General features: G+C 41.5%; 3 protein-coding genes across 5 annotated transcripts; 1 reads left to right on the top strand and 2 right to left on the bottom strand.

Moving 5' to 3' along the window:
* Positions 1-6,008: 6,008 nt before the first annotated feature.
* Positions 6,009-22,871, top strand: nrf1 (nuclear respiratory factor 1). 2 transcript variants are annotated; one of them, XM_070853610.1, is made up of 12 exons: positions 6,009-6,097; positions 8,007-8,118; positions 8,358-8,502; positions 9,200-9,314; positions 9,482-9,608; positions 10,270-10,410; positions 13,654-13,812; positions 14,143-14,355; positions 14,480-14,578; positions 14,948-15,105; positions 17,433-17,554; positions 21,655-22,871. In XM_070853610.1, the coding sequence occupies exons 2-12, from the start codon at positions 8,050-8,052 to the stop codon at positions 21,813-21,815; spliced, it is 1,509 nt and encodes a 502-aa protein (XP_070709711.1). In that variant the 5' UTR covers positions 6,009-6,097; positions 8,007-8,049; the 3' UTR covers positions 21,816-22,871. The 2 variants fall into 2 exon arrangements, with proteins under 2 accessions (XP_070709711.1, XP_070709710.1); XM_070853609.1 differs by having other exon boundaries at positions 8,007-8,127.
* Positions 22,872-40,610: 17,739 nt separating this feature from the next.
* On the bottom strand, positions 40,611-65,095 carry ube2h (ubiquitin-conjugating enzyme E2H (UBC8 homolog, yeast)). Its single transcript, XM_070854129.1, has 7 exons — positions 64,858-65,095; positions 48,336-48,412; positions 47,113-47,187; positions 46,961-47,000; positions 45,892-45,944; positions 44,351-44,479; positions 40,611-44,148 (listed from the first exon to the last, which is right to left on the bottom strand). Exons 1-7 carry the CDS (start codon positions 64,908-64,910, stop codon positions 44,024-44,026), a joined length of 552 nt encoding a protein of 183 aa, XP_070710230.1. The 5' UTR covers positions 64,911-65,095; the 3' UTR covers positions 40,611-44,023.
* A 978-nt stretch (positions 65,096-66,073) lies between these two features.
* zc3hc1 (zinc finger, C3HC-type containing 1) lies at positions 66,074-70,992 on the bottom strand. Of its 2 annotated transcripts, none has more exons than XM_070853665.1 (10): positions 70,858-70,992; positions 69,913-70,015; positions 69,621-69,771; positions 69,410-69,493; positions 69,170-69,297; positions 68,799-68,938; positions 68,245-68,533; positions 67,908-68,111; positions 67,177-67,389; positions 66,074-67,011 (listed from the first exon to the last, which is right to left on the bottom strand). In XM_070853665.1, the coding sequence occupies exons 1-10, from the start codon at positions 70,989-70,991 to the stop codon at positions 66,937-66,939; spliced, it is 1,521 nt and encodes a 506-aa protein (XP_070709766.1). In that variant the 5' UTR covers position 70,992; the 3' UTR covers positions 66,074-66,936. The 2 variants fall into 2 exon arrangements, with proteins under 2 accessions (XP_070709766.1, XP_070709767.1); XM_070853666.1 differs by having other exon boundaries at positions 68,266-68,533.
* Positions 70,993-72,089: the final 1,097 nt, after the last annotated feature.

Here is a 72,089-nt window from a genome sequence, read left to right as displayed (position 1 = left end):
TTGAATCAGAACTTAATGAAGCTCATTAAGTCAAAGAGAAAACATTGCGCCATTTAGTATGTCAAAGTGAGTCACTGGTGCCAAAATATGTACTTCTTCCAAGCATTTAGCCATGAAACAGGTGAATCTATTACCATGTTTTATATTGCTGCTTGACAAGAGTTAAGGTCATGGTGTTAGTGCACAGTTTGTAACTAATAGAATTTCATGCTGTGTATTTATTACGTAAATGGAATTTTAACTAGCCATGCCAGATTCCATGAACAAAGCTGGTTGGGTTGGAAACGCACTGCTGAAGCTTAGGAGGACTCGTGTGATTATGCAAATGTGATGCCAGGCAACACAGGTAGAGAGAATAACTACCTAAAATGTGGCTAAAGACACAAACCTGAACCTTTTTTCCGTTGGAAGGAGATCGTTTCTGGTTACTCTCCTCTCTCCACAGGGGTCCGTGGCTAGTCAGGGTTCAACCACCACAGATGCTGGAGTAACAGTAATAATGATAAAACACCTCCCACAACTATATACTGACACACATGCACAGGTTGGGGCGTGTCGCTAAAGCCTCATATCTTGCGTACACTTTTCCTTTTGTTGTCGGTCCTTGCTGTTGAAATGTCACCTTTCTTGAGAGCTAATAGTTGTTTTACAAGGTATCTTTGCACCCTTAACCTAGCAGCACTGGCTCACAATTTCTGCTTTGCTCATGGTGTTCAATCTTGCAGCAAATAACTGAGCTTGCAAGATGTACAGCAGCGTGGCTTTACGAGGCTATACTCCCCTGTTCAGCAGGTGTTAAAACAAGCATTCATGGGACAACACAATCCGACAAGGGCCCAGTTATGGTGGTCACAACAATCAGCATGTGTGAAGAGACATCAAGGTGCACCTGTGATAGCTCTTTTTCCGTCAGAGGATGCAGATTCATGACAATTATATTTTTTCCCCTTCCATGAAACTCTATTGTCCTTCCTAATGCATTTCATTTCCTTCTATCCTCATCTTTCCCCTCCACAGCTCTTGTCCTGGATGTCCACCATAACTTGTGCCAATGCTGAATATTATAGTAATGAGTCTATAAACAGGTTCATTACCTACACTTCATTTCCAATTAGGCATGGGAACACATCGTGAAGGAGGAAAGAGACAGACACTTGATCGAGAGACAGCTCGCCAATAGTTGTTTCACTTCGTCTTCTCTTTGCAGTTTCTGCTTGTTTTCTCCTTTATCTTGTTTTTCTTGTCATTTATTATCATCCTCTCTACACCCTTGTTTCTATTGACAACAGCCTATGCTTGGAGAATAAAGGCAAACCCTTGACTTGATTATCTGTAATGAAAACACTACTCTCCCTCCTCTCTTTCTGACTCACATAGAGTATACTCGCTCCCTTTCAAATTCTTAAATTTACTCTGTTTTGAGCCATTGTGTTCAACTTGTATCTACGAAAAAAATACCAATGATAATGAAAGGACAGATAATACATTACATGAAAAGATAGAGGGAGAGTGGATGCGAGTGAGAGAGCAGATGCAGCTAAAGTGAGACTGAAACATGAAGAAACGTGTCTTGCAACAGGTAAAACACAGCAAACTAGAGCCAAAATATGGAATCAATACTAAGTGCCTCATTAGTTTCCATGCATGTTCGCCATCACATTCCCTTCCAGCTGAATGGTGAGTTACAGAGGAATAACAGGAGTGCTTCCTATCTGATATCCGGTTAAATTACAAAGAGCATTCATCACAGACAGCATCCTTCATTGAATCCTCCGGGGAGCGGGATCTACAAGGAGGAATGCTGGAGCGGCTACCTCTGAGGGAGCCAATGACTGGAGAGCTGTGAAGTTGTGTGATCACCTGGAAACCCTTGGCTGCAACATCAAAGCAGGGGATTGATGTTGTATCCACGCATTTACACCTACTCACCTAAAATTTCTCACACTTTAGTTTGTCAATCCAACCGCTGCACCCATTCAACAATGGAGCCCTTGTGTTGTCTTGAAAATGTGTAAATGCTCCTTGTAGGATAAATGACGAAAGATCACAACAAAAAAACAAACATCCAGACTGTGATATTAAGTTGCTGATATCATATATATACTGACATAGTATATATACACTATATGTGCAGACTTTTGCCCATATGCAAAAAAAAAATTAATAGAAATACATTAGCAGTCTATGCTAAAATAAGTGCTTGAGGTAATTAACAAACAGCAACTCGGCAGCAGGTAAAGGCATGGTAAAGTAACCTATCACAAGTATGAAGATGGTTGTGTGTAGTGCTTAATAATACAGTATGTAATGCTCAACTGTAAAATATTTTGGTTCTAGTATACATTTGAGCAAATAATTGGAGAGGGAGCCCATTTTTCAATCCATGCTGACAGCCCTAAAAACCAAATATCGATCAGGCTCTAAAAATGCTCAGCTGATGCCAAAAACTGTAAAAGCAAAGAAAGCTGCACTGTTGTTACTCTCACATAGTGTAGAATACCACAGTGCATTTTATACGTTCAAGGTTACAGTATATCGTTCATTTATTTATTTCACAAACTAATTTTACTTTCTGTGACTAAAAGTATATCCAACTGAAAAATACACCCCTAAATTTGATATAATCCACATAAAGATAACATAGCATAAATCTTGGATTAATTTTGCTCCAGAAAACGAGATGGAGGTAATCTCTGAATGTTTTCAGAGTGAAATATGAATGAATGTGTCATATCATTCAGTGGGCATGACTCTGCAGAGCACCATAAAGTTTGTACAGCGGTTTAGTTTTTGGTCAGTGCGTGGTACTGCAGTGCCCCCTGCTGATCAGGAACAATATTTCACCTACATGTGTACCTCTGGAAAGTCCAACAACATTGCGGAAAGGAACATAATTTGATAATCAAGTAAATACACAACATCGGTATTCTTTGTGTTCTTAAGAATGCACACAAAACATTGATCTAAGTCAGGTACACATTCCCAAAGGAACTCTCAGAGTGAATATCTACACTTTAATTTTCAACTTGTGCGCCCTAGTGGCTTATTTTAATCTTGTGTGGCTGAAATGAAACAAGTGAATGTGTTAGAATACACACTCCCATAAGTGCCACTGTTGAGTTGCCCTTAAGCGAAGCAGGTATCAAACAATGTAACTCCTTGACAGCCAGCTGCACAATAACATGGCGGTGCACATGAGAAAGAAAAACCTGTTTAAAAAAGTGATAAGAAAAATATTAAGTGAATAAAGATTAACTGGGAGTCCAGGTGACTTAACAGATGGGATTACAAACTACAGATCTGTTTCGAAATTCATGATCAGCTGATTTCTCTGTTAAATTTCAGCTTGTTGTATCCTGTTGGTAAACAAGTAACCATATACAACACCAGAACTTAACTTGGGCAAATACAATAAATGTATGTGGTCTACAGGAAGATTACCTAAAATGTTGTCGACTTGTAACTTTAAAGAGTAACAAGTTCACAACACAGAGGAGTTGCTGCCATGGAGACACTATATGCAGTTGGTGTAGGGGGACTAGAAAATGATTTTCTTTCCCATCTCCACCACCTTCTACTTCTCTTCATTTTCTTGACCTCTCTGCAAGGCCTGTCCACACAATTACCTTCAATTATCCTCACTTCCACCTCACCAATTACATTCATTATTGATTCCAGACCCCCCAGGCTGTAAGCCTTATCTATACCCAACCACAGCCCACGGAGGAGAAAGCGCAATACGACCAAATAATAGGAGCTTGGTTCATTAACACTCTCCAGCTTTTCACTCCATCTACGTCACACCATCACCTACCCAACAGAAACGGTTTACCTCTGCAGTGCCCTTGAGACGTACATTCAATGAATGCAAAATCAGTAACCTCTGAGTAGCAACTGCACTGCTGAGATGGTCTATAGGTCAGATTGCAAGCTAGTCACCAACACATTTAATCCGTAGATAGTCACCAAATATAAAGGCAGGACCAACAACATACAAAAGATGGATTTATACAAAGAAAACTCAACAAATTTATCTTAAACTCAACAAGGCTCAGTAACCAACGGTGTAAAGTACACCCATCTGTTTTTGACTAAAGCTTATCCATCAGCCGCATTAGGCAATATTATGCTAATAATATAGTGTCCTATCTGCAGATGTTGAAAGCAGACAGGGGCACTACAGTGAGACAGCGCAATATGAAGGTCAGCTTCACAGTATGGAAGCTGTAAAATGTGGAGTCACACTCCTGCCAGATTTCTGAATACGATACTTGCTGACATTTAGTGAGACACAAACATAAGCTGCTGTCACCACACACTAATGTAAAACATCCATCATCTTGAATACACGCCAGGGCACCTGCGGAGAGCCGCATCAATGCTGCCTCACTGCCATCTCCTGTTACAGCAAACTTGAGAGGCTGAGTTCCAAGTGTGATTTGTAAAGCAACGCTGCCCCCCTGAGGTGTCTTTCAAGTTATGGCTACAGGTCTGGACTGCGAGGTGTCACGGGAGCATCAAAACTTCTGATGTGGTTTGCATTACAACAGGGATGGAGTACAAAAGAAAGGTATGAAATCATCAGACACTTACCTTTCAGTCCCCTCAGTCAGTCAATCCTTTCTGTGGCATCACTGGAGGCTGTCCATCACACCTTGTGTCCCTTATGTTTGGAGAACGAAATGGATGAGATTTATAGGCTTTAAGACAGTCCAGTAAAGTGTAAACCTATAGTGCTAAACTATAAGCATAACTAAACCCTTCATGAATGCTGAAACAGAGGTACATTACCTTTAAATGCTATTATACAGTGTACAGTATCAGTTAAGACTGATTTATTTCAAAATTTATTTGACATCCCATTCATTCATGTACGTGGATCTCAAACATGTTTGGCAACAAGTGAAGACAAAATTAGGATACTTTAAAAGAAAAAAAAACGAAACCTGGTCAACTGTCATTTTAGTTTCTGTGAGTTAATTATGTATCTGCTGCCTCGTTAAACAGTAAAACTGTCTGAGCAAGGTCCTATGAGAAAGACAGTGACATAGATTTAATAGTAAATGCATCTTAGTCTATGCATTGTTCATTTGAGCAATGTTTTTGAAGCAGACATATGTATCTACTAACCTCTTGGGGGAATCAACAGGTTTGTGTTGAAGTTGTCCAGTGGGCCTGAAGCACACAGGTGCTGCTGAGTGAAGTTGGGGGCCTTGTTTTGGTCTGGCGTCAGTTGTTCTCTGTTCACAGTGAAGTTTTTCCAAATTAAAATATGAACCTTTTTAAATACTAAATATTTTCACTCAACAGTTTGTTTTTTGGCTCTGTGTTTTCAGCCCAGCAGGCAGATAAGTTTACCTGTATGCCGGTGTGCAGCATGCACGGTGCACCATTCAGTTTAAATATAAAGGGGCGTGGTTTGACAGGCCTTATGTGGCGTTCAAGAACTATCGGAAAGATTACACTTAAATTACGCTGCATGGAGTACCACTTTCCTTTTTAGTGTTTTTAATTCATTCTGTGAAACACGTAGAAATCACTAATGTGTATGAAATGTGCTATACAAAAACCTTGCATTGCCTTGTATTAAATTTGTGGTTCATATTTCCTATAATGTTGCTTTTCTACTTCAAAATTCTTTACTTTCACTTTATTAATTTCGTGCTGCTTTTGCAACAAATAGACGCGAGTTTGTTCATATGGTCCCATAAAACCTGCAACTATTGGCAGAAATTAGTTGATTAAAACACGGTTTTCATCTCTGTTGCGTATTTTCTGTCCACTCCGGCACGTCAGCATCTATAATGTATCCATTAGCGCAATGTGCCGTTTTGAATAACGACAGGGATCAGCAACCATCGCGCAGCCCGTCTTTTGACCGAGAGCGCTTCAAAACGCACGTCTGAGTGTGTGTTTAGAGTGTTGCAGAGGGCGCTCAGGAGGGGCTCCTGAAGGCACCACCAGTGCAGATCAGTGTTGTGTGCGCTCTGTTCGCCGTGTTTGCTGTGTTTGCCGCTGACTCCCCTCTGTCCTCCATTAGAGCTCGGCTCCATCCCCGCTGTACGGCGCAGGCCCGAAGTAGCGCAGCCGCTCTGAGGTTAGTGCCCTACCGCGCAATCTCCATTTATTTCAGCCCCGGCGCAGCCGCATCATCGAACCCGGCAGCGTTGGGGTGAAAGATGCAGATTGTTTAGATGTTGACTGGAGCTGGGTTGTGATACATTTACAGTCTTTTCGTGGGGAATCTTGTTGTAGGCGCGTATCGACAACAAGCTCAGACGGAGTAGAATAGCTGTGGATCAGACGCAGGCCGCTGGGCCTGTTGTAGCGCTCTGTTTTGTTTCATATTGCGCGGGTTTCTTGCTAGCCGCAGCGTTACTAAGCTTCAGCTTTCACTGCACACTGAATTAACTTACATTCAGTGTCAGACTATCAAGAAACTGCAGATGCCGTCGATCGTAGTTGATGCCCATTCATATGATCGAAGCTGCGTTGCCAAATGGTTAGCTAGCTAGCTTATTAGCCAAATGTAGGGCATTGCTAGCTTAGCTCGGTTTGGTAGAGTCGTTGTCAACCGACCCGGCGAGTCGGCTAACATTACAGCAGAGTACCTGGGCGGTAATGTAACACAGGCAGTGGCAGTCATGTCTGCTGACCAGGGGCTGTGGGAGCAGCCTGCTACACACCATGGATGTGATTAAACATCTGTGTTGTTGTCGAGTCGTGCTCTCATTGATCAGCAGCCTCTACTGTCTGTGTAACGTTAGCTGATAAACCTGCTGGGCTGCAGTCAACATTAATGACAGTTTGACTCATTGTTTTGTGATTGTGTACTGCTGCGGACAACAAGCCTCTTATTAAGATCTCTCTCAAAGAAAACAAAACAATCTTGTATTGCACACATCTGCTCATGTACATATTCCATATATTTTGTGAATGAGCAGGTTATCCCCATTAATATGCCTCGGGTTCATTTCACTAAAAGAAAAAGCTCCTCTACACTGACAGTGTGTTGTCTGAGTTGTGGATTTAATTAAAGCATATTATATGTGTAAGTGTCAAGCGGAACCTAATTGTATGAGTGTTTTCTTCCCCTTTCAGACTATAATATCAGTCCACTCCACACACATGCTGTTCACAGATGGATATGCAGACACTCCACCGCCTCAACCGATGACTGCATATAGACTTTGTTACATATTTTACCATCAGAAATTCCCTTTCAGTCAATTGGATTTGAGACTAAATATTTCCAAGCAGTATGCACTAATGTGATGAATGCATATCTTGCAGATCCCCATGCTTAACAAGTAATCAATGGGGACAAAACATTATTTTCATGCTTTGATTACAATAATAATATTCCAAATGAAACTGTACAGATACAGTGTCAGACCTAGAGGCAGAGGTGCACTCAGACAAGAGGCACAACAGATGTTTCTTTACACTATTGATATACACAATGTTTGGGCCTTAGTAAGGAGAATAATAACTATTGTGCACTGATGTACCAAAATCCACTGTGAAAATAGATGACGGCAGTGACAACTGTGCATGGTCACAGTTTAGTCTTAAATTGCTTGAGTCTGAAGGTTTGCACAATTCCATCAACTTGCATTTATCGTGCAACCAAGTTCACACAAAGGCAGTGTCTTTTCTGATTCATTTATGTTGGCTTTCATGCCGATGTCTAACTACATGCTGTAGTTTTGTCATAAGCTGGAGGTTATTTGCAATCAGTACAACATAGTTCTACTGTTGTATGATTGTAAGCACACCTTGCAATGTAAATAACAGTAGACAGCTTGCAGCATGCGGTACATCATCATGTATGTGCGATAACATACATCTGCTGAGCTGTATATTAAGAATACAGCAGGAATTGTTCCCATACAAGTTCTGTGCTGTTATAATGAATAGATGGAATTTACTCAGGCACCATATGGGGTTAAAACTGTTCCCATCATTGTCTCATGCTGCATCTCTTTTCTACTGTATCCCCTCAGTCACTGTATCCCGGATCCCTCTGCGTTGACCAGGTGGCTGATAATGGACGAGCACACTGTTCACCAGACCGAGCACATGACCACCATCGAGGCCAGCGCCGTCAGCCAACAGGTCCAGCAGGTGCACTTTATAAGCAAAATAATGAAACCGGGAAGAGCTGGAAGGATGAAAAGGCAGTCATCCTTTTTAAACATAGCACTAAATCCCATTGCTCACAAGCTATTCTAACTATTTTACCAGCCAGTTTGCTTGTTAGACTACAACAGAAACGATAACAGATATAAGTACTGTGCCACTCTATTTTGTGTAGAGGTTTAAACCCATTCTGCTCGGATCATCACTGTGTGTAGGTACATGTGGCCACATTTACTGAAACATCCATGATGAGCGCTGAGGAAGACTCGACGTCCTCACCAGATGACGACCCTTATGACGACACAGACATCCTCAACTCGGCTGGGACCGATGAAGTCACCGCCCACTTGGCTGCAGCAGGTACGCTGAGACTCTGTTGGCAGAAAATGAGCATTTGGTGGTTCCAAATGAGTAGTAATGGGGTTTATTTGGTAAGATGCATCTATCTCCCCAACAAAGTCTGCCAGTAGTTTATTATTCTGCGAGGTTTTCGGTTGTTTTGGCTGTGTTGATATTATTCATCATTCGTACTGAGTTGATGAAGCTGCATCCTTTACCTCAGAGCTTCTGGCACAAAGGTCAAGCTCAAAATAAGCAGGCAGATGTTTTAGCAGATGTTAATATCTTGCATCTGATGAATTCTCCTCCAGTACAACGTCCACAGCCGCCTGAGCTCAGTGTAATCCTTTTATATGACCAACAGGTGGCGCCAATGGACTGTTTTGTGGATTGGATGCCACTCTGTTACATTGCCCCCCATCAAGCTCCTGATATCACTTTTTTTTGTCTTTTCTCTTTTGAGTTGTCATTATACCAAATGGAGCCAATGAGCCAATAATGGTAAAGTCTGGTACAATTTTAAAAACAAATTTCAAACCAATCAAAATAACAAAAGATCATTGAATAGTAACAACCATGTTGGCCATACATTCAAGATAATAAGGGGAAAAGAGGAAAAAGCAGCATTCAGATACAATCTAGACGCTGTTTCATTCTAATTACAAGCCTCTACTTTTACAGTCAAACTTTTTTTTCTCTCTTCCTCTGTCTCTCTCAGGGCCAGTGGGCATGGCTGCTGCTGCTGCTGTGGCAACTGGTAAGAAAAGAAAGAGGCCTCATATCTTTGAATCCAACCCCTCCATCCGCAAGAGGCAGCAGACTCGACTGCTCAGGTGAGCTTAAAGCACCGGTACCTCTACGGTGTCTTTTCCTTTAACAGTGACAGTGACAAAAATGTCCCTTCCAGCACCCGAGCTCATTGCTCACTCGCAGAGTCGGTGTTGTACTTTATGGCTCTTATTCTGAGCCAGGAGGTAAAGGATTGTGTGTGTGTTTACAGGAAACTGCGAGCCACCCTGGATGAGTACACCACCAGAGTGGGCCAACAGGCCATCGTGCTGTGCATCTCTCCCTCCAAACCCAACCCCGTGTTCAAGGTGTTTGGTGCTGCTCCTCTGGAGAATGTGGTGAGTGTTACAGTCAGCAGATCAAACACTGCTGCACAGTAAAACTTTGCAACCATCAATTACTGCAGCCTACAGCTGCATTCTTACCAAAAATGTTTCTGCTTTGGAAAGATGATCTTAAACATCATTTCAAGTGAATGCCTCAAAGGGTTTCTCTACTCATAGGTATATACTTTGAACCTTAATGAAGTATATTAGCTTGGCTACATTGCCTGCTATTTCATAATACTCTGCCTTATAATACCACCAAGAGCACATTTTAGATTAATAGACTGAATAAAGGATTAGACGATATTGAGTTACAAACTGCCAAGAGCAAATTTTATGTTCATAATTTATATTCTTCTTCCCTCACAGAAGATTATAACGTTTGCATATATTTTTTTCTAATAATCATTTACTTTGTCAGTCAAAAATAGTGATAGAGTCCAAAAGTGAGATCTTAAATTGCTTTCTAACTCTGACCAACTGCATAAAAGAAGTCATATATTTAGTTTTTATTGCCATCAAACAGAGAAAGGCAAGAAATTCTTTATTACTTGGTTAGGGGCTCAATTGAACAAATGAAAAATTGAATCAATTAACTTTCTCTTTGGTTAACCATAAATCAGCAAATAGTAATGAACTGAAGCACCGTCTCTACCGTCTCTCTGTCCTCCAGGTGAGGAAGTATAAGAGCATGATGTTGGAGGATCTGGAGAACGCTCTGGCTGAGCACGCTCCTGCCGGTGGAGAGCTGGCCTCAGAGCTGCCCCCTCTCACCATTGACGGCATCCCGGTCTCTGTGGACAAGATGACCCAGGTGAGGCTCAATGCGCTCTTTGCTTCTCTGTCATCGTCTAAACCTCCCAAGGCAAAGAGCACTGTACATCCAGCATTAAGCAGCTGTTCCTATTGTAGAAACTGACTAATTTAAAACTGCCTTTTGGTGTCTGATACACGAAAAACAAATGTGTGCATTCCCAGCAGAGGGCACCAGTTGGCAACAAATCAGAATACAGACAGTGTTTTATGTCTGCTAGAGCTTAGCTAGCTATATGAATCAAGGTCAAACCCTCAAGTTTAGCTGTTTTCTGTCTGTCAGTGTCACTTGATGAGTTTGATTCATGCATATTTCACTTGGAATTATTTCTAAAATACTTGAATGTATTTTCATGGTAAAGAGTGACTTTGGCTTTGTAATTCAGGCACTCTGTGTGCCTGATGCACAGGTAGCGTCTGCCTCTGAGGACAAGCCAAGCCTCCTCCTTCTGCTACTCTGTGGTGCCAGTGAGCAGTGAGAGGATGTGAGTGCTCTTGGTAGGCGTCTCACTACAACATTAGCACCACTGCCAGCCCGAGTCCTTTTTTCACCCAAGGGAACATGGCTTGTTTACTCTGCCGTCCCAGTGCTGCTGACGCATTCTCTGGATCATCGTCAGAGTAGCCGACATGACAGAGGCCCTCTGAGACCGTCCTCAACACCGGGAGCACGGTAGCCAATCCCAGGGCCAGATGTGTCCTCGGAGGGAAGGTGTTAGTTGGAGCTTGTTTTTCTGGAAGTTGTAGGATGCGATTATCATGAGTAACCTGTTGCCTCACTCAGCTTGGCCAAAGCAGGAGGAAAAGTGTGGGGGTGGGGTGTTTTTAGAGGTTTATGTGCGCCAAGTGTCGGAAGCAGGATGTTGTCCAGACCTGCTAAGAAAGATTGATCAACCCTTGAAAGAGCAAGTATGAAAATGAGAATTCTGCAATGAAAGGGAGCTAATTCAGATTTGGTGCTCATGATCCATATCAGGAAGGCCTTATTGTCTTCTATGAGGATGTCTACAGTAGGTTTTGCGCGTCTGAAGAAATCCCAAGTGAGTTTTAATGACGCAGGCAGAAGCCCTGGCCAGTCTGATGTATGGAGCATCTGCAGCAGGTGATTCTGGGTCTAGCCTGAGCTCATAATTACCCCCTAGCCTTGTTAGGGCCAGGGACCCGGCAACATAGCCGCCTTCCCAAATGCTGATTGGACCATTGCTCGTAGGATTAGGATTGGGGGGGTGGGGTGGTGGGTGCAAGGACAACATGCCACTTAACTCACTAGCTACTGTAATTAGGCCATCTGGCCTGGTACACACACATCCACATACATCCACACATGCGCCAGCTACAGGTGGAAATCCAAGCATCTTTTTGCTCCTAAGTCCTTTTTTCTGGGGCTAATCCAGGTTGCCAAGTGTTTTACTGGAGCCATCAGTTTGGCCTTTGCTTTTCCAAAGCTGGTGTGAAAACATAATGGCCATCCTTTTTTTTTTTTCTCCATCAAGATCCATTTTGTCATATCTCTTTGTGTGTTGCGCTGAAGAACCATGTGTAGGTGGTGTGTGACTGTGAGTTAGAAAAGGGGGTCTAAGGTGGGAGGGATTTATTTCTCCCAGACCCAAATTTAGCCTGTGATGTCAAGGCAGGCAGACGCTGCAGTGCCTCATTGTGCAATATAATCCCCCGGTGATGCTTGCATATTACCAGGACACTGAGGACATTGGCACTAAACCCCACCCAGCCTGTCAGCGAGTGTGAGTGTATGCTTGTTCTGGAAGTGTTGATGTGATTGTGAGTGGATATGCATGCCGCCCACTGCCGCACGTGAAGTACTCATGCTGGTAGATGATCAATAGCAAGCAAATCAGAGCAGATTAAGACCACCACTCATTTCCTCTCCCTGCTTTGGGCCACTCATGCAACATGGCAGACAAAGAAGCAACCACGACTTAAAAGCAATTAATGTTCCTAATAAACTGAGCACTTCAAATAGCTGGTTGCTAACTGGCTATGTGAAGCCCGGGTTTCACTTTGCCAGCTATTTGTGAAGTGAAAATCAGCTGCATATTTAAAATGTGAACTTGTGAATGTGACTCCCAGGGAGAAATTATAGTTTAAAAAATAGAATTTTCATCCATATTTTTGCATTATTGTTTTTTATTTCACCAGTTTTTGATATTGAAATACACAGGGATTCATAGAGGTACAAATGAATTAGAAAGCAGAAGAATATAACAACAATTATCGTATTGAGTATTTTTCAGCCAATAACTAACAAGCAACTACAAAACGGAACTACAAAAATAGATTTGAGGAAAACTCATACGGCACTAACAAGTTTATTTTTTAACTTCAAAAAGTCCTAAAATAGGCCGCAATTTAAAAAAAAAAAAAAAAATGAATTGTCAATTTTTTTTATTTTATGTGTTCATGTAAGACAAAAAAAATTTGGCTAAAATATTGATGAAGGCACTTCTAAACTCAAACATTGGTAGCAATATTGGTCCTAAAGAATCCTGTTGGGTTAGTGAAAATAACAAGCCCCACCTATGCGTTTATGAAGGATGGACATGTTATTTGAGTGCTGGTCTCTTAACTCCAGGACAAAGCAATCAGTCCACAGTTACAATCATTTTTTTTTTTAGTTCCATTGACCTGCACTAAAGATGCTTGGCTCCCTTATTTCTTTGTTTGTGAATGGCACACTCAAATATCAGGATCAAGCTCTCACTGATATAATCAGTCCACAATAATGAAATAATAACTTGAGTCCTTACACAAGTCCATAAAGTAGCACACATCGTGAGCAATCAGGGTTAATCTAATGTTTCTGTTTGACATTGATTGTCTTTTTACAACAATATTGACCAGCTTGTCCTTGTTAATGCCTGTGCTGAGAGCACTGGAGCCTTTGCTGGGACAGGTTGACTGCTAAACTGTGCTGGATCACCCCTGATGTTTCCATGGTGTCTATCTGACACATCAGGCTGGAGCCACAGCCATAGATTGGTCTGTTAATAAACATGATCGCATTGTTCTCCTTTTAGAAAGCTTGTTTCTATTTGTGGGCCATGACCACCTCAGCACCCGGCAGCAGGTACCAGATCGATACGCGCCTCCTGCTGCCTGCTCAAGGGCGTGTGTGCTTGTGTGTGTGTGTGTGTGTGTGTGTGTGTGAGAGAGAGATCAAGACACTGCAGCTTTCCACTGTAGAGTTTTGGCGTCCTTTACTTCATGCAACTGTTCTTCGCTTCAGGCCCAGCTGCGAGCGTTCATCCCAGAGATGCTGAAGTATTCAACAGGCCGAGGGAAGCCTGGCTGGGGTAAGGAGAGCTGCAAGCCAGTCTGGTGGCCTGAGGACATCCCTTGGGCCAACGTCCGCAGTGACGTTCGCACAGAGGAGCAGAAACAGAGGGTGAGACGAATGCTGGTGTGATGATGTCATACTTTGTGGATCTATGCAGGGAAATATTTTTTTTCCCTTATCCCATTTTTCCCTGCTGCACTATACATGGTGGCAAAATAGTTAACAAGCATAATCCAAGAGATGGCATGTCTCTTTTTGTACAATAGGTCCCCGTACACCATGAATGGTATCTGATTAAATGGCATCTGACAAAATTCTCTACATATTTGCCATGACCGAGCTGTGTGACTGTAACTTGTAATGTGGCATTGAATGTCAGTAGTCCTTAAATCAGTTTGTTTTATTTGCTATGTTAACTTGTCCGACTCGTTTCCTAAGGTGTCTTGGACGCAGGCGTTGCGGACCATCGTTAAGAACTGCTACAAGCAGCACGGCCGTGAGGATCTGTTGTACGCTTTTGAAGACCATCAAGTAACCACGACCACCACCCAGCACCACCTGACCGCAGCGCAGAGTATCGCTCACCTAGTGCCCTCACAAACTGTGGTACAGACCATCAACAACCCCGACGGAACAGTCTCGCTCATCCAGGTACAATTTATTTCCTTTTTTTTTATCTCTTTTTAAAAAAAAATCTAAATCTGATTGAGTAATTCTAAGGTTTAATACTGTCCACCCACTTTTTGTATTTCACAACTGCCCCCCTTTCTCTCAGGTTGGCACAGGACACACAGTTGCCACCCTGGCAGACGCCTCAGAGCTGCCTGGTGTCACTGTGGCCCAGGTCAACTATTCCACTGTGACTGATGGAGAGGTAACACCCACATGCACACAACACAGACCTCTAAATCACTATTTTTATACAACAATATTTTTTATACTACAATACAAGCGTACATTCTAAAAATGTACTACATACATGCACATCTCTGGCCTAACTATAGTAGTAAACTCCAAATCAACCACTCCTTTATTTCCTGAAACACATAAATTGATAGATATAACAAGTCCTCTCAGTTGAAGAGAGGTGCCACTAATGTGACAAAAACCACGGGAGCTGTCCATTCAGCACCACAAAATAAAAACACAAGACAAACAATCCAGTAACACTCTACACAGTCCGTATTTCCTTACCGATCACCCTCATTTGCTTCCTGTATGAAACTGTATTGTTCCTCTCCAGGTGGAGCAGAACTGGGCCACGCTCCAGGGCGGCGAGATGACGATCCAAACCACTCAGGCCTCAGAGGCCACGCAGGCAGTAGCGTCCCTCGCTGAAGCCGCTGTCGCCGCCAGTCATGAGATTCAGCCCGGAGCCACAGTCACAATGGCTCTTAACAGGTAAGGATGGGAGAAGTTTTGTTTGGTCTTAGAGGGAAAAACACTTAACATCGCAAGTAAATTGCATTTTGATGTTATTAGATGACAACTTGAGAGTGAAATGTTGCATTATAAATTAGACCAGGAAGGCATACTTACATGGGGGGTTGTGATAAGGAGATAGGAAATGATCATGTCCAAACCTGCAGTTACTAAACTTTCTGAATTAAAAACACATATTTACAGTTGTTCTTATCTTCATATTCAGGCGCATTGTCATTTGGAATCCTGTTTAATTATATGTAACTACTTTATTGCTATTTAAGTATATTTATAGCTAGTATCCTCAGGTTATAAAAGTTGCCTCCTCACACTTGAAAGTGTGGAAACAGAGGTTGGTCTGTTGGTTACAGAAAATGGTAGCAAAAAGCCGTTGTCCCTGCTTTCTGTAAGAAGAAATGTAAATGCAGTGTGCTGTTGGATTTGATTTTTAGCTTTCACTGGCACACTTCTTTAGGTTCTACAAACAGTGCAGAGCCTAAGAAGGCTCCATAAATACTCAGGCAGCTCTCACAACTGGATGAGAATGGCACAACTGTCAGGGCAGGTCACCAAGGTCCTCTGGGAATGAGAGCCAACTGCCTCACATCCTAATTCAGCAGCTAATTAATTAGCTTGTAGGTTTTCTAGAGGCAGCATGCAAAGGTGCACAACCATTAAATTGGTCGTTAGCCACATATTTCCATGCGCTAGTGGCGCAAACATGGAGTATAATTTTGCTTATTAAAAAAAACAGTAGCACAGGTGTTAAATGCTTAATTACGTAGCAGTGCTGCTAAATCAAGCAAAGTTTGAAATAAAATCCGACAAAATATAGCAGTTAATACTTGAACCCCAAAAGAAAAGATTGTGAAAGTTGAGGATACAGTATACTGTCTGCAGGTTCTGAAATAGTCCTGTTTTCAGTCATACTACTATAGACAGTGGCAATGCAAGCAACTCTAATAGTAAAACATGAACAGGGGTTGTTGTTGGTGTTATGTTTTTCTGTAGGGAAATCAGTCACACACAGTCGTATTCAGATGGGATCTACAACAGGATCTTGACCCATGTCCCATGGAGGGCCAAGTATCTGCAGGATTTGATTACAAAGCAAGAATACAGCAGGGTGACAGTGTGCTCACACATACAATTTAGTTGTCTTTGGTTGCAGCCAAAACCTGTTTCACCTTTAGCTCGCCACAGCCACTCCCTGATCTACAGCTTTGATTTTCATCTCTCAAATTGTCATCTGCGATCGTTAACTTGCAGTGTTCATCAGTCAGACTTCCTGAGATGCTGACATGTTTTTTTCACTGCTGTAGTGTCAAGGCAATGACTGTGTATGGGTATGTCCCTTTGGGGCTAGTTACCTGCACCCACCTGAGTCCTCCTTCCCCTCCCCTCCCCTCCCCTGTTTACCTGTGCTGAGCCACTCTGTGCTCTCTGCTCCACAGGCTCTGGAACATTTTGTGTCTGTTTTCCAGCCCCACGGGGAAACTAGAGCCTCTTTCTCTTACTGTATCGACATTGCGAAAAAAATTTGACACAAGATCGCTGTATTGCTGTATTCACATCACAAAATGTTTACTGTGTAACTGTGTAAAATGTCTAATTACCAGTTTGTTTATGCTGCTGCGATGAACAGCAAAAATGATCAAAATGTGTCATAACTCTCACCAAGGCTTAATAAGAAGCACTTTATGCCAGTGTTGCTAGACTGGCATCGTCTTACTGAACAACATCCAGTTGGGTGTCGTCCATATACAACCACAGTGTGAATGTGTCAGTATTGCTTTCTGTCTCTGTCTGTACTCTCAGCTCCTCCTCCTCCTCCTTCTTATCTGCGTGTCTGTATCTCTATCTCAGATGTGATTATCAACCAAGCTGTGAACAGTTCCATTAGTTCATAACGAAGCTGGTTTGGTAATAGGCTCGCAGTAATTCCACTGGATAGATCTGGTTAATAAAACTGCTTTGTTAGACCCGCAGCACCTGGCCTTTAGGAAGATGTGACAGATTCTCCATAAGTCCAGACTAGAAAAGCCTCTTACAGCTCATACACTCCTACCTCTTCACCCCACATCTCTCTAATAACCCTTCCCTTTGTGAGCAGACTTTGTGCATGTGCGTGTGTGTGTGTGTGCACCTTGCACAAATGGTTGTATCTGGAAGCCTGATATACTATATACATCCATCTAATATGTGTATATTTTCTAATTCTAAATTCTGTGCTCAGACATTGTTTATTTTCATATTGTACACTGTATATGAAGATGTTTGTGTGTGTGTGCGTGTGTTTTTTGCAGTGAGGCTGCAGCCCATGCTGTGGCGACGTTGGCAGAGGCCACTCTACAAGGCGGAGGGCAGATTGTCCTGGCAGAGACAGCAGCTGCTGTTGGGGCACTGGCAGGGGTTCAAGATGCCACAGGTACATTTTCATCCCTAATGTTATCATCAACACGACAGAGACAACCTGCAAAATACGCCTCATATGACAGAATCTACATAGAATTGTGTACAGTACAACGCCACTTTTGTTAGTGTTGATGATCATTTAGAGACAGTTTCCAGTTTATTAGGTCCAGCGAGCTAAAAACTGCACTAAATCCTCCCTTCATGAAAGTTAGAATGTTCAGAGGTGTTCAACCTCATCATTTTGGCGGGTCTAGTTACTGTTTCACTGTATTGCATCACACAGAGAGGTGTTTTTGCTAATTAGCCTTGCCTCAATGATAGAGGTGGGGTGGACATGGTAATAGAAACACCTGTCAGTATAACACAATAAAATGAACAGCAGCAGGACTGCTTCATCAGCCTGCACTAGTTTTAGCTGGGTGTGCATACGTCTGATGAACTGGCAACTGCATAAATGCAACTACAGTGACACAAGTTGGCAGGTCTTAAAGGTTATGAAGTCATATGTCATCAGTTAGCCACATGTTGTACACAGTGCAGATCTTAAGATTCAGGGAAGGTTTAAACACATACATTTTGTGTTAATAGTGAGGGCACTCTATAGTCTAATGAGGGTCCATTGTCTTTTTTATATCTGTTTGATGGTCCTTGATATGAGACAGTTTGGGAACCTCTCCAAGATGACTTCCTCTCAACTAGTTTCTATCTCCTGTCATATCCATTGAGTTGAACAGATTTTATGATTGTGACAAATGGAAATACACCAACAGAAAACTGAATTCTCTTCTCAGAAAATTTTTGGCAGTAAATCTTGACTAATTGGTACGTGTGTGTGCTCCCCAGCCAATGGCATTTCTAATTAGTCTTACTAAGTGTAAGCTTCCCTGCAGTAGCACTGCAGTGAGACCTCTGAGCTCCTACACTCTAATCTACTCTGTGCTGATGTGACAGATGGTGTGTTTGTGTGTGTATCTTGTGGCAATCCCGCTTCCTTTAATTATACGTTAGTTGCACGACCCTGTCGTCATCGTCCTTCCATGCATGCAGCATGCCCTGCTTGTGGCAGTGTGTGTGTCAACTGGGATTGGACCAGTTTGTAAGGACACACTCGCATCTTTGTTGGATGGCGTTAACAACCATTTTTAGCATATGTTCAGTCAATACCCCGAGGGTGGAGCGTAAAGCTACTACTCATCAATGATTAACATCAGGGGCCACACTGTTAATCTGATGCTGATCACTAACTGTAGTCTGTAAATGTCAGTGGCCTGTTAAACATGAATACAGATATAACAGTGAAACACGTCAATACAATAAATGCATAACTAATCGTGTCATTTGTGTAGCCAAGTTAACCACAACGCTTTCTCATTGTCGAAGGTCAAATAAGACTTAATGCCTTTATAATTAGCTGTGTCAAACAATTCAGCTATTCAATTGCTTCTTTTCACAGATTGATGCTTTGAATTATGGTAATTTATAATCCCACCAAATAAATACAACAAATGAATTATTACACCCCATTTTATGATGCTAACAAATGTAAACATCAAAGTCCATCTCTAGCAAGTATAACAGAAATGTCCACCCAGGGAAAAATTGAGTTACTCACACATCTTGTCATGTTGTCCCTTTTTTTGGGGGATTTTCCATTTCTTCTAATCACTACCAACCTACAGTGTGATACACACACACACACACACACCTTCTGTAGGATCCCTCATTGACATAATGTATTACTCAGTCCCAACCTTAACCATCACAGCTAAATGCCTGCCTAACATAAATTTAATTCTAACCTTAATATTGAAATCAAACAGTCCTTTGGAGGTTGTGAGGACTTGCTAAAATGTCTTCACTCTGTTAGTAAAAATCGTTTCTATGCCCTCGTACACACACTCAAAGTACACTAGTCCAGGTCCCACAGGGATCCACTCCATTATATATTGCAGGCTTCATATTCTGCATTAGTAGAACAGCACAGAACTGAGGACTGTAATTAAACACTACATGCACAGTTGAAAAAATGATCACAAGACCAAATTTCTCTCACTAGTTTACATTAAATTACAAATCTGTGTTTTGTTTGAAATCACTGCTTTGTAAGTGACAGCTGGATGCTTTTTACCTTAAGTGGCCTTCTGGTTGTAGGACCCAGTTCACACAGCTCAGTCCATGTGACATCTGAACAAGTGGCCCAAGTGGTTTTGTCAAACGGTACAGATTGCTGTCAGCAAAGTTGGGAAACATATTGTCTTTAGTTTAGTTATCAATTTAACTTTCGTATGAAATCAGCTTAGTTCAGGTGAAATTAAATTTTATTAAATTGTCAAAAAATACAACACGAAAAGGTGGAAAGCCGCATTAATTAAATTGAACGAATGGGCATAAAAGAAACCTAAACCTAAAACATTGTGGAAACTGTATACAGTGTGCTAGTGTATATGTATGTTTGCACCTTTTGTATAATAATGTAAATTCAAGTGATTCAAATCTAACATCTGCAGCCTTTGTTGTTTTTAAGCAAGCTTCCTAAACCATGAAGAGTCATTTGGCTGCAATAGCTCACTTAAATAACTAATAACTAATGGAGCTGCCAAAGCCAGTCCTTCTTCCGACTATTGACCTTAGCTAATCACTGTAGTGCTACACAGGAGTGGAGAGCACCCTTTGAAGTGCACTGGCCCAGACACTGCTGATTGGCTTGTGTTGCGACCCTTCACTGACACACACGTGCAGACACAGACACACACACACACACACACACACACACACACACACACACACACACACACACACACTGCACACTGATACATATACACACAGCTCTTAATGTCTAACTATGTTTGAGTGGCCGGGTGAGGCACTTCACTCAGCAACTGTGCTGTGTCCGTACGTCACCGTGCCAAGCCAATGCCCTGTTCCTTAAGCCCTCCGCCATAATGACCACCAGCACAATTACCTGCATCAGCAAAACTTAACCCTGTCACAAATCACTGGCGAGTGGGCTTAGCTAGGGGCCACATTAGAGGGCCAACAGTTACAAGCAAACTTGACAAAAAGGGTCTGATTTTATTTTGGAGGACTTAAAAGATGAATAATTATCAACGTGCATATTAGTTTTCATCCTTCATCCTTTTTTTCTCTTTCAACATGTTTAAATACTGTAGGTATTACACTGTATTTGAATGCAGCCCTGTGTCGTCGTAGTGTGTGTATTCTGTGCGTTTAAAGTTCAGTTTCTTGGCTCACAGTAACGGGAGCGAGCACTGGCCACCGCCATCCCTTCCTCTGACCTTCTTGCCTGCCTGTGACACTGTGACAGCTTGCAGGGTGGGGCAGAAGCCCACGTGACTGCAGCAATAATCCCTACAGGCAGACAGACACACACACAGCTGGGCATGGGGGAAGCGAGCTGAAAACGTTCAATCGGACCATTGTTCAGAAATGCCGTCTCTGTAACATGGCTGCCTCTCCGTCACAGACAACTACCTGGACTTGACTGGCTCCCAAGCACCATGTCAAACATAAGTTCTGGCACGATTACCTTTGGCCAAAGACTGAACGAGGAGTATTTGTTAGCATCATAAAACCATTTACTGTTTAGGCTATAAGATGGTAGGAATTAGGTGACGGTTAGTTTTTCAGTTTTCCACATGCTTGTTTTATCCAAACCTACAGTCCAAAATTGATTTACAATTAATTATATAAAACAAAAAGGCCTCAAATCCTCACATTTTTGGCCATAAAATACTGTCAAATAATAAACATATATAGGATTACTAACACCAGAATATATGGGGGAAAATTAATAATATTCTAATCTCACAGCTAAGAGTAAACAAAAAATCTTTTTAAAGAATCCATAGTTTTTACCAGCAGTCCGTCTCTTTACCGGGACGCGCTGCGTTTATTATTTGGTCCACATGAGAGTGTGCTGCATGCATGTTCAGGACCTCACATGATCATATTTGAAATTCTAAAAAAAAGATAAAAGATGGAGACATGGTGAAAGACAGTGATCGTTATCATTGGTTGACATTCCACATAAGCACAAACAGGTTAATGCTGCCGTTTGTCTAACTCCAAAATATCTCTGCGTCTCCTCCTCAGGTCTGGTCCAGATCCCGGTCAGCATGTACCAGACCGTAGTGACCAGCCTCGCCCAGGGCAACCGGCCCGTCCAGGTTGCCATGGCACCTGTCGCCACACGCATAGACAACACCGTCACGCTGGACGGCCAAGCAGTGGAGGTCGTGACCCTGGAGCAATGACAATTAAGACCCTGGAAAGAGTAGAAGGCACTGAATGGCCACCTTGAAGATTTGTTAATCCTACTGTTTTCCAGATATCATGCTGTGTACAATTTCAAATATATTTTTAAATGTACATCTGCAGGGGAAGTAAGAGTTGAGGTATCAGTGCATTGTGTTTACTATGTAAAGATATTGCTTTTGTTGGTGTAATTTTTCCCATCTAGCTACATGATTTTTTTTTTAGCTCTGTGATGTTGAGTATTTAGTATTTATTTCTTTACAATTAACCTTTACTTAAAACAAAGATGAACCAAAAAGCCCGGGAGGAAAGCCACCACTGCTTCACCCAGAGTGTGTAACTATTACTGTTCTGTATTTTCATCATCGTCTATGTGCTTGACTGTTTTGTTTTTATGATTCATTTACAAGTCAGTGCCATAGTCAGAAATCTCCTCTCACCCTCTCTGTTTCCCCATAACTTTGATCACTACTCTTAAATATTACACTTTCCACCTGTACTCACCGGAGTAAGTCTGTTAGTGTACGGAACAGCATCCGAGCTGTAGACACTTCCAGATGTGTCACATCAGATGATGAAATATTATGTTGAAATACCATCTTGTCGTGTGCTTTTCCCTGTGCTGTTTTACTGTAGTCCACGCACATGTCAAGATTTGTGAAGACTCAGGATACACATCAAGGTGTTTTTTACTGCTGGACTGCTGAGCTGACTTCCTGAAGCAGCCATTTTGTCTACCAAATCCATTTATTTGCATTGCATGGATAGGGGCACCCCTTTGTATGTAATTTTTTTAACACAAACTCCTTTGTATGTCACTTAAGACTTGGTGGTCTGCGTCTATTTGTATGTCACAGGAAGTTGGTCATCCTTGGACAGGAGCTCCAGTATTTGTGATGCAAATATCAGAAAAGCATTTCTTTAAACCTTACAACAGCAAAAAAAAAATTGCTTGCCAAGAACCAACATAGTTCGATGCAGCTGTAACATTTGGTTCAAATCTCACCACTATTAAAAAAATAAAGTCCAATAAAATGGCAGCTGTTCACCACTCATTCCGATTCTCTCTTGATTATTAGTACATATTTATTTATATTATTAGGCATAACCCTCAATGGATAAATAAAATGTTAGATTTGCAGATTTATGTTCGATCTAGCTAATATCTTTGCTTTCATGTATTAACTATGTAGTTAAGTCTCACGACTCTTATTGTCTACGTAGGCAGCTGCATTCAGCATATAAGCTGTTGTTGGAGAATACAGTTGAGTATCTGGAAAAAGTGAGTAAAAGTAAATTTTTCAGAAGCTGGTGGAGACCAAAACAGAGCTACAACAGTGAACACAAACACAAGTCAATGCAAAATGTGCTCATATCTGCTTGATGTGTAATTGTTTGGATGATAATTTCTATAAAATGAGGTTGCTTGAAGGCTGCTTTAGTGTTCAGGGCAGTTCCATATCTGATGGTCTGATTTGTCATGCACTAGAGCCATCCCATTTGAATGCCTTGGTACCCCGTCCAACCATTGAGAAAATGGACTGTACTATAAAACTGTGACCCTGTGCCACCTCTTCCATTATAGCAACAGAGACATACAGAGGCTTTACGTTAGACCTTTTGATATTCTTACTTACAACTGTATCTTCCCTTTTTTGTCCCATAATGATATAGTTGCCACAAAACCCACTAACCGCACTCTCCTCCACAGCTCCCCCTCTGTCCCTGCCGTGACAGACAGGGCCATGATTACATCATAAGCTGCCTGAACCTCCTCTGCTTTAAAGCCTGGGATTTGCTAGCCGGGCCCTTCTGTTGCAGAGTAGAACAGAGAGAGAAGCATTCAGGCCTTAATCTATCAGGCGTCAGTGTATATCCTGCTCTTCCTCCAGATTAAAGCAGAACCAGGTTGCATTCACTCAGATGAAAATATCCCATTTTCTTTCTTGTTTCATGCTTTATTCTCCCTGTCATTTTTAGATTGGACTCCTTGTGTGAGCTGGAAAATATTCAGGAACGTGTTGCGGTTCTTTAAGAGAAAACTTTTTATAATGTTTGAGTCACCGTTGGTGTGTGGCACGCATGCGCATCAAACTGTCACTGCAGATTAAGGAGGCCTTATTAGCATGTTTTCTTGGAAAAAGGCCCACACCTCATGCTACCTAAGCCTCTCCCTCTGTCTCTCTCTCTGCCTCTCTCAACACCATCCATCCACTCAGCCATATGCACAGCAACTGTATTGAAACCCTTCAACTGTATCATTAAAGCTGGATCAAACTGCATTATGAAGTGGCACAGGTTCAAAAAGGCTAAAACTTGTCTCAAAGTGACACTGTCAAGTTACTATTTAGTTATTATAAATGTTTTCACGAAATCCAAGTTTATGGTATATTTTAATCAATTTATATTCTAATATAAGTTTAGAGTTTCATTCTAAAATGTATGAACTAAAATTAATATAGACTCAAACCTTCACTTCTAAAATGATGCACTAAATGAGAAAAAGCTCCATGAGATATTGAGTATTATTGAGTTAAATGTAATGCTTTTCCCTACATGGTTCTGCAGTGTAGAATTTCGGGATCACACTGGAGTAGATCCTAGAGATCTAACAGTGGAAACATTATTTTGAAAATCTGGGCCCAGATTTAGGAAAAAATATTAACCAAATTAAAATCAATCAACTTAAGCTCTCCTTGTTCCATAAATGATCTTTATCAAGGTAATTTTTATCATTTAATATACAGCTTTCTTTTTTATGCATGAAGTTACAATATTTCGCTTAAATGTGTCCCAACACTCTGTGGAGTCATAGCTCAAATGTTCGGAATAAATGCATATTTTACAAGAGCCAGTGCTGCATTGCGTGACACTGTCACAAGTTATATCATCATGCACCACACCGCAATGCACTCTTCCAATCATCACATCCATCTGACTGACTTTGAACCTGATTGGATGTCATTAAAACCATCCAATCTAGGCAGTCAGGCTGCAGTTTGAGTGCTTGCGCTCTGCTCCTGAGGGCAATATGTTTAGTGGTGGAAGATCACTGGGCAGAGGGGAGGCAGCACTATCGATTCTCCGCAGCCGGTGGACAAGGATGTCGCTCTAGCTTCAGTGGCCCGGCTCCACAGGGGTCACTGCAGGGCGAGAGGGGAGGGGTTGGTCATTCTTGTTGCCTGGAGTCGTGCAGGCAGACTCTGGGGCAGAGCTTTAATCTCCACTAATCGTTTCTTAATACGTGCATCCCGGGCCCTACACCCCCGCACACATGCACTCCCACATGGGCACGCACACATATGTACAAACTGCTCACGGTCCAAGCCCCCACTTGCTCTAACAAGAGATAATCTCCTACCCCTCGTCCTGAACATAGGGTTGGGTCACAACTTAAAAAAACATCCTTCTCATACAAGGAAATGAGCTCTCTGAACCTGTTAAATTGAAAAGATGTACCTTTAAGATGAATACTTGTATATCTGTCACTGTGCAAAATACATTTCCCATACTGTTGACCCATGTCTGACCCACTGGCCTGAGTTTCTCATCTGTGAAAATGCAGAAAAAATCTAACATAAATTCTTTATTTAACCTCTAAAGACCTGGCGTACACATACGTGGACATCACATTTTGGGTTATATTACCATAGTAGTTAATTCTGCTTAGCTGGGGCCGTGTGGACATGTATGTGGGCAAAATTGTTGATATTTCATATTGTTTTTTGCACCGTGATTTTCAAAACATGTTCAAAATATGTTTTGTATGTGTTATAAATACATGCAAAAGCAGTCAGGAAAAAAAACTGCTATGTTCAGGTTGGAAATAAAGAGTTTTGCAAAAAGGTGACTTCATTGTGTTTTCTGGAAATTAAGACCGATTGTCCACATATGTGGACATAATGTTTCTCTAAAACTACACCATGTAAAAAGATGATGCTTAGGTTTTATATCAGGGTCCAATAAGCCCAAATAGCAAGGAGAAATAAAAAATGCATATCAAACAAGAGCTCGGGTCTTAAGACCTTAAGAGGTTAAAAAAAAAAAAAAGTCAACAACAAAATCAATCTCACTGCACATCTGGGTCTGGTGCAGCGTTTCCCCAGAAGCCTGAGCATCAGCAGACATGTAGCTGATGAAGCATCTTCCCCAATAATGTAGTCTGATAGTCTAATAATGGCATCCTCACCTTCTCAGCCCACACCTCTGTCCACCTCCAGCCCAGACACTGCGTAAGAACGATGATAATCTCATTTCACTAATGCTCTGCAGCCTGCATTAGAACACAGGCAAAGCACTGTCTCAGCCCAACTCTACCCACCCAGGAAACTCTGTGTGTGTGTGTGTGTGTGTTTGTGCGTGAGTGTAAATGTGTGTGTGTGTGTGTGTGTAAGAGAGAGAGAGAGAGACAGACGTAGAGAAAGGGGCCAGGGGGGTTATGGGATAGAGGGGGCACTGAAAAATGCGGTGTAACCTGAGCTGTTCGGCCCATCTGGAGAAGGCCTCGCATTGACAAGGGCTATCCCACAATGCACTTTGCTGCAGAGAAGATCGTTAGAGGGAGTCTGACACATAAATCAGTCTTTTGAAAGAATTTATTTGCTTCAAATATAAGGGAATTTGTATGATTAAAAACAAAACAATGTTCTGTCATTAGAGAGATTAAAGTCAGCAGGTGCACACAGATCAAACAAAGTCCACTTGTCACACTCATGTAACATTAAGACATTAACATTAAGCAGTTACATGGACACACTATACATGTCATACGCGCATCATATGTTCTGTAACATGAGACACGACCACAGTTATCCTGAATCAGTTGTCCAGTGAATAGCAGCTTGAGCTGAGCTCTTTTATGTCAACTAGCCTGTGTATCACCACAGTCTCAGCACTTACCCGCTCCCTCTCTGTTCTAACGGCCGACACATACAAAAGCGAAAGAGCCTCTGCACAGGTCCGGTGACGATGTCCGTGTAGATCAAATATAGCTAGCCTGCAGGCAAACTAGTAACAATGCAGATCATATTAGCTAAAGCTGAAGTGTAGGCTATAAAGCAGGATTTATGCAAAGGCAGATAAAGAGGTTTTAATCCCCAGATCCCCCTGTCACCTACATTAGCAGACCCTGACCCAGATATATGGAGCTCAGTATGCAGCAGCTTTTTGAGCCATACTGTCAATGGACTGTTAGAGCAAACCAAACCAACGTCTGAGAAAGACTCTCTCGCTCTCCACTGCTTTCGTTTGGGAAGGGAGGAGGGAAAAAGGCCGCATTGAAAGAGAAGGGTAAAATGACACCGCACGGTTTGCCAATTATGCCACAGAGCTAAGAGAGGAAACCCCTGATGGTTGGCTGAAGGCAGAATAGCTGAACCTCTGTACAACCAGTGAATCCCTCATGCTGCAGAGCTGCGCTCACTGGATCTAACTCTGCTGGTCAAACCTGAAGGCAAGACTGAAGAAGCCATTATCATCATAACATTATCAGCATGGAAGAATCTACGACTTCCATTAAATGCATGCTGGGATGCAAGAATTAGTTATCCTCATTGTTGACTCCTCAGTTATCTTTTCCAAAGGAGACATGAATAACTCAATTAATTTACTAGTTAATTAGTCTACATCAGGAAAAATTGGCCCTTCAAAAGAGCCCTTGGTGATAAGTCAGGTTGTTTTTGTCCGCCCAACAGTCCAAACAGTCCAAAACCCACAAATATCAAATTTACAGAAATATAAAACATATTAGAAGCATATCCTCACATTCTAGACCCTGGAAAAAACAGATGTTTAGCTTGGAAAATGGCTAAATCAATGAATGGATTATCAAAACAGTCTACGAGCAATGTCCTGCCGACTAATTGTCTCATCGTTTAGTTGAGTTCTTATTTCAGCATGAAAAGCGTGAAAGCTAACATGTAATCATGGTTTGGGGTAGAAGATGGTTAACGAGCAGCATCATAAGAGGAAGAATGCACACCGTAGCCTTTGGGGATGGACTGATGTTCTTGCATTGATTGATTCGGAAACTCTTGTTTCAGGAAACACTTAAATTGATTTTTGACTCCGGGTCTTTCTCGGTTTTCTTCTACAGTCCACTTGTACAATTTCTTTTTACAATATCTCACAAACATACAGAATGGATGAATAGAATGGACATTTAAATATTAAGGCCATATCTTTTGTTTTTGTCTTGTCCTTTGCACAATCTGTCTATCTGTCTTTGACCTCATCAGCATCTTCTTGAAAAGTATAACATCTTAAAACAATCTTCGGTCCCAGATCTGGTACATTCTTTGCCCTGCTGCTACACAGACTGTCCTTCAAAGAGTTACTGGAGCTTTGAGGCTGGGGTGTGCAGGGGAGGAACAGAGTCTCACCCCACCCTTCACCACCATCAGCCACTCACTCACTCACTCACAAGATGATTTTCCACTTGCGACTGAAAAGCAGGTTTTGTCTCTGCATCGTTTTTTCAGCTGGTGGATGCTCTCAAGTAGTAGTTGGCAAGTCTAGAACCACCGGATCCATCTACCTCACCAGTGTGAGTTCTACCATTGCCAAACACCAACAGAGAGCTGCTGAGCGTCTTCAGACCCAGGTGAGACACAAATATGGATTTTCAGGGTCAAGTGACTCAGATTGACAGGAGGAACCCGCTGGGATGAGATGGCAGGTATCTGAATTAGGGCAGGGGGAGCTGCCTTTAATAAACACAGAGAGAGGAACATGGGGAAGCTTTGCTGAGTTGATAGCCTTCTGCTGTGGTTTGAGACATGTAAAGTGTTACACTAGAGTTAGTAAGCCTGCAAAAATGTTGTCAATATCCACCGAAAGTTCTTGTACAGTCGGATAATAAAGACCAATTTACATGGAAGGACAAGTGGAAGGAAAAAATGACTTACAGGGGACAGTGAGGAGAATTCAGGGGTCAGTCATGTCAATCATTTTTCAACTGAGAGACACCAAAACATGAACTAGTACAGAGAAGATTGCAATCCACAATTATGCGATAGTGATGGAATTCTGTCTTGTCCTATATTGGCACTACACATAATTGCTCAAAGTATATATACAGAAGCAAAAATGTGCTAGTGCCAAAATGGGCAAAGAAGAGGAGTGGCTGGGGCGTCCAAATGCAAGCAGCTGTTGTTACAGAAGCACATCAGGACAGAGAGATGTCGAAGTACCCAGCGAGACGTGCGCAACACCGCTCATGCAACTGCACCAGAGTCATTACATCACAGTCACCCCACCCACAAGCCCAGGAGAGGAGAGACAGTAAGCCGCTATGGACGGGCATCATCAAGTGGTTCTTTCTCTGCTCTGTTTATGGCCCTATGGTAATTCACTGATAGTGAGCTCTCACAGTGAATTCTACCAGTGCCATACACAGAACAGGAGTCATTATCACCCCAACACCAGTCGGCCTGTGAGGACAGTCAGCCCAGTGAAGCAAAACTATGCAAACTAGACCACCGACCCTCATGAGGAGAGCAGAAACAACAGCCTGGAGAGAGAAAGCGGGAGAGGGAGGGTTTGAGAGCAAGTGAAGAAATGACATGAAACAGGAAGAGGAGCATCCACAGCTTTCAATATGTCCACGGTGATGCAGTGACGCAGCTTAACTCAAGATGCACTGCACTGCAGAGGACTGATCCACGCATTGAGTAACAGGTCAAAGGCTACTGTGTCTCAATGTGGGAAACTAAATATAAGTCCAGCCAATCCTTGGTGAGAGCTAACATCCTCGTCTAATTGTTTCCTGTTAATCACCTACACTGTCTAAATCTGTCGTTATATTTCTAGGAATGGAGAATTACAGTTGACAGCTGATGAAACTACAAAACAGGAGACTGTTCTGCTATTACATGTTAATTAGCATGTAATTTGGTTATCAAACCAATCATTGTTGCTTGAGCGACAATATTTAGATTTTTGGATAATGCAAGCAGTCTTCCAGTTGACTATTTTTATTCCGTTTTAAGTGCTTGTAACACGGCAGGAGGGAATTTTGCAAGATTATTGTGCAATACAGCCCTGAATCTTGCCCATATTTTCCTACATCAAAACACCGGACGCGATGACTTAATGATATTTTTTAGATTTTGATCATTTAAGAAGCACACCTGCGTCCTTTTTCCTTTTTACATTACAATTTGGGCCTAAAAACCAAACTATTGCCCTTGATAAATACAGGAATAAATCAATTATGCCATTTTTCATTCACATTCAACGCAACTAACAGAACATATGTAAATTAATCTAAACAATGTCAACGCAAACATTATTTAACTGAACTTTCACGCTCATCTATCAAACCCATTAATGACTGAAACACAAGGTTGGCACAAAGAGGGACTTCATGGTTTATAGATAATCTCTTTACGTCCTTCGCTCCCAACTTCAAAAGGGTGACACCCTAAACTTGACCTTTTAAGTCACCCTGTAGATTAGTCTTGTTACATTGTCCCATCATGGCTGCATGCTGTCACCTCCTCTACACAGCAAGTCAGTGCTGGGCCTTTTTAATCAAAGTTAACCTTTTTTTTTATTTTATTTTTGATAATATAAGATGAATCCCTATTTTCTTCTCTGTTGTGGGAACACACCAGTCTGTGCTTAATCTGTGGCAAGCTTTTAAAGGGAAATATCTCCCAAGTCAGCTGACTGTTTTTTTGTAAAATATCTAAGCTCGGTCGAAGCTGGGTTGTGATTTGGCACGATGTCTTAGGAATTACAGCAAGCCCATTCTTTTTCATCCATGTAAACCACAAGCCCCAGAAAATGGCCGCCATCAGAGCCAGATGTGAACATTGTAGCAAATCAATTAACGCTTCAAAATGCCTTTCCAACGAGCATGCAAGGCCTGTAATACAAAAGATACAAAAAATATATATATATAATCCTGCAACTTTCTCCCCAAATTCAGCTCAACATCCACAGCTCAGTATGAATATTAAGTCAACGCAAATTATGATACACAACAGTGCAGCCGAGTGATAACCTTTAGTCCATCTCCTGACCTTGGATGCGTTGTCAAAAGCATCTTTGCGCTGCAGATAATCCGAATAGGAGAGGCTAACCGTCCTCAGACGCCCCACCCTTGGTTCAGCCATTAGCTCCCTCACCCCGGGGCCCTGCAGTGCACGGAGCTCCCATTGATTCCAGCAATCAAACCATGTACTAAGTGATTCCTCAGACGCCCAAATGGCTCCCTGAGCAAGACTCCCATTGCCATTTCCTGGAGAAATCAATACCACTAAAAAGCCAAGTCGAAAAGAACCTGTGTGCTTTAAAGGTTTGCCCATGTCTTGTTTTTTCCATACCTTAATTAGTTAAGAATGGAGCTTTATGGGTTTTTCTTTTTTTTTTGTAATTTGTTATTACATAAGAGTCTCTATGAACCAAAAACAAGTGCATTATTATTGTATGTTAAATTAGTTGCATACCCTTGAAACATTTACAGATTAGATATTAATATTATTTCAAGGTACGATAGTTCACGCACACCTAAATCAATCTGTATTTTTTATTCTTCTGCAAATATTCATTTTGTTTGGATAGTTATCTGCACAATAGCTGTCATCTTGCTTTGGTGTGTCATCAAGGCCAGCTGTCAAAACACAAATCTGCTCTCCATTAGCCTATATAAACTGGAACCACCCTTTTTACATGAGGATCATTTGGAGACTAAAATAACTCCTGTGATAATTGTTATATTTATGAGGTTTGCACATTTTCTGTTCCTGGTTCCTACTTTCCCACTTTAGTCTTAAATGAGCCATGGTAACCTAATACAATAATAGCACCATAAACAATAAAGCAATAAAGCACTCTGTCAATTGTACTAATAAAAATATCCGTTCATATCATAATATTGCACTGAGATTCAAGATGAAAAAGATAGTACTGACTAAGAAGTCCTTCCACTATGCTGATGTTTACAGTACTAATCATTTTAAAGCATCATGTGAATTTATAAACTGGCTTTATTCTACTGAAATGTTAACATTGCACGGCTCCGACTGCCTTTTGTCTCTGCCATCGTTAATTCAGAGCAGCTCCAAAGCCCCTTCAGTTAATCGCATTTGTCTGAATAGGGAGTCTACAAGTCCTCAACTTCACGGTTATTTCAGGAGGATTTATCACCTCCTCCAAGTCCTGCAGCACGGCTCTCTGTCTGTCATGCAACCTGAAATATGTGACTGTAGGCCCCGTTTTAAAAAAAAAAAGAAAAAAGAAATGGGCCTTTACGACAAGATGCAACTCATTATTCGTGGATTACTCACAGCCTCATTCTATTCCTTAGAATCTACGGCGAGGTTATAATCATGTTTTTAAGTTTGGCAACATTCCTGTTTCAAGACCATACACTTTTATGGCCTCCTAAAGCCACCTATAATTACGGATTATATTACAATTATTATCAAATAGTCTGCACACCATCCTGACTATCCTCTCTCCGTGTAGGATACCAAACTCAGTATTAATCCACAGAATGAGGCTGCTAAAACAGTTGTGCTCCGGCTGTGCTCACTTTGCATTATTGCAGCTGAAAAAGCAGGTGCAACGTGACAAAGACACACCAACAGTCTCCAGCGTTTTGGGAAATAATTTCTATACTAAAATAGAGCTAAAGGGTCATTTGATTTAAGTCTTAATGGCGACCAACTGATTTTTTTATTCCGAGTAAAATTCAACCTGTTCGGACTATTTTGGGTCAAGAGAGACGGTGATATTAAAAAAAGAAGTCCCACAGTGCATTAGATATCACAGTTAAATTTGTTTTGTGGTTTAAAATGTTCTAAATCTGAAAACCTTTTTTTTTTCAGGATGACTGAGCCACAGCATCGAGTCTTAATTACAGTAATGTCTCATTTTTGGAAGTAATGTGGCCACTTTTTTATTACATTTAATCGCGCAGTTTTCCTCTTTTTGACGCCAGACTCTGTCTGATCAGCTTGTTGAAGAGCTACAAAACTCTAAAACTAATAATCTAACTGGAGCAAAACTGTAAAATATAAACATGTAGTGCATACCTTCCTCCGGGTCCATCGTTGTGCGCCATACCTGAAGCTACAAACCCATCAGACATTTTAGTCCTTAACCTATAATTATCTTTTAAAGAGTTCCACTATTAAAGTCGTGTTGAGGCAACAGAAGCCTCCGGTCCGTGTTGCCCGCAGCAGGACTGCAGAATTACAATGAAACAAAAGAAATCCAAGCGGCGTTGTGGACTTCCTGAGTATCAAATGTCAATTTCAGCCCTGCGCTCCTCTCCTCTCCCCTCGCTCCCACCGGTTCCCTCTCTCTCCAAACTCAAACCTCCTCCCTTTTACCTGCGCGTCCAAACTGCACACTGGCAGAATGAGAGGTGCTCTGCGCACCTTTTTAAAGGCGCAGACGCACGAACAGGTCGCAACCTTGTATGGGGGGAAAAAACACCAACTTCCCCTGGAAATGTGCAAATGGTTTGATATTCTGCGCGCAAAATCTTTAAAATACAAACTGTGTAAATCTATTTCATTTCATATTTTTTACTTTAAGTTTGACTGTTTAAATTGGCTCCCTGCAGAGAACATGTCCTCCATATTTTTAAATGTTTTCACGTTCTCGGGGAAAAAGGTGCCTTTAAAACCACAGAACCTCTGAGGGCACAGATCGCACCGGTGTGTACCTGTGTTCACAACAGTGGACGTTTTTCTGGAAACGGCCTCCATCCAGTCTCCCTCCACCTGATCCAGGGATTTACGCGGCAGAAAAGACACATTTTCAAGCATCTCACCAATAATCTCCAACAATAATCCAAACTGGCCCGTGTCTCTCCCGTGCTGCTGCGTTCACGGCCTCGGGTGCCGGGCTCTGCAGGCTCTTTAAGGTGGATCTCTGAGGAGGCGAGGAGACCTTAAGTGGCGCTGTTTTAGCCCTTGGACTGCAGCAGTGTGAGGGGATGAGGACTGGTTTTGTCTCTCCGGATTAAACGATTTCCTGACGAATAATTTGAACCAACCCCCTGTTTAGACTGTCCCAACATGAGAGAGGGGAGACACTAAGGACACCCAGACCACTTTTATCTTATATTAAACCTTTGGTTTGGATATTATTTAGTTTTGGTCAATTAAACAACGCGAATAAAAGAGGCATGATACATTGAAATTGGCCTACAGATAAAAAGACGATTTAAAATAGAATAACATTTCCAGAGCTTTGTTATTTCATGGTATCATATTTCTATTATTATTACATATTATACAAAATTAACGTCCAGTGGAATTCAGTGGTCTCATTGTAGTTTTTATATTTTAATCTAAATTTAGAATCTAATGTTTCTCCTTAGACTTTTGCTGCAAGCTGAAAAGAATCATATCCTGTGTTTTATTTTTTTTTTGAATCCTAAAAGGCCCCACCAGGCAGCAGAGGGGAGGCCTGCAGGCCTGAGCTTTAGGTATAGGCCCATACATATCCTACCATTTACCTTACATCACAATGCTGTGTTTACGGAGGGACAGAGCCACTGTTGGACTGACTAACTGACTGACCCAAATGACAAGTTAACCTATTTATATTCCACAGTTTTATCCTCCTGAATCCTGCGAGAAAATGAGGAGGGGGGGGGCAAACAAGCCACACCATTAAAACTGACTGCTGTGTAACTGCTGGAGTAAACAGAAGATTAGATAGCTCATTAATGTGCGATACGACATGGCTTGCGCTGCATTTTCAGATATTAAACCAAGCATACATCAGATAGAGTGTTTGGCGCATCTTCCCAGCCCCCCATCCCCTGGATTAGTTTTAGTCGCCTGATGCTGTTGAGGCTGCAGTTCTCGGCCTGAGATGCTGCAGGATCAAATGACCACGTCCAGATGGCTAATGATTATCAAATACTGCATTTAAAGCCAGCACTAGTGGTTACTCCGTGCACAATTGCATAACATTTGCTGCCAGAGGAAAGCAGGAAAATACCTTTGCAATAACACCTAAGTGGATATATTTTTGCTGTCTAACACATAACAGGTTTTCTTATTTGATTATAGCCTGTTTTCTCATCAATCAGCCACCTAAACCCTTCAAGTCAAAGCCATACAACCTGGTACGGGCCTGATGGAGGCCTGGGGTCCTGACACGCAGCAGCAGCTCTTCGGGGCCTTCAGGGGCTCCTCATCCTCCTCCCTCACGCAGGGCTGCAGCAAAGGGCCCCCTGTTGAAGTGGGAGCCCGAGGTGTGTGTCTGGTTCACCACAGGATGCCTAATATATGAGGGCGAGTTCCACCCATGCTCCTCTCCGATGGCCAGTCAGAGTCCATTTACCTGCTGTTGATAATTAGGCAGATAACTAGGTGGACAAAACTCGTCTAATATTTAGAGGTGATGGGGCTGGGTCTGGTTACACTTCTTTCAGGGTGGACAGAGACAGTGAAATCAATCCGCGGTGACTTGCTCGTTGCTGCTCAGCGTGGAGGAGCCGGAGCCCGAAGCCTCTCCAAGCCTTGACGTGGTTTCCACCTGGAAAAGCTGAAACCGGAGCCACGGATCATCTGCGCGTGTATGGGAGATGAGTAGCCCTCTATGAATATTTAAAACACTCATTTGGGTCTGTGCTTGTCGTGTCGGAGCCAGATGAAACAGGTGCCAGCGGAGGGATCAGATCAGATGGACGCTGCGCGTTCGTGCCGCCACCCGTCTCCAGTGAAGGGATCCAGGCCACATGATAGGACGCCGGATGAAATAATAATGCGGCAAGATTCAGTCTGCTGCTCCTAAAGAAAAACGAAATGGCAACAATTGGGATCACTTCGTTGAGGATGTGCTCCAGAGAAATGAACAGACAGAGATCATATCTCATCATAAATCCCCCTAAAAATGTTGGAAAATTGAAATTTCCCACTCAGCTTTACAGGCTTATGCTGTAAGAATGTGAATAATAATAATAATGAACGAGCCACTTGTAGATTATTCAAAATATCTGACACAATGGACACAATAAAGGTATAAAAATGGTAAGATATTTTCCAGTGATATCACATGAACCAGGATAGGAGTGATGATTGCTAAAACATGTCAGTTCATATCTCTTGATATGAAATTCCATTTTATCTCCAATTGGCGTTACTTCTGCAGAGGATTACTGAGCAGGGGATTATTTACTGCCCTCAGCACATGCAGCATCATTACTCAGGAAAATAAAAACATTGTAAAGATGACAGAGAAAATAAGGTCATGAAATAAGGCCAGCAGTAATACACATTTGACCACTGGCTGCCTTCCGGAAAAGGGTGCTTAATATTGCAGATGTAATACAAGAAAAACTGATCAGAAACAGGCCAACATTTTATTCCTAATATATTTTATTGATGCTGAAAACTGATCTCTTTCTGTGCAACATGTCTGTCTCTCTTTCGCCCTCCCACTGTGATTGATTGTGTCCATGCAAGCCACCTTCTGCGGGGTCTCCTGCACCGCTGCCACCCCCCAGCACCGTCTCTCTGCTGTCTGCTCCTGCTCTGGTCCCCTGTTGCAGCAAAAATGAGGGGATGGGGTGTGTGTTAGTGGTGGTGGTGGTGGTGGTAAGGGTGGGTGGGCGTTAGTCATTGAGTCATCTATTAGTAAAGACCCAGGGATCATTGTATTGCTTGCCGCTGCTGCAGCACCACCACCTCATCCACCCCCCCCACTGTTCCAGTGAAACAGAGCTTGTAACCTGAGAGAGCTCGCTGCCTGCCACCCAGCCCCAGCTTGAGAAACCCAACACACAGCATGCATGTTTATGGTGGTTCACCCAGATTGGTTGACGGGCTGTCAGCTAACCAGCAGCCAGGTGTTTAGGGGGGGATGTGAAAGAAGGGCATTGACAGGAATCATATTTTAGGTACTTCTGGTCAGCTTTTAGTGTGTATGATTGCACCGTGCACTGTGGCTCTGTGGAGGAGTCATGTCATCGAACAAAATGTCAACGTTTATAGTGACTCTTTTCAGAGGCAGAATCAGAATCAGCTAAATCTAAACACAGATGAATGTAACCTGGGCCACTGGGGCCTTTATTAAAGAAAGTACGCATGCGGTAGATTTCCTGCTAAAAGCTTTGCTATGGAAAATACAGCAACCAGCAATGATTGATCATAACTTGCAGAAGACAGCCCGTGAGCATGATGTGGAGCCTCAGGGCATCGTAATGCCTTAAAAGGCCACAGCGGCACAGGTCACCTGACCACCCTGCTCGGCGAGGACCAATCACACCGCTGGCATTACGTCATGGAGGCCCACAGTTTTGTCTTGACCAACGCACTGCGGATAAAACAGAAGCTTTAAATATTTCATTGAGATTCTCAGGTTGCTGGACTTCTGGAGGTCAGGGCTGTGAGGAGACAGATAGCCTCATCCTCTCTTCCCTCCCTCCCTCCCTCCTCCTCCTCCTCCTCTTTTGATGCAGGAAAAGGGGGTAGCAGGGCAAAGACAGAGGGCTGGGTTTTTACAGCTAGAAGAGTCTGCTATGAACAATAATCACAGTAAGGTTTCCCCAGCAAGTCATCAGCTACTGCATTCCACACACATCAACATGCAGCTCTGACTTGTGTGTCCTCAGATCTTATTTATCAAACAGAATACTCACCAGAAGGGATGCAGAACTGGTGTCACAGGAAGCATTTTGCAGCAATTCTGTGGCTCTAATGGAGAAAATAAGCCTCATGATATCATTCTCACATACACTATTGCTCTGAACACGTCTGCCCTTATAACAGCCATCTCTAATCTGCAGAATCCTTGTTTTGCAGACCTTCTGTTGGAACACACACACACACACATTCCTGATCGGGCTGAAGACCCTCTAGGGGTCTGATCTGGACACGCTGGAGCTTGTGGCCTAACACAGGATGTACAGTAAAGAGGAAGAGGTGTGTATGCAGGAAGACTACTTTGTAATACACCGTAAGGCAATTCAGTGCAACTACTTATGACACTCAAAAACACAACGCAATGTCATGAGAGACTGAATGCAGGCCACACAAAATCTAGGCTTGCTACATGTAGGGCTACTGCAGTGACTACATTACATTTGAGGGTGCTGTTGGTATTTTGTATGTGACAGAGAGAAAACAATGTCACATGGACCAGGCAGACTGAACTTCCATTTTGCCAGTTTATCGTAACCTACAGCAAAATATTAGCACAGTGACCATTCGTCCAGGCGTCTAAGAAATATCTCACCAGAGAGTAATTTCATGTCTCAGCCCTGATACAGAAAAAATAAAGACAGACCGAAAGAGAGAGCAGATTGCTGCGTGACAGAATACATTTTTCAGAAGAGAGAGGATTAAACAGCCTTATGTCACAGCATTTATTTTCCCCTGCTGTGATTATACAGAAGGGGGGGGAGGGAGGGTGGGATGGGAGGGGGGACAGCGCCCTCACCTGGCTCGCATGTGAGCCTGCATCAGCCATTGCATGTGAAGGCTGCCCTCACAGCAAGGTTAATCTCACACAGCCCAATGTCCCCTTCAAAATAAAACCCCAGTGTGAAGCTCAGATGCTTAGAAGATTTGGCACAGATCACTGCAGTATGCAAGACTTATGCAGGGCTACATAAACCTAAACCAGCACTTTAAAGGGCTGTGACTGTGGTCACTCAGGGCTACGGACTACAGTAACAGAATGACTACCAGAAACACAGTTTTAATGTTGGCTTTGAAGGAAAACTCAGCAGCCGGTGTGTTTGGATGGCTGCAGTCAGTCATCACCCCCAGGTCAGACTGGAAACACTGGGGTACATTCTCAAGTTTCACAGCGCTCTCTGGGATCCTGCCAGACAGTGGCCCACATTGTACAAGCTGACTGTGGCCTGCAGGTGGGGAGAAGTGGCTCAGGGATGTAGAGCCACAGTGACACCTTGTGGAAAAGCTGCTATTGCAGACCTGTTTCCTGGGGGGAGACTAAATGTAATATTTTCATATAGATTCAGAGGGTTTTCTAATAACTCTGTTTAATAACTTTACCCAGGTGAAATGTTCATAGAATGTATTTATCACTGGCAATTATTTTGTCCTTTTAGACTATAGTTTTCAGCTCATACCTCAAAGGCTCAATATGTTGTTTTGTTGATCATGTGACATTTGAATAAATGTCTTTTTCTGAATTCCAGATTTTAGATTGGAAAATATTTAAAAGAATAGTAATTAGAATAAAGGTACGGATAAGAATAAAAGGCAACATTTAAACATATTGAAAAGCTAAAGTGTGTATTATCATATGTTCAAAGGACATCAGGATATTTCACAGCTGGACACTGGAAGTTCCCCACAGTCATGAAGGGAGATGAAGACACTCACTATACTATCAGAAGTTAAGGATCCGCAGGTTCAAACCTGTACAAAACAAGAAAAGGAGAGAAAAATAGATGTTGGAATAAAGATTTAGAGCCATGAACTGTTAAAATGAATGTTACATGTATTTGGACATCATATATAAATATGCAACATATGCTGCTCATGTTTTTCTGCAGTAAAGTCCTGAGATCTTTCACAAACAGGTTCAATAAGACAACATACTCTGGGTGCACCAGATGAGAATGATCAGTCTCAGACAAAGACATTTTATACACATTGAATGTTTTATTAAAAAAGAAGTTATAACAGTTTATTTTATACACAACTATTTATGAGGTTATAAGTCTATTAATAGAGAGCACTTTGTCTTTTTGACAAGCATGCCCACTTCACAATGCAAAGAAAAAAAACAAAAGAAGGAGGGCAAAGAGGGTGATAAAAGTAAGACCAAGGATGGACTTTTCAAAACAAAAAATAAACCTTTTGACTTTTTAACCCTCAAGTATCACACACTAGGTAACAAATACATAGTTTCTATTTAAAAAAAAAACAAAAAAACTGCCATTTTCCATGCTGTGTGTGCCTGCTAAATTCCCTGATGGCAGCAGTAGGCCAGCACAGGGCACATATCCACACAAGCACAAGACAGAATGGGAGGTGTGCACCAGGCGAGCCTCGACTCCACACCAGAAGCATGCAAGTGCACGAGGAGACACAGTCAACACACGCAGGGGAGGTGATATTACAAGATCAGGTTGCTGGCTCTCTGCAGCTGTGCTGATAAAACGTAGAATGGGCCCTGGAAGTCCTGTCTATGGATTAATGATAGACCAGTCCATTCGCTTAGCTGAGGCCCTTCACCTTTACTATATCTGGCAGGGTGTGTGTGTGTGTTGGGGGGCGGTGTGTGCACGACTGTGGGGCTATGGCTCTGGACTGGACTTTCTGCAGGTTTGCAGTTACACTTTTGAGGCCCCATCAATCCCATTATGTTAATGTAGTTGTCTGGAGTCGCTGTTTAAAACTGTGGGTGGTTAAGACATTGTTATCTGTACGCCTGTGGTCTTAGAGCAGAAGAGGGGGAGGGGAGAAAGCCAAAAGGACGTTAAATAAAAGCACAATAAACATGTTTTTCTTTGACTCTTTCAAAAATAATTTAGAATTTAAGTTGCAGAGGGAAACAGAATCATTCACTGGTTTGGGGAGATTTTCTTTAGTTCTTGAGCTAAAATCAACCTGAAACACAAAGGCAGTCATTATTTTTCTTGACACTGAAGTAAGTGTGGGGAGTCAATATGGAGAACAAGGGAGGCCACTGAAAAGATCAAATGGTTGTTGTCGTGTTTACCAGAGCAACACCAGTCCACGTCTGAGTATATAAATCAATTTATTGCCCAGCAAATGCAAATAATGCTAATGATTTTACCCAAACACAAGTCTTGATTTTGAAAAAGACAAAAATATCATTAGTTCCCTGTTGCACCACTGCATTATGTGCCATTTTATTACAATTCTCAACTTTGATATACTGTATTTTCAGCACTCAAGTACAATACTGCACAAATGTAAAGTAAAATAAGAATTCCAATCTGAAAAACTCAAGTTGTCATCAGCGTGATAATTTAGCTGAACCATAGCAGACAACCGTGGTGCCTGATGACCGAGATTAAAAACAAAAAAAGTATCTGTAATCAATAAATACACATTTATAGGCAGCTGAGGGAGAAAACAAAAGCCAAATGTGAGAGTGGGGATCTGCATACAGTTTGCAGGTTTGTTCAGGTTTGAGTAGATGTGGATCGCAAACTTCACCACGAACGCTCTGAACATCCGTAAAACATTCACACAGCTTTATACTGCCTTCGACATGTTGAATATCACACAAGTCAGCTCTGCACCAGTTAAAATGGCTGCATCCTGCTGGAAGCTAACCCCGACCTAACATTCAAAGCTTCCCCGGGCTGGACGAAAGAAATTATCATCCCATAGATTTAAACAGTCAAACTCTTTGGATAAATATTGGAAATTAAAAACAAAACTAAGGAAGTGTCTGTTCTAAATCTGCATTCAAATGTGGTAATAACTATGAGCATGTTTTTGTTTTGTCTCTTGAGGGGGGCTGAAGCACACTTGATTTTTTTTGTACAGTTACATCTATCAGGCTCACTACAGGTCAAACATCACCCTAGTTTGAAACTCACACTCACACTCATCTGTACAACTCTGGATCTGCAAGAAGAGGACAAGCAGGCATGTCTATGGAGTATCTTACGTATAACCACACAACAGACACTAACTAAAAATCAGATGAGCAATGAATGCTTTATCAGGTAAGTATACCAAACTAGCTAACTATCTGTAATACAGCCATATAGCATATGTTGTTTAGTTGAAGTCAACACCCAGCAAAACTAACTATCCTGACATGTCAAAAACACAGTTCAACAAATATTAGCATGATTTCCATCCTTTCAATGTGTCCCGGGTGAAAATGTTAATCACAATGCAAGACAGAAAACAAACTGTATTTCAAACCTGAACCATATAATTCGAACAATCCTACATTAGCTCATATAAACCCAACACTGCTCAGCCCTGGGTAATTCCCCTCATCTGCAACGGGGTGAAAATTTTGATGTTAAACCACAAATTGCACAGGATCAAATTGCAGGAAGAGGAGCATAAACGTAGGATGAGTGAGAACAATGTGCTTTTCTAGTTACTTTTGACCTTCATGGCTTTTTAGAAACATGGTTTTGGTGACTTCTTCAGTGGTCACCGTCCTTTTAGTGATGAGGCACAGAAGAGGGAGTTGAGCTCAGAGGTGATCTCCCGAGTATGATTCAGCCTTGAATCTCCCGCTCAGGATACACAATCTGCCGCAAAGTAACCAGTGATTCTTACTGCAATCTATGAAGTGAAATACATTTCAAGGTTGTTTTTTTTTTTTTTTTTTTTTAGGTAGTTTGACTGCCATGTCAGCCTCGACAAGCAACACTCAGTCAGTGTTTTGGGTGCAACACTGAGTTTTCATGAGGCTACAGAGAGGTGTCTTATCACTGTACAAGGTAGATGCTGTACATAAAAAAAGAAAAAAAAATCCAAAACATGTTGACCCCCCCATCGGGCAAAAAATGCACAAGAAATAAAACAGCCAAAAATCAAAGCTGCGATTGCAGTCTCTTTCCACGCATCATGGATTTACATCTTAACCCGCCACACTGAATCAACAATGAAGAACACCAGAGGCTTTTCTTTTTGAAGATAAGAAGTCAAATCTGTACATTTCAAATTAATGTTAAAGTAATTCCCCTCAACAAAAATTGCTACACGCCTAAATATCATATATTGGGCTCTTATTTTGTAATCTTCATCCAAATGGAGATCCTGGTAGGCAGACATGAAGTGTGGGAGTCCAGTTGATGCAGTTGGGGTAACATACCACAGGTCAGACCAATATGAAGGGCATGCATTGGAGCAACCTCCAGGTAACAGTGGAATGTGAGGAGGACCGATACTACACGAACCTGAATCTTCAATAAATCATTTTTTTCTCAGATCTACTCAATTACCATATGACCATTTTTGTTGCTTTTCACTAAAAATAAAACTGACTTTGGTGCTGGTTTTACTAAATTCACCACAGTAGGTGATAGTTACATTCTTTCTCTGCCTGGAAAGTTGTTCTCGACCAATAATCTAAATAGAAATGTGTGTTAAAAGCAGGAGTGCAGGTAAGACAGTGGCATCCTGCACAATGACAATGCTTGGTGCTCGTGTGTTTAAGGTGCCTCCTGACAGAAAACTAGTGCAATCTGTGTGAAACGTGAAATCCATATGGTCAAATGGTCAAAGGGTAGTTCTGGTCTGTTTTCAGTTCCCAGCATACCAAGTGAGTCTGACCAAGAATGTTCGCAAATGCCTCAAAGTAAAGCCGCTTTTGTCTTCACTGCCTTTGTGCACAAATCTTCGGTGCACATTTTTCAGCTGGTGTACATTCAACAAATCAACACCAAAAGAACCCTACGCTTCTCTGTCACCACATTGTCCCTCCACCTGTACTAAGACATAAATTCAATTAACTTTTTTTCTTCCCTAAGGCTTGACCTTGTTAAGCTTTTATTTTGAACTGCACAGCGGCACACGTAGATAAGCAGCTGCAGCAAGTCAACAAAGAGTAACAAAAACTTAAGTAACATGTTTAGGTAGCATCCAAACTGAAGGAGAAAGAAAGGCATTTTTTACTAACATGTCTCAGTCAATGTGTTGAAAAAGATCTGCTCAGGAAGCATTCAGGATTAATTTATGAATGTCTATTGGCACTACCATTTTTGTATTTTTTATGTGCGGAAGATCTCATGTGTGATTGTGCGCCTTAGAAATACTGTCTTGACTGCAGGATAATATTGTAGAGCTGTGCACCCAGGCAAGCAAGAAATAAGCAGCTCCACAGTGGAGCAACTAGCAAAATGTTGGTCAGAATCGATTAGCATTGTGGGAAAAGAAAGGAACTTAGGATTCAGGCCAAACTGGACAGTTATATTTTAAAAAGTGAAATTTGAATACAGAAATGAGATGTTCACTGGGGAGATGTCCTGCCTACGACTACATGACACACCTTAAAAATGCTGAGATGACAGGGAGAGAATGTGAAAGCAATCGCGACGTCTGTGCAGGGAGAAACAGCTACAGAATGGGAGGGGTGTCAAACACACCAAAGGCTAGATATTCATAAAAATCCTTGTTTAGTAGTAATAATAATAATAAAAAAATCAACTTGTTTAAATATGAATATTATAAGTCTGCTTTCTCATGGTTAGGAAATCAAATATAGTCTCTGTGGGGGTTAAAGGAGGGGGCGGGATGGGGGAGCCCTCCTATCACTACAACTCCATGTCCTGGGCCTCGTCTTCTGAGAAATCAGACATGGAGCTTTCAGATGAAGAGTCGCCTGCCCCCTCTTCCTGCTCCTTCAGAGCTTCCTCTGTTGCATATTTCTGGATGTACTCTGTGGAGACAAACAGACAAAGAGAGCATGGTCAGACAGGAAAAACTGAGAGCCGAATCTCCCAGAAAATGACTAGTGATGAGAGTAACTTATATTTTGTCAGATAATACATTTGGGAAATTAACTTATTCCAGGTGTGAAATAATCTAAGAATCTGCAGAGATCTGGGATTGAGGCCCGACAGATTTTGATTAAATTGGACCTTTGATTTTCTGCTTGTACTCCTCTGGCCGGTGAAGGTACATGGCAGCTGCGTCTCCATTCAGGGGGTCGATGGGGTTTGGGTAAGCCAGCAACTGGGGCAGGAACGACTCAAAGATGTTGGTCAGATCTGGAGAAGAAGATGACAGATGATCGCTTTACAAACCAAAACAAATATGAAATCAGACAATGATATAATATATATAATCAGGCTATAGTTTAATGGCAGGTACTGTCAGGCTTTTCAAAATCTAACCATTAATGTGAAGGAGCTTCACGGAAAAAATGCTCACCCAATATTCTGAAAATTATCTGTCTAATATAAAACTGCTGTCTCTGTTAATTGGCCACAGGAACGCTCATAGTTCACATATGTTAAACCAGTGAGGACCTTTACAAAGAGTATCAAAGATGTACAGTGTCTATGCTAGGAACAGGACCCCAAATGAACGCCTCACAGACACTAGAACCACACTAATCCCTTTCACTAGCTCGCTGCTAGCAGGCCTCAGCTTTCTCTCAGAGCTGAGGCCTGCTAGAAAAGCCTGCAATTCTGCTCTCGCCTTCTAGGTGTCACTGTTGGGCGCGTTCAGGTTTGGAAAACAAACACTTCCCTGAAATTCTATTGTAAAGTAATTTCATGTTTAGCTGATTTATTCAGTTGCTTTTGTTCCCTCTTGCTTTGCAGAGCCTGATAACAGTCAATGCTTGGCTGATTGGCCTATTCTTCCCATGTTTGTCCAATGTCCAAACACTCAACACAGCAAAATCTGCAGCATTTTATGTGAGTATGAATAGAAGGTAAAATAAACCCTTGCAAAAATCACATTTGTATTGACTTGATTCTAAAGAAAAACAGGCTGCGCTAACTCACTTGATAATATTTGATAGCAACAATGGTATTGACATTAATTAGCAAATCTCTCCTCTTTATATCAAAACACTGAAATGAGCGATAATTCTGACTCATGTTGCTTAACTACTATTTAGGGCTTTAAAATTCTCCTCTGAACCATATCCAGAACACCGGTAAAAATAAATAGGGACGAATGTTAAAACATCTGCTAGGGATATTACTGTAAAGCCATTCATATTACTCAACAGCTATCTTAGCTGTAATGAGAATGAATGGGGAGATAGACAGAAGGGCGCAGGGAAATGGAGAGGAGCTGAGAGAAAGAGAGAAGGTGACACTGAAAGGAGCAACTGGGTGAGAAACAGTGAGTACAATTGCTGCCATCGGGAGTATGTGAGCATGTCCCTGTCTCTCACAGCTGACAGACAGTAAATCACTCCTGTCGAAGGTGAAGGTTTTCTGACCTTGCTGGGTGAGGGTATTACCTCATTAGTGTGCAATTCTACCCTCAATAAGTAGATTAGGGTCAATTGTGCACCACTGCCTAATGTGCCTGCACTTGCTAGTGAGGGGCCCGCAGTCAACTTTTTGGTGCTGATGGCGTTGTGTCAAGTTCTTCCACACATAATCACACAGGCCTCAGTGAGGAAACTTAATATGGGCACGTACGCAGAGGGGCCACTCACCATAAAGGGCTGTCCATGTCTGGTTGATGACATCTAAGCACACAGTCCCTGACCTGCGAGACCGAGGAGAAAACAGAGTTAGAGGGGTACGGCTGAAGGGAGGTATGTCATCTGTTAAACAAGGCTGATCCCTTTGCTAATGGCTGAGAAATGCTGCTTTCTTTTGCCCAAAGTTGACACATATCCACTGATATGTCTCGCATCCTCTGTGTCATATATCACTTGTGTGGCAGCCAGTAGTTTAATAGCGAGATCCAGAGATTCTTGTCAGGTTTAAAATATCACATGATCAGGTCAAACGAACCAGGTCGTTGGATTCATATGGTTACTAGTAAATAAATAACTTTAAATAGCCCATTGCTCTTGTTAGCTGCCTAAATATGTTGTTATCCACAGATCCTTACAGATAGGCATTGATTTAATTACAGTTACCTGTATACATTATTTACCTGTTGTGTGTTGAATTACAGTGTCACAACGTGGGGCTGTAAACATGGGTAACATGGAACATGCCCCAGTTTCCCACTGACATTTACACGTTGTCAGTCATTTCCTGGTGATACAAGTTAAGTTTCTGATGAAAATCGCCTGAATGCACCAATATTTTTGGTCTTTGAGTCTAGACTGTCCCATTTAGGGATGCACAGTTTCGGCTTGTCCATCAGGTCCTCCCAGAGACCAACCTTCAGGGACCTTGTCCCTCAGAGGATCTGGCCTCTAAGCAGTGGATTAACAGGCCCAGAGGAACAAAGAGCTTGGCCATGTTCATTATTCGTGTGATTTGCTTCTCTTAGCAGATTGTGCCAAAACAGGTGGCTCTTATAACAGTCAGAAAACCTAGAACTTGCCATAAAACTTGAAAAAGCAATATAGAAAACACCAGGAAATATTAATGAATTCAACCAATGTTTTTAGTTTATGATGTGACAGGATAGCTGTTCACAGCATGACACAATACACAAGGACTTCATGATAAGGATCAATAATCCAATAGCCTGCACTGCAGCCTCAATGTTGTGGTCTCATCAAAAACATTGATTCTTCATGCAAATGATTGAAATCAACTTACGCTTCGTCAATGTTGGGATGAAAAATCTTGTTCATGAATCCTGAAAAAGCAAGTTAGAGACAAGGACAGGATTAGAAAAAAAAAAAACATAGTGGCGTGGAATCAAAACAAATGTGATGTTACGGCCCTTCATGCCACAGTAGAGCCCCTACCTATTGATGGTGATTTGAAAGGGTATTTGTCCGGAAGATCTACTCGCACCTTCCACACGCCTCCCTCGTACGGTGCTGCACATGAGGAGGGGACACAAAAAAAAATGAGAGAACACAGCTGAGGACAGAGCAGAGACTTTCATTCCATTGAACATCATAATCCATCCTTCATACACTCCAGTGGATTTAGATACTCTAAGGCTGTATCAATTTTCTCCACTCTTTTCTCCTCTCCTCCGGAACACAACAGAGAGGGGGCCACTTGAGAAATGAGCTATGAGCTACCGCTTCCCTTTGGCATTTTCTTTTATTTTATGCAGTAATGTATTTCAGCCCAGGAGAATTCTTTACTTCCAAATCACTTCGTATAATACACTGGCATCAAAGAGGAAGAGAATGAGATTGTGTGAGTCTGATGTGCTCTCCCAGAATAGCTGTGTGTAACAGGACCCTTATGTGCTGTACTGAAACTGAACAGCACATAGATGACTGAACACACACTTGTTGAGGATGAATTTTGGTGAGCACGTGTGCGCACACACACACACATACACCCAGACAACATCATAAAACAAGTCAAACACCCACTTCTTCTCTTTACTGAGAAGTGGAAGCAATTTCAGTGTGACAGATGTTGCGAATAGCATACGAAAGAAGAATTTCCTGCTGATGAGGCCACTTTCCTCATCCAAATTCCCCTCTAGGCTCCTCTCTTTTACACTTTCTGGCCTCAGGCCTGGTTTCAATCCAGTTTACGTTCCTGGCCTGCTGTGACGAATTTCTCTTTATGTTCCCAACAGGAGAATGACAGAGATTCTTGTGTTGGCTACCCTCTGGACAACATTGAGTGTCATTTCAAGCTCTGTTTACAGTTTAACTAAACACTGGATGTGGATTAGTATTGGAGTATCGTTTTTTTTTTTTTTTTACAACAATGTCAATCCGGCTTTGCAACCACTTTTGAAAATGTTTAAACGTTTGGTCAGACAAGGGGGATTACTGGGTGAGCATTCAAGGTAGCAAGAGGCGGACATACAAATAAACATGTCTTAATTTGTTTTATAAATCTCAGAAGTCAGATGAAAAAAGCACCTTAAATCCTACGGGTGCTTCCTGGGACACATTAATTAGCCCGTATGAGGATTTAGCAGCAAATTAGGAACTCTGTCTAATGTGTCAAGACAGAAAAAAATCAGTTAAATCAGAAAAATGGAAACACTTACTTCCTTGTGGTCCAAAAAACTTCACTACAAATTCATTGAGTCCACTGAGGATGGTGACTTCATGCTTGCTCTCAATGCTGTAAGGTTGTTAAGGACAATGTCGTCATATGACTGCATACACATAAACATAAGGTGAGGGCCAACAATAATGAACAATATTCAGGATCACTGACATGTTGGCCTCTCCAAGGCTGCAGTTGTTTCCAGTGTAACACATCATCACATGTTTTGCTGAAGAAGACAAAAGTGTGGACAGAGTCTGACCTTTTTCCTCTCTCCAACCAAACATCATTCTTGTATTTCATACAGAGTTATGAAAACTAAAGAGAGCAATAACGGCTTTTGACAGATAATGAAACCAAATCAATGCCGGAAAATTACACTTGGATTCTGTAGCGAGCTTCAGTTCTGGAGACTCATTTTCAATGACAATCAATAGCTTCATGCCAATTTGTCATTCTGCATGTTGAATTGATAGTGCCAGACTGAATGTGAAGTATTGCGAGCCAGTGAATTGAAAAAAAAAAAAAAATCATGCACACTCACAGTAGATCATATTCGCTCATGGTTTAGGAATAAGCAGGCCTACATCTAACTATCACTCTCTAATAAACCCACTAGAAATAAACCACTGAGAACCACAATACAGAGGGCCTTACAAAGAGGGCCTGAGCTTCTACAAGTTTATGTTACGTCTGCTGACAAACTCCAATGTACTTAAATTAACTAAATAATCAACTTCTAGACTAGACATACACACTTTAATTTCACATACATGTAGTTCTATAGTTCATAACTTTGAGATAAGTGGAGATAAGTATGTCTTTTTTTCAGTAACCAACTGTAAGGTCACAACTATTCAATATTTAGCAGTTCTTTGAAGAACCAAATTTTCATCATTAAGGTTATTCATTTCTGATATTTGCAGCTCGGTGCTCTGTGATTGGTCTAGGCACATGTTCTCATAATTACTAAATTTCTAACCCTCTTCGTGCAACAGACTGCAGATAATGTAGATTCTGTTAATATTCGGGTGGACAGATGCTTGCATGTCAACTACAGTGTGAGAGATGAACAATAATAACAACAGAGTTGCTCATGGCATACATTATAATGGGATGCATGACTCCCATTAGGAAAAAAAGGACAGTTTGACCCAACTGTTTAAAATGTGATTACTGCAGTGTGTATCTGTTTTAATGAGAGTCACCTTCATACCTATTAACAAGCTGAGGTTTAGAAAACCTGCATTTTCCCACATCATCTACCACAGGAGAAGATTAACACAGCTGGTAGAGGAAATGATCACACAGTTTCATCTGTACCTCCAGTCATATACAAAATTACAATAATAACAAATCCTATGGTGAGTTAGCTTATTTTTATTTATGCATCATATGGCAAATCCACCATTGCAGTTATGTGCATATTATACACATTCGGTCTGATCATTTTTGATCTGCATTCTAAGACAGAATCATCACAGAGAAGTCATTTCCCTTTCATGTGAGCAGAAGGAAGAAGCACAGGAAATAAAACTGAATCAGAGAGACAGAGAGATAATAAATAGGTGTAAAAGAAAGAGAGGAAAATGATCGCAAAATGAGTGAGAGACTGACAGAGCACATTAGAGACAGAAGGTACAGGAGATGGGATAAAAATCAGTTTTCCATGCCACACAGTAGCAGCTGGCCTGTCAATCCTGATCGAGTGTGTATCCCATTAGCAGTAGCACTTACCCCCAAAGGGTTAAATCAAACTGGAGGTTATTTTAAGCTCTGGTTGAGTCTGCAAAGAGCAGGCCGAATCCCTGGCTTTAGCAAGGAAATGTGTCATTGTCAGGCACAAGAGGAACCTCTCTGTTCTGACTCGTGTTGGAATCAACGAGCAATTCTGACTCTTTCATTCAAAGTCCAACATAGACTGAATGGCTGCTAACACCAGGAGTACATTATTTATCTAAAGCATGCTGGCAAAACAACAACTAGCCTTTTCCAAGAGGGAGGCTCCGGTCAGAGTCTCTCATCAGACTACATGCATTATGTTTACACTCTGCAGCTCACTGTGGTCTGCCCTTCATGTGAGCACAGCTATGCACCTAGCTAGTAGTGAAACTGCTGGTCTGTGAGAGAATCTGTGTACGGCCACATGAGAGAGGGAAGCAGTGCAGAGGAGGGGGATGGTATGGACTGTGTGTTATGTTATAGAAAATAGCAGTAAGATAGGGTGGGGGATAAGCTATTAATTGGGGTTGAATCAACTCTGATCATGCTATAGGCTAATTGACATTGGCCATACTGTCTGAGAAACCAGAGAAGAAAAATTATGAGTTAAACATTTAGTTGTACAGGTTTATGAGATAATGTGTAGCACAAGTTCACTTTACAAGACAGCAAAATTAGAAGCGAGCAGAAATGCAAAGGTCAGGGTGTTAGTGATCTGTACATTTTTGTGTAACCATAGTGAGATCACGTGAGAGGGGGAGGAGGTGGGGAGAGCGAGTAGCTCACATTGCACTTACTAACTTCTCACATACTGCTACATTCACATGATAATCACACACACACACACACACTCACCTGAAGGCAAATTTAAGTGTAGTCAAATGTCACAAATAACTACATCCAGTTTTCTGTGGTGTCTGTGGCTAGACTGAGCACTTTCTATTTATCCCCACAATCACAAATACTATTACCCATCAACCCCATCTTCCTTACAACAACCCCTAGGTTATTCATATAAATAACATGAGGTTTATTGATTTGCCTTGTTAATAACCATAGCAGCAGCATCCACACGTATTTCTCACAAACTTTATCTTCAGTAACAATCTCTGGCTTTGAAGTCAACTTGAACACTCATCTTCTCCTCTCATCTGTGTCTTATGTTGGGCCAGTCCCAAAACTATGAATTCACTTTGGCCATCTTCCATGTCATCATGACACAACGGTCTAATCCACTGGCCTTTTGTTTAATACCGTGAGACCCAAAGCTCCAAGCACTCATTCCTTCCAACCAGTAAATAATGACAAGTCACTGTCAACAACAGCTCCCTCCCCTTCTGGGGGAGTTTGGCAGGTCTGTTAAAACAGAAGGGAGTTCCTGGTAGAGCTTGTAAATACCCTGATGGAGTGGAAGATTTATCGAGAGTGTAGCTGACAAAGAGCCACACAGCCAGCCAAACAGAGAGAAGATAAATTGATGGTCAAATAACTGGATAGGCAGGACATACAGAATCAACCAGTTAACTATGTGTTGCAGTGTCTTTTTGTTTGTGGTTTTTAAACAGAGATACACTGACACATGACACACTACATTTCAAAGGACATTGGTTTCACCTAAATCACAGAATCACAAGAAAGCATGACCACTGCAGTGTGTTCACAGGCACATTAATATTAAATTTATATTTGGGACATTTAAATAGTGTGCTTAAGCGCTGCTGTGTCTAAATTCAAGTCAAATGAAGTCATACATGAGCATTGTAAACATATACAATGCAACATAACTGACAGTGACCTGAATCAATCAATCTTTAATGTTAAAATTTCAAACATGCTCGCCTGAAAAAGCTGGTAATTACTGCTATATTTGCTATGTTCTGTCATGTAAACATCACAGCTCTCATTGATAAGCTATATAAACCATTACAGTGGTTACTCATCTATCAATATACATCTCTATAGGATATCGCTGTATATTGATGTACATTTATACACACTTATTGTCACCTAACCAGGATTAATTAATAACAGGGTTTTGGTCAAGGTTATGAATTGACTTGTTCCTCACTCCCTGCATAACAGCTATCTGTCCATCCACCCATCTTGGATTAGTATAGATAAGTCATAATCTGTGGATAGCACAGGGTCAATACCCTTTTACGAACACTTCTAATCTGGTACACAGAGCCCAATCAACCCAGAAGAACACACACACACATCCTCTGTACCTCAGATAAACCTGAACTATAATAGCAACATGGTCTCCTGTGTTAACACCATTTTATTGTACGACTTTCTTTATATAATGACATACTGGCTTGAAAACACTCACACTTGAAAATACTATGTAGAAAGAAAATGTCTACGAGATTTTCTTTCAGACTGCCTCTTTAAAATGTTTCAACGTTTACTCAAGCACTAAGGTCAATGTTATCCTGATTTTGAATGTTATAAAGCACATTTTAAGGCTTAGGTATAAAAATATGCAGTAAATAGCATTTACAGTTGTGGTCTAGACATGTCATCTTTCCTCCTGGTCCACTCAGGCCACTCTCCCTGTGTAACCCTGGATCAAAATATCCCTTCCTGACCAACCTTTCTCTAAGTATGGAAAACAAACATGATGGGTAATCATAAACAGCACTCTGGCAAGCAATGCGGTGTCGACTATGCCCAAACATTTCCCTCTTTGGAGACAGAAGTTGTTGATCTGGTAAAAGGCAGGCACTGGCTAGTTTCGAAGCAGGTTTTTGTGCCATCTTTCTATTGAGGAGAGGAGTAGAAGGAAAAGCCCACACTATTCTTTCATTGACAGGGTGATGTAATACATTTTACAAATCCAGGACAAATGTATTTTCTTTCTCATTTTTAGTTGAAAAACAATGCGATCAAAAAGTGCCAACATGCTTTGCAATAACAATATCAGCACATCAGAACAAAATGTTCCTTCAAACATTGTACTGCACATCTACATGCATGTACAATCTAATTCAAAGACCAAACTGCCTCTACAGGTTAGTGTAGACTATTTACATCTCAGCATACAATATCCTGGCCACCTGCTGACACCTACAGCTCCAAGTAATCCATTTAAGGGGAAGGTGCAGAGCTTCTGGACAGACTAGGCTGAAATAACAGGAAAGGCAGCAAATCAAATAATCCCAAAGACATGGAGAGTGAGCTAGGTTGCTGAATAATGGAAGGGACACCATGCAGAATTCCCAGTTATACATGGCACTGACCACTGAGAAGACGACTGTCAAAAGACTTGACACAAGAAGTAATGCTTGTTTTTCAGACCGGGAAGGCAAAGCTAAGAAGTCTGCCTGAAAGTCACTAATAGTCCGTAACCCCCAAAAGCCAGCGGGGAAGAGGAACATAAAAAGAGAGTAGAATAAGAGCAGCGGGCTAAAACAGGGGAAAACAACCGATACAGAGAGATGTTGAGGAATAAAGTGAAAGAAACATAGAAAGAGTGACCCCAAAGGAGAGGCACAGAGAGAGTGGTGCAGAGATAATGAGAGAAAAGAGTTCAGCCTTGTGAATGTTGATCTAGCCTGGCAGGCAGATCTGTGGATGTGAATGACATCATTGCTGTGGACTGCAGGCCCATGATGCTGGATGATGATGATTTTGCCTCTGTGCACACAGACACATCAAATAGCAAAAGCCATGTTTGGATTTGACTTTTCTAAGGATGCCATAGTTAATAGTTAAGAGTTAAACCAGATTCAATGCAAACAAACAGGTCAATATTGGCAGCATTCATTATTCAAAATGTGCATCAAAAAATTAAGCACTCTATGCAGTTTTATTATAAAGAGCTTTTGTTTGAAACATAGTAAAATTACACTGATGAGTTGCCAGAGCAGTGAAAGAACTATAGGCAGCATCATATAAAACTGTGTCATCCGTGCAAAGATCTATCAGTGCCTCAGAAATATAACAGGGGACATCATTAATGTAAATAGAGAATAGAGTGGGGCCAAGCTAAGAGCCATGCGGAACAGCTTTCTTGATAAACTGTCACTTAGAACGCAGCTTCTCATGTTTTCCAATACAAATGACTAATTATTCACAGGCAGATTTTGAAAGAGACCTGGAGCAGGAAAGAGAGGTTTTGACATCCAATGCTGCAGCCGTACCACTAGATTACCTGTCAACACAAAAGAGATTGTAACCTGGCAAGTTATCATTTTTTCTGCAAATATTTTGGTAGCTAAGCAAGCTGGCATGCAGAGTATCTTGTCTGCTTTAAGCAGGACTGTGTAAAAACTCCAAACGACTATCCATTGCAGAACTTATCTACATATAATAAATGTGCCAGTTATATTCAGAGGATTGAGGCTATAAATTAGCCTGCATCAGGATCAAAGCAAATTCTTATGTCATTATCTGCTACACAGGAATACAGCCTCGTTTGTGAGAGGTGAAATGCACTCATAAGTTCATCATCAAGTAGTTTCTGTTTGTGCTGGCACAGTACTGTGGCCTTGGACTGAGACATACCATGGTGTGAAGTGCATAGGAATTTGATGATGTTAATTTAGTAGTTAATTTAGAACTTAATGCTTAGTTCTTAGTTCTCAGAAGAAACACTATAACCCTCAGAGAGAGGTTGTTTGAGAGCACATCTTTGTTTAGAGATGAGGAACTCTGAAGCAGCAACCTCTCTTTCGTTTTCTCTCCCTCACACACAGATTGTGGTAACAATGTACAATCAAAGGCCTTGCAGATGAAAGGCCGGAAATATAGCAGCTGTCCTCAGGGTGTAAGCAACAGCTATTCTTCCCCCATCAAAACAGATACAAGTTAAGACTACCAAAAGAAATGTACAGGCTAAATTCATAACCTACTAAAGATAGAGAGAAAGAGCCCTTACCTACACAAGACAGCAAACTACATTTTGCAATAAAGCAGAAAGTAGCAAACCTGTACAGCTGAAGAACAATAATGAAACAGACAACAAAGTCAACACAAACATTACACCAACAACAAAGCTATTCTTTCTTCTTTCTCCCATTATGGATCATGCCCACTCTGATTTGGGGCCTTGTTCAAAAAGAGACAAAGGAAAATTAATTTTGCATAGGTGTATCAATGACTTTAAGGTTTGCTTAAGGTGTGCACATCATTTCTGCAAACATACACCTTTATCCATACATGTGTTGTTTCTTCTAAAGTCCTAGCCTGAAAATGCACTAGTATTATTCTATGTAAATTTATATGTATTAGTGCACTGCACCCAGCCAAGCAGGATTACTGTGTGACCTCCACTACACTCAGTGGTCTGAAAACTGCAGCTATTGTAGCACAGCAACCATCCTGCCACAGCAGGCAGAGTGGGAGATAGGCACAGTGTTGCTGTGAGAGTGTGATTTAATCAGTTCAACACCAAACAAACACTGTTCTCCCCAGCAGCCGTCACCAGCCAAACCCACTGACCCACTCCTACCTTCTCTCTCTCTCTCTCTCCATCTCTCACACTGAGGCGAACGCTTTCCCCCAGCTGTTTACTTTCTTTTATTGCTCATTAAGTCAAACTCTCTCCACTCAATTTTAATGCAGATTTGGAGCCTAACTGAACTGCTTCAGCCATCAAAAAGCTCCCTCAAACCTCAGCTCATTGACTCAGTAGATAGATAATCCTGTGAATACATGGTGAGCTAAAAGGGGAGGGAAATGAGAGTGAACGAGACAGAAGGCCAAGTTAAACAACAGCTCCCATTCATCCAGACTACAGATGGCTCAATACATTTTTACATTTTTTCATTTACAGTACTGCTATTATGGCAATAACTCCCTATTCCTATCTGATCTTTTAGATGCGTATATATACACAAAGCTGTTAATGATCGACCAATCAATATGCAACTTCCCAGGTGCTTAAGTTGTCTAATAAAATGAGTGTACCCTAGATTTGGTTATTGTGAAGTCCTTTAGGGCTACAAAAGAGTAAAACCAACAAAAGTCTTTCAAAGTCTACTTTGATTCATTTATGTAACTATATTTGACAAAATGCAAAATCTTTACAGCAACAGAAATTTTCATAAAGTTTATGAATGAAGAGGTTTTAATTTGGGCACAGCTGAAAAGTAGCTAATCATCAGGTTAGCTTTACTTAACTAACAGCTCACAAATGTTGGTTTAGGGCTTTTGACATGAATGGTGGCCAATGGTAGAACTGAGAATCAGTAGTAATAATGAGTTAAAATGTGTTTGCATGTTTGCTTGACTGATATGGAAAATGTGATGCCCTCCACTGTACTTCCAGTTATTCATGGTCCCAGATTTGATTTAGACACATTCTGCAACAACGGGAGGTTCTTTAACTAGTTCCTCCACTGTCAATGTATGGCCTGGTTGTTCTAAGCTCTCCTATGAGGCGAGTACTATCATACTAGTACACAGAGGTATACTAGCATGATACAGGCCTGCGGCCATGCCAGCTGCTCTCACTTCCCCTTATTCCTGCCGATACCACTAGAGATACTAGAGATCTCTTGCTATGTAGATCTGCTCAGGGAAACTAAGGTTTTGATGACCTGTATTACAGCATACTATAACATGTAGCTCTACAAGTGCTACAAGAGATTAAGCACATGTTTGTTCTACGTAGTGGCAAAACAAATTAATTAGTCACAATGACTGATCTAGTCCTTCAAGGGGTTTAGGGGCATTCTTTAGTTAAGATTCTTAAAGCATGACACAATATATATTAACATACTTTAACCTCTGCTTATCACTAAAAATAGAACATAAGTTTAATTGATCTCTGACAGGAAATAGGTAAAAGGCAGGGTCTGTAACATTGGAGAAACTAGCAAGAGTAGCTAGATTTTGAAAGTGCCCTCCCTTTATGTCTTACCTAAAAGCCACTCCCCCACAGCACATAAACAAAAATTGTCTTACACGATAGTGATAAGACGACTGGCCACTGATGCCACGGCTCTGCGGTTGGGTCCCTTGTTCATTCTGTATACAACCACTGACTGACAACTCTGTTTAACATCAATATCATATAAACACAAGCAAAATAGGTGTAATGTTATCTTTAGGTCATAGTTACTGCTAGCTAAGACAGTGTGCTCTGTTCTGTTAGCTCACTCAACGACAGTCTGTCACAATACATACATTGGAGAACCAGTCTGTCGCTAAAACGTGGCTCAAACTTTGGCTATTCTTCGTCTGAATTCTGCCATTCTTGCACAACCAGCTTGCTAGCTTGCTAGCTTTAGCAAAAAGTCTGCATTGCCTTGTGGAGACTCTGAAATGATCACACAGGCTTATTAGCCACAGCAACAGCCACAGATACAGGATCTTTTCTGTGTTTTTTGTCAAAGCATTGTTACAATAAATACAATGCAATGCAAATACAATACAATGTCCCTGATGTAGGTTACATACCCTGCCTTTAACCCTGAACAAAACAGCTCAGTTGTCCTCATGGTTATTCTTTAATTTGCCAACTACTGCTGCCTCAAAAGTTATCTTAGGACATGAACTAGACGGCAGTTAAATAAACTAAAAAAAATGTGGTCAGGTGGTCAAGTTCAGAGATTCTTATGTTGCAGTCATAAGGTTTACTAATGATGAGAAACACACAACAGCACTTGTTTTACAGTGGAATTAAGATTGGTGATTATCCTGAAACATAAAAGCCTATACAACATAATTAAAAAGGCTTTGGTTTTGATAGAGCCATGCTGTGGATACATTTTCCTCCCAATCAGCCACTTTGACAGGTTCCAGTATGTTTTGTTGTGGTTTTATTTACTGAACTACTAACAACTATGCCAGTAATATAAGTAGGTTAACTTCCCTATCTGCTGCTTTACCAACATATTTGAGTTTCCAGGGCCAAACACTGCGTTTACTGTAAACAGGCTGTACTTTGGACAGTTCACAGGTTTGGTTGTCTTTTAGACAAAGACAGAAGCATCCTCCTTTACTGTACTGTAAACTAGTTACAAATGTTGAATCTAAATTGACAAATACATTTTCTACATCTCTTGGCGGTGTTGTCAAGCAAAGCTGCACCGAGCTCATTCCGAGACTTAAAGTATTTAAATACTGAAGGAGCACTTCGTTTCAGTGTGTACGGACTGTGTGAAAGAAAACTTTGCAGGAGGTTTTACATATCAATGGACATATGGCCCCAAGGGCCAGTCTCACTGAAATCCACATGCAAATGTCTGGTAGCTGTTAAGCGCTGCACTCACTGGATGGTAGATGGGAAGTAAATTAAATATGAATACCTCAGTTTCATTTCTGCTTTGAAAATTAAAAAGGTCAACATCTAGAATTTCAATAATTTTAACATATGATAAGACAAAAGATCCCGAACTGTAATTACAGTTGCAATCACGTAAACTCTACATAAAACTAATGTTATTATGTAACAGGTCGTCTTACATGTTGAATATTTGTACAATTTACTTGGTCTCATTCATAAATGCTAATAGTGCTGTTTTCTCAGCTCACCTTGAGATGTGTAAACACAGAGGTATACCATCCACCCTTGAGGCAAATACACTCTGGGATTAATCTTTTCAACCAACATTGTAGTAACAGATTGGAGAATTCACATACAATCCTCCATTTGCATTACAGACCTACTTTTTTTAACCAACCTAAAATGAAACACACATATCTAGGTGAATGCTCAACAGCTATCCCGAAACATTATAATCATTTTGCAAAACAGATTTGGTTTTCATCAAACACAGGCCTGAGTATAGTGTGTTAGCTGATCACTACCTCCTTGTGTGAGAGATGGAGCAGCACAGTACTGCACAGGCGAAGTTCTTTGTCTTCTCTGGTGAGAGATGAGAGCCCACCCACTGCAATCAAACGTGAATCCTTCAGCTGCACCTCCTCTCAGCCCTTCACTAAATCAACAGTCTATTTACAGCAAAAGCACAGGGTCTCTGTGTCTATGCACGCGTGTCAACTCTGTGCATGTGCGCACAAACCAAATGATTATTAATGATCACAAAACTGAGCCATGGCAGCAGAAACAATGGCCTGAATCTGAGGCAACCATTTAATGAGCAAATCTACTAACAGACAAGAAAAAAAAAACTGAATTTCAATACTGACATGCTGAGGGAACTGCTAACAAACCTGAATTTCAGTGAAGTGAGAGACACACATGGCTAATTTTATCAACTTGATACAGATGAGACACACAGATGCAGCTTACCAGATAGTGTCATGTATAGGGTGTGGATGCTGTAGGTTGCACTTTTTGATAAGGCTCTTTTGCATCATAGGCTAGTTTAGCCAAGACAAAGGGATATTTTAACATTTTCAGACATCTGGGCTCAGAGTCACTGGCTCATATGCCAGTGTATGACAAAACATCTAGCTTGCCTATCGCCATCCCTTCGATTTTCCACATTAAAGCAGCAGTGCACGTGAGCGGCAGAGGCAGACTGAGCTCCCCAGTGCCAGAAAAAAAAAATCATGCGAAACAAAGAGAGGAACTTCAGTCCATCTGTTTTTCTAAGGGAGCTCAGCCATGCGTGCAGGAAGCTTCACTGTTCGCACTGTGGGATTAACGTAAAGGGCCTCAAATCTCCTACTGTCAGAGATGCCTTGCTCCTGGACCCCCAAAAACAGGACTGTCAATCAAGGTGGGGGCCTCCTGACTGGAGTGGGCTTCATCCAAATTTACTACGTTACCTTATGTTACCTCATAAAGAAATAAATAGGAAAAGGAGCAAGAGCTTAGTCGGGACTGGATGATGTAGCATATTTCTAAGAATACGTGTATTGATGCAGACAAAGGTGCATATACACTCAGCAAGGAGATGAAGATGGAAAGAAGCAGGAACAGTTGTATTTTTAAGCTTTCAGACTGACAGAAAAAGATAATAAAGACAAAAGGGAGTAGAAGAAAAATGTTTTCAACCAACAATTACATATATTTCATGAATGCCACTAGCACACAGCCCAAGAACCACAACATATGAATCTTAAGACATACACTATATTTGATTATATACAAACAAAACCACTTGAATTTAGGTATTATATATTATCAGGACTTGAAGACACTTTAAATAACTTAGTTCAGCCCTCATAATTTCATAACTGGTTGATTATGTACAGTGGGTGGGCCGTTACTTATATTGTCAGTGTTCGAGCTTCGTACCACAGATTAAATATCAACCTCGAGCCTCAATAAAGTGATAACTGGGCTTTAGAGTTAACAGTATGGTCAATGCCTTCTGACTCAACCCTAAGTAGAGGAAAAACATGTCTGAGATGAACAACTCCCATCACCAAACATACCGTAGATTGCCATCCAAACAACATGTAATTTGACTGTGTATAAGTTGCAACATCTGTTTTCTGTTGGTCACGTGCTTTTACATCTACAGTATATGGTGAACCATTTTTGCTTTCAGCATAATGGTACTGTGGCTTGCAAGTTTTCTGTAACCTTCTTAGCTTCTTTGTGTCTACTACTGTAGTATTTCTATTACATCATAATAACAAAGTATGCTGTTTGTTTAAGCAACTTCATCACCAGACTAGAGCTTTCTCCATTCTCATTATGAGTTCACCAAGCTCCTATTCATTCAATCACACTCATTCAGGAACAGGCAGAAAACTGCTGGCTCCTTCCCTACAGTTAACTGTGTCTAGTTGGTTCAGTCCTGCAATAATAGCGCTAGGTGCAGATTAGCTGCCTATGACTGTGTGACATGGTCTGACACAGCAGCGGGAGGTGGAGGTCACGGGGTCTTCTGTAAACGGGAAACACAAAAGACTCCGCTGTCCGGATGTCATGTTACAAGGGCACAATGGGGGCGAAACACCAAGCGGAGAGCAGATAAAGCTCAGGATTGGTGTTCTACTCAGGGATGGTGGGGTGACCTGGTGGGGGAGGACGTTGAAATAAAATGAAACGAAGGAGGTGGTGGACACTTCCTCTAAGAAACATATCCCCTGGTTGTGGACAACTGAATAAATCAGGATTAGTGAAGGTTACCTCTAAGAAAAATGTAATCCTTGAAGAAAATATGAAAATGCAAACTAAACTTGAAAGGTGAAAGATGAAGTGCAAACCTGACATATAGCACAGAGGACTGGGGTGAAATGATAAAGATTGATATACACAGTGGTATTGATGCCAGGTATCATATGGATACTGAGGCTGGTGAAGCATGCAACACCCTCCAAACATCTCCACTCAGTCGCCAATGTAATTCACTGGTGGCCATGTTTCATACAACTGCCATCCAATCACTGTAAGACCTTTCAGGAGCAAGTGAAAGGTTGAAAAGTACAGCTGAGAAGCAGGTTTGTTTACATAAAAAAAAAAATGTCTCACCATCCCCTCTGATGCAATGAGATTTCATATGTTGAGATTTCATATGTGAACATATGTACACCTCATGGCTCATGCTCTAATACAGAAAAACACTTCATGAGGACAATGCAGCCACTCAGCGGCGACTAATGAAGAGCTGAACAAGATGATGTCTACTTATTTGAGCGCTATAAAGTCCCAATCTCTGCCCCTTGATGCTAAGAGCCCATTAGTTTGCCTGCATCTTCACCTGAGGTCAAGTGAGAAAAGGATGATGAAAGGTAACACATCCAGCATCCAGCAATTATTCAATCTACACAATCGAAATTAAGTTAATTGGAAATTTCAAAACGCTTGTATTGCTGTTCATATATCAGATGACAAAACAAAGAAGCTTAAAAAAGCTTGAAAAATAACCCCCTTGTTGAGGGCAAGAAGATACAAATACATTTCCATGAAAATCCTGATAATCTTTTAAACATAAATCAGACCACATAAGTGGTACACACGTAGAAATTTAAACAAACATGTCTTACGTTATTCAGTTTATTCTTGACCAAATATAAACTGCCAGATAATTCTACACATTTCCTTTTCTGCCCCATTCACTGAATTCACATCCATAGGCCAGACACCACAAGAGCCTGTGTTAGCATTCAAAATAGGCTTAGCCCTTTGTAATCTACCTGTGCTCAAATTCCAGCAGCTTACTGCTTGAAAGCATTTGTAAAGCGAGTAGACCAATGATGAATACATGCAAATAATAGCACAACTACCTACACAGTATGTGCAGTCAACCCCACACAACAAGCTGAATGTAAAGCTCTTTGAAATGACACACTCTTAGACTCTTGTTCAAGAACACCATGTTCCAAAATTAAAGCGCCGTGTCCAAGAGCAAGGCTGAATAGCCAGTGGCCAAAAGTTATGCAGGTCATTGGAGAATAACACTAATTTATGGGTTAGTACTCAAGAAGAAACAAGTTGTCTTGTGCCACACAGGACTAAGTTTCCAAGGGATGGTTGTGAAACAGTAGGGAGAAGGAAAAACAGTGTAAAGGCAGTATAAACCAACACTTACTCCCTTCTCCATGGCCATATTTCATTAAATAGCACAAAGAGTTCAGGCGACTGGCATGCAAGCACAAACACTGTATGTTTGGTGCTAAAAGCAAGCTGCCATCCAGCGGTCTGGCTTAGGGCAAAGCTTAAACCCAATGAAACTACATTCTGAGGTCAGTCTGACATTCATTTTCATGAATTCCCTAATGGCCTCCGCTCTAGATTCTCAGCTCTCCGGTGGCCACAGCAAATTAATGCGTGAGGGCTCTCAGTGTCAGCCCATAAGAAAGAAGCTGCTCCTGTCGAAAAGGCGGTGTGAGTTTCGGGTTTTGGTTTCACCAGGGGGAGAAGCAGGGATAGAGAGCACAGAGAAGAGGTTGTTACTGTTGGTTTTGCTCTGGGGACGCAAACAGAAGGAAGGAACTGTTTCTCATACCAGTAACCTGGAGCCCTCCCTAGTTTAACCCAACGAGACAGCCTACCCAGCAGTGAACCCATGCTATGTGAGCCAGTAAATCTCAGTTCTGTAGATCTACATTTAAACACGCATGGCTGTCTTACTCAGCACTTGCTGACCACTGTACACCCATGGTATGGTAAAACACACACAGGTCATTGTATGGAACTGAGCAGGTGGCACACACAAGAACCTGCTCTTGCCTGTCAGTCAAACAGCTCAAGAAGGAGGGGGGGGGGGTATACTACTACTGCAAAGGCAGCTTGTGTTGCAATCCTTAAAAAAAAAAAATCTTATTCATGGCTGCCAGAGTTTACACCTAAGTGGAGTTGAGTGGTGTGGGGGGGCATAAAACCTGCTCAAACAAGCACTGTTGATAGCTAGCAGACGTAACAAAATGCCTTAGGCAACAGGCCAAAACAACAGAAACTCAGTTAGCTGCAGCCTCCTTGTTGTCTAATACATATTGCAGTTTCAAATATACAGGCCACTAATATTTCACTTCTAATGTGCTGGTATTAAAGCAGGATGTATTAAGAAATCTGTATAGTCTGACATGAATGGTATATATTAGCAAACATAACTCAGAACACAGTAATTCTTCCGTTTCATTAAAAACTTAAACGCTCAAACTCCCAAGATGTTAAAAGTGACCTCCCATGTTTTTGATTAGTTTTGAGGAGCCCAGTGCTAGCCCCATATTTGACAAAGCTGTGCTGCCATCCCATCAGCTGTTCTTAGTCCCTCCCTCTTGTGGTTTCCGGCTAGTAACAGGCTACCCAATCATTAAGCTGGTTTCCACTGTGCTGGGACAAAAACAAAACTACTTATTCATACTGTTCGCCTAGATCATTATATGGACTGGAAATAAGCTGTTATGGTCCATTTTAAGAGCTCCCTCTGTCTGCCCCAAGTGAAGCTGAGCAAATGAATCAGCAGCACAAAGGTAAACATGGTGACAACTTCTTGAAAAACAGAGCACTCTGTTGTTTAAAAGTTGAGGCATTTCACAGAGAAAACGACTGCAGGCTCATGACACCTGCTGTACCACTTCACAGCTCTCCTCTTCACTTCTAATTCCAATATATATACAAAAACAGCAAATAACAACCACTCTTTGAACGATACAAGTTATCCTTCCATATATTTGCCTGCAGACACTGAAGTACAGTGAGACACACAGATCAGGTGGCCATTTTGATGTTGAAATTAACCAGCAGACTAGCCAGCCACTAGCGTTACAAGGTAACATTTCAAGTGGCAGAAGAAATAACACAATTGGAAAACCCCCAGCTGGGGTTGCAATGCAACGCTAATGAGACCCGGAATGATTTAAATGCTGCAAAATCGCCAACATTTTTACGAGAGCAGAACAAAAGACAGCAGCATTTTCAGTTGACGTTAGCCTTACGTTATGTAAACAAGCTCCTGTGTCAACGTGTAAAAGGGCCAGTTTGACTTAACTCCCCTGACAACAACAGGCTGGACAAAAGAAACCAAATTGCCATAAGGTGTTAATATAGTCTAACACTGCCAGGTCTATTGGTGGTGCAACAAGATGAAAGACATTCCTGAAAAAGGAGAATACCGTTAGCGTCTGTTCGGCTGTTGCAATATTTTTTTTTAAATATAGACAGCTAACGCTAGCGTCAATGTTACAAATATAAAGAGTTGGATAAATGCTAAAAAGGACATGGGACCGATATGATTAGCTGTCCCGATACGCGACTGGAGGTTCGCAGGACAGAAATAGCTAACACTTGGCTTTGCTAGCAAAATGTTGTTTACACAAAAACACCAGTCATTCACAATGAGAGCTCTTTCTGCTTGGGGTTACCAAGACAAACAGGCAGCATCAATAAAAAGGGTCTGTTAGTAACACATTTCCACATGCATGAGGACATAGCTGACTAGATAACGATTTTAGGGACAGTTGTTTATGTTCAGAAAGGATACAGTTTCACCACATCGGTATCCATTCGCCTTTTACCCGGACTTGGAGACGACATTTTTTGCTATTTCCACCGCAGAACACCAGCAGGTAAACTGAAAGCTAGCCTCCGAAACGCTAGACAATCTAGCAAACTGTACCATCCATTTGCTTTGAGAAATGTCCACAGCAAAACGTCTTCACAGTTCAATGTCTCTCTGTCCTAATGAGTGGCTGTGCTAACGTTAGACCTCTGCTGTTCACTGCCTCTCTGACCATGGTTCTGACAAGCTAGGATCACTCCGCGGACTACGTCATATGTGCGACCAGACGTCACAATAAATAGCCATTTGTAGTTTTTTCAAGGCCCTTTGGCTTTGTAGCTTAAATTTCATGTGTGATGTGTGTTTTTTTCCTATTTAGGAATTTTAAAAATAATATAAAACATAAAGATGATACATTACTGTTAAGACACTTTTTCGGGGGTTTCCAATTCAGAAGTGTTCTCTCAATGCTGGGACCTTGATTTTTTTTTGTCTTCCTTGTTCTCCACCAGAAGTAAAGGACACACCCAAATGCTGGATGCCAGAACATATACCTCAAAATGTCTGGCCACAGCTGACAGTAATTGGAAGACAATGTTCTCCCTTGATACAAATGCACATAGACCTTTGAAATCTTTTAGTGGAACAAGAATTAAATCAGCAAATTTCTTACTGTTTAATGGCCAAATGACACACAATTTGGCCTTGTTTTCTCAAGAACCACCATGATTAGAAATGCACCATTCAAGGCTTCAGGGACAGTCTCATACCAGCTTTCATAACTACAATGGTTTTCTTGTATCCTAACAAGGCTACCACTCAGTGAAATAAACATGTAAGTTGTGTAAAATTCAATTTGAATGAACATAAGTGTTTGTCATCTATTTAGAGAGGTAAGGATGTTTATAGGCAATAAAATGGCTGTGAGTGGGTGAGTACAGACAGGCAACATGCTACAGTAAATGCAATAGATGAGCTAATAATCCCAAATCACATCCATGTGAAACCTTTAAGTCAGTCTCTATGTAAGCTGCAAAACTGGGTACTAACATACTTGCAAGAGTCATACCTGAATGTATTGAATATATCTTCCTTGTATTTCAATATAATAATTTCTTTCATTTCTAATTGATCTTTTCTTTAGAAAAAAAATGTCAGAGGAATGACATGTAAAACAAACTTTCAGAAGAGCATTTTATTAAACCCTAAAATTCTACAGAGATAAAATTACATGCAGGATGGAGAGGACTGCACGAGCAATGAGATGTCACAGGAAGGCAAAAAGGAAGTACATCCTGAATCCAATTCATAGCAGGTGTGAAGTTCATGGCACATGGTTCTACCTGTCTGTGGTGATCAGGATTTTAGCATTGACTGAATGAAAGCAAACATTTGACTACTCCAAAATGATTCTGTTCTTTTCAAAGAGAACTCATATCCACAATAGTATACAAACAAGAAAATGAATTCCTCACAGCTTTTTTTGTTTGGCTAATCTGAGGTTAATGTTTACCACTCCCTCAAATGACTCAACATATATTGAAGGTAAACATTGCTTTCCAGTGTCAAGTCTTTTGGCCCTTTCTCACAATTAGGGGCTTCTTGTCTCTTCTATTCCACAGAAATTCAGACCATCGTGGAGTCACTAAGGACTACCGGAGCAGACTTCATGTGAGGTTATTCGTAGATGCCTTTATTGTGGCCAATTTATACACTGAGATGGTTTCTATTACTTGAGGACTACTTAAGTACACATGATAGAAGGCCTATACAGGCCCCCCAATAGGGGCACATCTCAGTTTTCATGAATTCAAACAGGCAAGCCACACAGGCATCCTTCATATATTTCACAATTCACAGAGAAGACCCTCATTCATTTGCCTAAAGACACAATCTAATTCCCTTCCCTCCAGAACACTTTGACTGTAAACATGACTTTAAGGGATGGCATACATTGATATGATATGACACTCCTGTCGTTGGTACTACGGACTCTGTACCAAAAAGAGGGCAGGTCAGTTCATCAATTCAGTGTTACAATGCTGACTGGATGGAAACAGTCTACTGAGATGGTGAGGAGGATACCTGCCACTGACGGAATATAGCAAACACCCTTTTAGACTTGTCACGAGGGCTCTGGGAGGAAAGAGAGAAGAAGATATTTCAGATATTGTTTAGATTAAAACTACATAGCAAAGTGGTAAACAAAACAAAAATTAGAATGAATAGTATTGCCAGGCATCATTTTTTGGAGGGTGTGACGTGGTCATTTTATGTTAAGAATGCAAAGTGTTAACTTGCTTGTGCTGGACTGCCTCCTGCTACGTTAGAGTTCTTCTTCATGGGGATGAGCAGGTTGAGAGCAGCTTTCCAGCCCTGCTGATGAAGCGCTGAGCCTCCGTCCAAAACTGGCAGTGCCCCTGGATCCACATTCTCCTTTCCCACAGAGATCCAAGGACACCAGTCTCTGTGCTGAGCGAGGGGGTCAAATGCATTCCTATGCAGAAGCCCATCCTGAGTAAGTAGAGTTCAAAAAGCTGATTGAAATATTCAACTCAAAACAAGTAAGAAGCATCTGTGATCTTGTTGCCTATGACAGCTTGTCAGGTGCGGTGATATTACTTTATGATGGCATTCCAATTGTTTGCATAAATGTAGTGCTAACCTCCAGTGCTACGATCATGACAAAAACAGCTTGAAAACTAGATTTTCACAGCAATTGTCTTCTTGGAATCATTTCTGTCCAATCTACCATTTTAAAATGGATCATTATTCATTTTCTGATGCTACTGACTTCAATGTTACAGATCTCCTTGAATGTAAATGTGGCAAAATTGATCATAACAGGTTTGCATGGAGAAGCGAATTAAAAATGTGATTTCAATTTGATGAATTGGAGTTGTTAGAATCATAAGGACAGTATAAATGACCAGGCAGTATTGTATTAAAGTCAACTTGTGCACATGGAGCCCTGTGCCATGATAAATCCCCAAAAAATAAGACGTAAAAGCAGTGGAAAGGCTAAATCTTACAGGACCACCAACTGTTGAGAGGCAAAGGCGTTTGGGTGGGTGTTGCAGGCTGGCAGCGCCATCAGTCCCAGTGTTGTCCCCTTGTCCTTTGCCACGAGTTGCGGACCTTTTGCCCCTGGTCAGGGGACTTGGCAGCTCTTCGCTGGGGCTTGGTGAGTCTCTGCTTCTGGCACGCAAAGCAGAGGGGGAGGAGGTTCCCTCACCCTGTGACACACACCAAAACATAGTAAAAAGGCAACCTGGCACATCATCACTTTCATTTACCATTGTTGTACATAAAGTCATTCTGCCTAAAATGAATATGTGTATGTTAGCCTTGCTTATTTAGCTGGTCAACCTTGAGGTCCTTAGAGCTTGCCTGGTCAGACCGGGTGGAGTCCTGGCTCCTCAGCTTCATGCGGCATGGAGTAGCAGGAGTGGATGAGGCAGTTGCAGGCTGGTCCCCCTGGCCCTCATGCGTGGCTGCTGAGGCAGGACCTGTTACTTGAGCAGGGGGGCCTACAGTGTTTGGTGAAGTATCTCCATCGCCTGCTGTTCCCTCCATCTGGTAAAAGTTCCACAAGCCCACCTTGCGCATACAGTATGAGCAGGTGAGGATGGGCAGGTTCATGGCGTGCATTGCTGGGCTAAAATGGAAAAATCCATGGTTAAGACATCTTGATCAGGTGGGAGACTGCTAGTAAATGCTGTGCCACGTTTCTCTCAGTTTCTAAATCATCTATCCTGTCCTTTCATTATGTTTTCTTCCATGCAGCTGCTACATCATAGAGGATTAATTTGACACTGGGGATTAGAAAAACTAGAGGAACTAGGGAACTAGAAAATGTGGCATAAAAACATTCAAAAGTGTATTAAGGGGTCAAGCACAGCAAAAAGAGTGTTTCATCTCACCTTGCAGCCCAGCCACAGAGAGAAACAATGCATGCAGCCACTTGGACAGCCAAAGGTTCAGAACACAGAGTCCCTCCCTTTCTTTTTTGTTCTTCCTCGATCAGCTGCAGTATACCACTGACAACATCCTCAGTCAGTGACTGCAAGGAAACAGTGGACATTAATTACACGTGAACAGCTGAAAATGTTATGTTTGTTGAATACATCTACACATAAAGTTCACATTTTTCCACAATGAATCGGACTATTCTTTCGGTAAAGTCCTGGAGCCATTCCTCTGAGCCCTTTCTGTAATGTGAACAATGTTCAGAACGCTTCAGAGGGCATTTTTTTCCATAAACAAAAAGACTCAGACTCTTCTCCTGCCTTACCATAGACTTCAGCTGCTCTGGTTTCATGGCTGGTAGCTGCTGTGCAAGGAGACAGGTGCTCTGGAAGCGCTCTAAGAAGGCAGCGAGAAGTGCAGATGGTTCACAGGCTGGAACCAGCCAGAACCGCTCTGAAATGACATCGACATTCGCCATGACCGACATGTGGATCACTTTCATTCATATTAAACTTTACACATTTTTGTTTGTATGTGCATGCAGATACAAAATGGTTGCTCCTACCTGGGCATGGAAAGTCAGGCCAGGGGCAAAACTTCTCATGCTGCGTCTGAAGCTGCCTCGATATCTCTGCAATGCGGGATTCATCTACAAAAGAAAGGAGGAGAGTTGGCCATTCATTTTTGGAAGAATGGCAACGTCGGCCTAGCCATGCCAAAATAAAACGTGCTCCAACTTTGACACTGTGTTTCCTGTTGCTAAAGGTTTTGCTCACATTTATCAAAGTCTAAGGTTGGTTGTAGTGATGCACAGAGGAAAGCCTGGCAGCTGGAGCACTTGAGCATGTCGCAGCCAACGTTGATCCAGCCGTACCTGGCGCACATCAGGGGGGACAAGATTCGGGGTTTGCCTGCCCATTTCAAACAGTGCTATGCTAAGGAAAATTTCACTCACACTACACAAAACAAGTATTGTCACATTCATTATTACTGTAAATGTGTATCAACAAATACAATCATCAAAAAATCCAGCCGCCTCATACTGGGTTAAAACGAGTAAAAGGATATTGAATAGGATTCCACTCTTGAGAAAAAGGCTTCTCTGTTCGTTGCCTCACAATATGCTTGAGTGTTGCTTTTTACTTCCAGGACTCTCAAATCTGCTGATCCACTGAAATCCGCACAAAAGAATAAGCACATCTTCAGTTTCCACACAATTTATTGTTGTATTTGAATGACAAAAATATGCAGTTGCTTAAATCTATGTACATTGCAATATTCCTTATACCTCATAATGAACCTGTGCAGCTAGAAAGCAACAATAAGTGAAGGCTTACTACATGTGATTAAAAACGTAATTGAATTAAACAGTTGTGAATTTTAAAAAAAGCAGACAGCAAACTGAAAAGCAGAGATATAGTTATTCGTCATTTCAAATGAAAAAAGCTTGCATGACGAGAAAATCGAAAATCAAAGAAGCTCCATTCTTCTTTGCTATATCAATGAACAGTGAGCAGTCTTAACTTAATGTATTCAACCTGGCTTTGATTGACTGGGCAGCAAGACAATACTCTAGAAAGAAGACTTAGACTTAGACTTCTTTTATTGATCCCCCGTAGGGGGAAATTTACATGTTACAGCAGAAAAAGCTGTAACATGTAAAAAGAAAAAAGCAGAAAAAAGAAAAAGCAAACTATAAGCGCAGCAAGTCAGAGTTAAACTTCAGGTCCCCACCCCCTTGTGTGCACGGGAGCGATAACACAGCTAGCAGCATGATAAACCTGTCCTGCAGACGGACTGCATAACAAGCACAAGAGTGCTATGCAAACTCCCGTCCATGGCCTCCAAGCTCCCAAATCTGTGGAGACTTGTCCCTCTTCAAATTACGCCGAGCGGAGGCGGCTAAAGTAGCAGAGCTGCCAGGCTAAGTGGCTAACCAAACTAGCTAATGCCAACTTTTTCTTCGGCCCCTGTAAATCAAACAAACAGCAAGCCTTTGTTCAAAAAATGCACCTGTTGGCTCCGACATCCGTTGACGAAACTCCATCGTTGAGAAGTTCACGAATTTTCTCCGGAGATGCAAGAGAGGACCTTTGTTGATTAGAGTTGCCGAGACGATCCCCACGACTGCCGCCGAGAGTCGCCATGATCGGCTCTGAGGTCCCCTGGAAAATAAGACCTGAGCGCAATAGTTCCGCTCTGTAAAAACAGCAGTGACCCTGCGAGGCTTCTTCGCTGTCTGCCTCATTTGAATTCTGTGCGTGTTCCACATCAGAATGTCCTTCGAGTATTTATCAAGTAGAAATTACCTGTGACAAAAGAAAACCAGAGGAATAAACAAACAGCAAGTTTAATCCAATAGCTTTTTTTCATTTGACAGAAGGAGCTGCCTTGTTTAAAGGATAAGAGTTCATGTTTTCTTTCCTTTTTGCCAGAAATAAGATTCCTCACTGGTCCATTTTGGTAGATATTTATGGTACGGTAATCAATGGTAAAATGTGATTTTTCATATGGTATGTTATGGTATTGTATCCATGGCAATCTAGGGTAATGTATGGTATTGAACGGTATGGTACAGTATTCTGTGGTAATGTATGGTATTGTATGGGAATCTATGGAAACATATGGTATTGTACAGTATTCTATGGTAAGGTATGGTGTTGTATTGGAATCTATGGAAATGTATGGCAATGTATGGTATTGTACGGTATACTATGGTATGATACGATATTCTATGGTCATCTATGGTATTCTATGATATGGTACGATAATCTATGGTATTCCATGGTATTGGCACAATATTCTGTGGTAATCTATGGTATTCTATGGTATATGGTAATCAAATAAGCAATTAATAACATTACCTCAAACTACCTGCTGCATTGCTGTTGCATACTGGATAGATCTTTGGGGCCCACTTTACCCAGCTGGTAATAAATTACATCTTGCCATTCATCCTGAGAGCAGTTTCTGTGGATCCGTCCACCTTAAAAGGAACACATATCCTCCAGAGTCTAGAGGGCACTATGTAGTAGTTATGAACGCAACTATCAGACTCAACCAGAGTGAACTCAACCCAACTTAACTGAAATCTGACACTGAAGTTGGAGGTCCCATACGCCAAGAGTTATAGATATCTGAAAATAATTTTGTTAGGAGTAGGGCGCTGTTTTATAAAGTAGGCCAAACCCATGTTGAAGCAAAGCATACATTTTCTTTTTTCTTTTTTTAAAAAAAAAAAAAAA

The sequence above is a fragment of the Pempheris klunzingeri genome, chromosome 22, assembly GCF_042242105.1.
Source record: "Pempheris klunzingeri isolate RE-2024b chromosome 22, fPemKlu1.hap1, whole genome shotgun sequence".
In the NCBI taxonomy this organism is placed as follows: Eukaryota; Metazoa; Chordata; class Actinopteri; order Acropomatiformes; family Pempheridae; genus Pempheris; species Pempheris klunzingeri.
Note: the sequence above shows the minus strand (reverse complement) of the source record. Positions and strands in the feature narration are given on the sequence as shown.

What these genes read in the sequence shown, in the direction of transcription:
- nrf1 (XM_070853609.1), top strand. Translation starts at nt 8,050, where the DNA reads ATGGACGAGCACACTGTTCACCAGACCGAGCACATGACCACCATCGAG. An exon ending in CAGAGGAGCAGAAACAGAGG is followed by an intron (nt 13,813 to 14,142) that starts GTGAGACGAATG and finishes TCGTTTCCTAAG; the next exon opens with GTGTCTTGGACGCAGGCGTT. An exon ending in GTCACAATGGCTCTTAACAG is followed by an intron (nt 15,106 to 17,432) that starts GTAAGGATGGGA and finishes TGTTTTTTGCAG; the next exon opens with TGAGGCTGCAGCCCATGCTG.
- ube2h (XM_070854129.1), bottom strand. Translation starts at nt 64,910, where the DNA reads ATGTCGTCTCCAAGTCCGGGTAAAAGGCGAATGGATACCGATGTGGTG. An exon ending in GATACCGATGTGGTGAAACT is followed by an intron (nt 48,413 to 64,857) that starts GTATCCTTTCTG and finishes ACAACCTTACAG; the next exon opens with CATTGAGAGCAAGCATGAAG. An exon ending in GTACAAGCAGAAAATCAAAG is followed by an intron (nt 44,149 to 44,350) that starts GTCCAATTTAAT and finishes TTGTCTCCACAG; the next exon opens with AGTACATCCAGAAATATGCA.
- zc3hc1 (XM_070853665.1), bottom strand. Translation starts at nt 70,991, where the DNA reads ATGGCGACTCTCGGCGGCAGTCGTGGGGATCGTCTCGGCAACTCTAAT. An exon ending in AACCTTAGACTTTGATAAAT is followed by an intron (nt 69,494 to 69,620) that starts GTGAGCAAAACC and finishes TTTCTTTTGTAG; the next exon opens with ATGAATCCCGCATTGCAGAG. An exon ending in CAGAGCAGCTGAAGTCTATG is followed by an intron (nt 68,939 to 69,169) that starts GTAAGGCAGGAG and finishes GTTTCCTTGCAG; the next exon opens with TCACTGACTGAGGATGTTGT.